The 72089-nt window shown below is 42.8% G+C and overlaps 2 protein-coding genes across 2 annotated transcripts in view; one reads left to right on the plus strand and one right to left on the minus strand.

Annotated features, from left to right (window-relative positions):
- Nucleotides 1-2142: 2142 nt before the first annotated feature.
- ccdc83 (coiled-coil domain containing 83) lies at nt 2143-60174 on the minus strand. Its single transcript, XM_078222797.1, has 11 exons — nt 60120-60174; nt 57513-57612; nt 48471-48555; nt 40052-40220; nt 32108-32275; nt 26532-26623; nt 24006-24074; nt 12285-12406; nt 11540-11625; nt 5965-6158; nt 2143-2337 (listed from the first exon to the last, which is right to left on the minus strand). The coding sequence occupies exons 2-11, from the start codon at nt 57587-57589 to the stop codon at nt 2164-2166; spliced, it is 1236 nt and encodes a 411-aa protein (XP_078078923.1). The 5' UTR covers nt 57590-57612; nt 60120-60174; the 3' UTR covers nt 2143-2163.
- Nucleotides 60175-71438: 11264 nt separating this feature from the next.
- sytl2a (synaptotagmin-like 2a) overlaps nt 71439-72089 on the plus strand; it is a 149331-nt gene continuing 148680 nt past the window's right edge. The window contains exon 1 of the mRNA XM_078221837.1: nt 71439-71533. The gene's annotated coding sequence lies outside the window, so the exon portion shown is untranslated. The remainder of the gene's footprint in view (nt 71534-72089) is intronic.

A 72089-nucleotide genomic window follows, 5' to 3' on the forward strand; every position in this document is an offset into this window, starting at 1 on the left:
TGGTAAATTGATGGAAAAGGTCCTTAGGGATGGGATTCACGACCATTTAGAAAGATGCGGATTAATCTGGGATAGTCAGCACGGATTCGTGAAGGGCAAGTCGTGCCTCACAAATTTGATAGAATTTTTTGAGGAGGTAACTAAGTGTGTTGATGAAGGTAGGACAGTTGATGTCATATACATGGATTTTAGTAAGGCGTTTGATAAGGTCCCCCATGGTCGGCTTATGATGAAAGTGAGGAGGTGTGGGATAGAGGGAAAGTTGGCCGATTGGATAGGTAACTGGCTGTCTGATCGAACACAGTAAGAAGTTTAACAACAGGTTAAAGTCCAACAGGTTTATTTGGTAGCAAAAGCCACACAAGCTTTCGGAGCTGCAAGCCCCTTCTTCACTCACCTGAAGAAGGGGCTTGCAGCTCCGAAAGCTTGTGTGGCTTTTGCTACCAAATAAACCTGTTGGACTTTAACCTGGTGTTGTTAAACTTCTTACTGTGTTTACCCCAGTCCAACGCCGGCATCTCCACATCATGTCTGATCGAAGACAGAGGGTGGTGGTCGATGGAAAATTTTCGGATTGGAGGCAGGTTGCTAGCGGAGTGCCGCAGGGATCAGTGCTTGGTCCTCTGCTCTTTGTGATTTTTATTAATGACTTGGAGGAGGGGGCTGAAGGGTGGATCAGTAAATTTGCTGATGACACCAAGATTGGTGGAGTAGTGGATGAGGTGGAGGGCTGTTGTAGGCTGCAAAGAGACATAGATAGGATGCAAAGCTGGGCTGAAAAATGGCAAATGGAGTTTAACCCTGATAAATGTGAGGTGATTCATTTTGGTAGGACTAATTTAAATGTGGATTACAGGGTCAAAGGTAGGGTTCTGAAGACTGTGGAGGAACAGAGAGATCTTGGGGTCCATATCCACAGATCTCTAAAGGTTGCCACTCAAGTGGATAGAGCTGTGAAGAAGGCCTATAGTGTGTTAGCTTTTATCAACAGGGGGTTGGAGTTTAAGAGCCGTGGGGTTATGCTGCAACTGTACAGGACCTTGGTGAGACCACATTTGGAATATTGTGTGCAGTTCTGGTCACCTCACTATAAGAAGGATGTGGAAGCGCTGGAAAGAGTGCAGAGGAGATTTACCAGGATGCTGCCTGGTTTGGAGGGTCGGTCTTATGAGGAAAGGTTGAGGGAGCTGGGGCTGTTCTCTCTGGAGCGGAGGAGGCTGAGGGGAGACTTAATAGAGGTTTATAAAATGATGAAGGGGATAGATAGAGTGAACGTTCAAAGACTATTTCCTCGGGTGGATGGAGCTATTACAAGGGGGCATAACTATAGGGTTCATGGTGGGAGATATAGGAAGGATATCAGAGGTAGGTTCTTTACGCAGAGAGTGGTTGGGGTGTGGAATGGACTGCCTGCAGTGATAGTGGAGTCAGACACTTTAGGAACATTTAAGCGGTTATTGGATAGGCACATGGAGCACACCAGGATGATAGGGAGTGGGATAGCTTGATCTTGGTTTCAGATAAAGCTTGGCACAACATCGTGGGCCGAAGGGCCTGTTCTGTGCTGTACTGTTCTATGTTCTATGTAAGGGACAATTCACTGATGCCATCAAAGCCTTACAACGAGATACTAAATTTGAAAAATAATTCTGTCTCCTAACGCCTAATTTTGTAAAATGGGAGACTAATTTAAACCCCTACCCAAAGTTTCCTTACCTTTGCATAACATCTTTAAATTTAGAGCAAAGGTTTAAATCTATATCTTAAATTTGAAGTACAGAATGATGGCCTGTAAACTTTAACATGGAGCAACTGAAAATCAATTACTTTAAGTACTCTCAATGGATAAATATGGTACATTATATTCAGGAAGTTGCTAGATTCAATTTCTGTTCTGTATGGAGTTATCTTAAATCTGATAGGATTACTGCAATTGTTGCTGGGTATGTTAATAAAAGCTACTGGGTGAAATATCCGAGGACTGCAGGCACCTAAGGAAATATTGTTCAACGAGTCACTGTTTTTAGGGGCGCTAAGCTGAGGTGGAAGGGAAGTAAACTAAATTGTTTGAGACTTGTAGCCTCAGGAGCACTGTTGTTGTTTAAAAAATTTAAATAATCCACTCTGCATCCACAATGCTTTGAATTACACAAGTTTTAATACTTATAATATAGCCGATCTGAGCATTGTACCAGTAACAGGCCACACCATCTCTACTTCATTTGATTGTACTTCATTTTTCCTTTCTTGATTGAGAGATGGTGTGATGGTTTCAAGAGTCATAGCTTGGCCCTTTATGTGTAACAGCTTCTGTTCCAGGGCACCACACTCAAAATACTGGAAAACAGATTACAAGTGTTCACACAATTATATAGTAACTAACAAAACCTTACATTTAGCTCATAAAATCTCCCAAAATGCTTTCCAGAAGTGTTATGAGCAGCATAGGGAGATATTAAACCAGATGACCAAGCTTGCTCAAAGACCGAGAGGCAGAGAGGTTTATGGGGGAAATTCCAGAGCTTTGGGGCTTAGGCAGCTGAAGGTACAGCCATTAATGGAGGAGTGATTAAAATGCATTTGGTCCCTTCATTCAAGTCACTGATATTGAGGCCCCAGCACTGTGGCACTTCACTCGTCACATGTTGTCAACCTGAAATGACTCATTTATCACTACTCTCCGTTTCTCATTAGTTAACCAATCTTAACAATATGTTACCCCCTACACCTTGAGCTCTTATTTTGCAGAGTAACATTTGATTAGGCACCCGGTCAAATACCTTTTTGGAAATCCAAGAACAGCACACCCGCTAGTTTCTTTTTATTCATGTTAGTGGTTACTTCCTCAAAGAACTCTCAAATTAGTCAAACATGATTTCCCTTTCACAAAACCATGTTGACTCTTGCTTGATTGCATTATGTCGTAAGTGCCCTGCTATAACCTCCTTAATGATAGATTGCAGCATTTTCCTTTCAACAAATGTTATGCTAACTGGCCTGTTGTGTCCTGCTTTCTGTCTCCCTCTTTTCTTGAATCGAGGACTCACATTCACTATTTTCCAACCTGAAGGGCTTTTTCTAGAATCTAGGTGTTCGTGGGATTTGCGAGGTGGCCAGGTATCACTGGAACTTCAGCCAATACAAAGACTCACTAAAGCCAGTGTCCAAACTTAAAGACACATCTCTTATTTGACCAGCGTGTCGCAGAGAGATATTATTCGAAGAGTCTTAGGCCCATCCAGACATGGAGCAGCCTTACATCTCCAATAAACTCTGACGTATACAGTTTAAGATAGATCAGTTATATATTTGTCTTATCAAATTCTCCCACCTTTCATTAGCTTTGAATCAATCATCTGTCACATACAATGGCCAATTGCATTTTACCTTCTGACATAATGGGATTTCATTAGTCCGTGGAATCCAGATGCTTCCTCCCCCTATTGCTGACTCAACTTCCTCTATTGCTTAGCAACCCCAGATGCTGAGGTCAAAGTTAATACTTTTCTCCTCCACGTCACCGGCCACATCAGATTAATGCACATATATTCATAGGCCGCTCTGAGAACCTTACTGTTAGCAATTCCTGTTGATAAGAACTTACACATTCTGAGGTTTAATTGTTTCCTAAGAATGTGGTTCTGTCTCAAAGTCCCCATACCATAAGGCCTTGCAGCATCTTGCTCTTGGCTGAAATGCACACTTGATAAAAATACAGTTAATACATTGAAAATATCAATCTGCATTTAAATCATAATCACTTGTTTTAAATCTCTTACTGAATTCATATGTGTGTAAACTATTGTTAGCTTAAGTCTGATTTAGACTCAATTAACTCTATGCTGGTAGTGTCTTGAATGCCTAATGGTTTAAATGTGTGTTTCATATGTTTTTAACAAAAATGTTATCTAATTGAGTCTTTAAGTTTGTTTCCACAGCTGCAGCATTGTGAAATTTGGGATACAAAACTAAAACAGATCTGAAATATTGCATCCTGAGCCATTGCACGGTTGAATGAAGATAAAACACTTTCAAACACTATCCTTAAAGGGATTAAAATTCAATCCACAAAAGTGATCTATTTAATTTCAAGATTTGAGCATAATGGGGAAAAAATAAATTGCGTGGTTTACTTTCAACTTTTCATGTATCTTTTACTTTAGGTGTATTTGCACAGGATCTTGGATTTTAAAATATTCTTTCTACCTCAGAAGATCCTTTAAAAAAAGTCATCATCTCCCATCTGTGTTTATCTTTCTCACAACACTCTGAATCTTCAGGTCTGGCTTCCACTTCCCTCATGGCATTGAGGCTACCCTATCTTTTATTTCTCCTCAACCTTTCCACAATATCTGACATGATTGACAATTGTTTGTGGACGTGTTTGCAAGATTGCAGGTATCCACAACACTCAGTGGGCCTAGAGCAACAGCCTCTCTGTCTTTAGTAGTCATCTCAAATATCCACTCTTGCCACTTCTCCCCTCAGTGACAGCATCTGTAGCTTCCATACATACACAAGTAAACCAGATATACCCTCTTCACTTCCCATGACCATTTCAGTCTGACTGCTTTGACATCAAGTTAAGCATTTCTTTCATCGGAACATCAGACTGAAACAGTGGCTTTTACTCCCAGTGTAAACTCTGTTCCCCTGCCATCTGCCTCTATGGTCTCTCAAATGTGGTACAAGGCCAGCAAAACTTGAAGTCCTGCATAACTCACAGCTGAACTTCAAATCCTCTCCGTTGATCCAGTTTTATATCCACTTCGAACAGTGCCCATCATTTAACAAAATCTTTATCTACAATTTTGTTACCACTATGTATGTTTCTGGCCTCCAATCCACCACATGCCATTCTTGATATACTTTAGTACCTGCTTTGTATTCCACACTGAATCACATTTATTCATAACCCCTTCTCTGTTGATCTGACTCCCTTTATTCCTAAATATGTAGGATTTAAAATCTTAGTCTAAACTTTTCCACGGCTCTTCCCCACACAATCTCTGCAACTTTGAGTTTTATGCTCACTCTCGTAACCTTCTGTCCCTTCTGTTAATTCTGGTCCTTTGTATATTTCTCCCACTTCCTTTACTCCACCACAGTTTTTAGTTGACTCAGCCCCACTCTGTGGAATTCATTTCTTCTATTCCTGCACTTTTTTCTCCACCCTTCTTAAAAATAAAATATCTTTTCAACCAAGCCTTTGGTTGTCCTTTTTAATATTTGCAGCTCAGTCAAGCATCTGTTCCTTTATCTTTGCTTATCCCCCCACACTTGCACCCACATTTTGTGTCTGGGACATTTTCTATACAATATCATACAGAAGGTGAACAAACAATTTTTGGTTTCTTCCAAAACAACAACAATTTATGTAGTTTGTTTAAACTTCCAAAACATTATGGCACCCATGGGGCCTGGAAGTGGGTGCAAAATGTGCTTCCGGCGGCTACTTTGTTGTGATATTTGATTTGTTTGCTTGAACCTTTCACATAGATGATAATTCAATTGTAAAGAATTCCCCAAAGTATATTATTTTGATATTTACATTCATCAGATTTTCACAGAGCAGCTCACACGTGTTGTAATGAAGGTGTCAGCTGGAAATCCGGTTCATGGCAATGAAATTTCAAATTGCTAATGTTTTTGTTTTGTTTTTTGTTTCTCCATTACATGATTTTAGAATTGAGTTCTGATCATCAAGCTTTGCATTTCTGTCCTATCCCCATTTTAAATGGTAATATACTGATGTAACTGAACGATATTAAGCTAAAAAGGAATACACATCTTTGCACCATTGTATTTTATATAAAAATATATTCTATATTGAGCTTTTCAGTACTCTGTATATTATAAAATATAATTTTACAAATGCCAACATTCTGGATCTTTACACCTGAGTTATTATGTAGTCATAGTGCAGGTAATGGCTACATTATATAAGAAAAATATTAAACTAACCTCAAAGTATTTTTCATCTTCCTGTAACAAATAGGTGAGATTCTGTGACACAGACATGCCTAACTGGAACTGCGGTTCATCATCATCACTCCCTGTCTTTTCCTCTTTAAAGTGTGGTTGTGTTATATTCTCTGCTGGAAGAGGTGTTATAGTCTTGAGTTTTGGTAGACTGAAGCTGACATTACCATCGATCTCTGCAAGAACATCAATAAAAAAAAGTTTAATATTCAGTGTGGTGAACCATAGATGGTTACCACTATGGGTACTGAACCATAGATGGTTATCACTATGGGTACTTGTACATATGTTACTCTTGTTACTGTTGGGGTTAGGGTTGGGGTGTTCCACCTGTTAGCATTGTTCTGTGGTACACCCTGTTTGGCTCCGCCTTCCTATAGGAGTATAAAGGTCACTGCACTTCCTAGTGACCCTTAGTCTGGGATTATATTGTTAAGCAGTATGCTCTATTCTTGTTGCGAATAAAAGCCTTTATTCCCGGGTACGATCTAGCCTCCCGAGTGGATTAATCGCGCATCACTCAGTATGTCACCACAGTTCAAAAGCTGATTGCTTGGAACATTGGACTAGTGGGTTAAAGCGGGACTGGCAGCTCAATGTTTCAGGGTGCAGATGCTATAGGAAAGATAGAACAGGAGGTTAGAGAGGAAGGGGAGTTGTGTTTTTGATTAGGTAGAACATCACGGCAGTACTGAGAGGGGATATATCCAAGCGTTCACCCACTGAATCTATATGGGTAGAACTGAAAAATAAGAAGGGAGAGATCACTTTGATAGTCAGTGGAAAATTGTGGAGAAAATATGTAAGAAGATTACAGGTAGCTCCAAGAAAAATAGAGTGGTAATAGTACGGGACTTTAACTTTCCCAACATTGACTGGGACAGCCATAGCATTAGGGGCTTGGATGGAGAGAAATTTGTTGAGTGTATTTGGGAGGAATTTCTCATTCAGCATGTGGAAGGCCCAACTAGAGAGAGGGCAAAACTTGACTTCCTTCGGGAAATAAGGAAGGGCAGGAGACAGAAGTGTTAGTGAAGGATCACTTGGGACCAGTGACCATAATTCCATTAGTTTTAAGATAACTGTGGAGAATGATAGGTCTGGCCCAAAAGCTAAAATTCTAAATTGGCGCAAGGCCAATTTTCATGGTATTAGACAGGAACTTTCAAAAGTTGATTGGGGAGTTCTGTTGGCAGGCAAAGGGACTACTGGTAAGTGGGAGGCTTTCAAAAGTGTGTTAACCAGGGTTCAGGGTAAGCGTATTCCCTTTAGAGCGAAGCGCAAGGCTGGTAGAAATAAGGAACCTTGGATGACTCGGGATATTGAGGCCCTGTCAAAAAGGAGAAGGCATATGACATGCATAGGCAGCTGGGATCAAGTGGATCCTTGAAGAGTATAGAGGTTGTCAGATACCCCACTGGATCCTGTGAGATTTAACCTTGTGCAACAATCTACCATGCGGTGCCTAGTCAAAGGCCTTGCTACAGTCCACATAGACAACATCGACTACACTGCCCTTATCTACCTTTTTGGTTACCCCTTCAAAAAAACTCAATCAAATTCGTGAGACATAATATTCCACTCAAAGCCATGCTGACTGCCCCTAATCAGTCTTTGCTTCTCTAAATGCCTGTAGATCCTATCTCTCAGAATACCTTTGAACAACTTACCCACTACAGACGTTATACTCATCGGCCTGTAGTTTCCAGGCTTTTCCATGCAGTCCTTTTTAAACAAAGGCACAGCATTTGCCACCCTCCAATCTTCAGGCACCTCACCTGTGGCTGTTGATTCAAATATGTCTGTGAGGGGACCTGCAATTTCTTTCCTAGCCTCCCACAACGTCCTGAAATACACTTAATCCGGTCCCAGGGATTTATCTACCTTGATGCGCTTTAAGACTTCTAGCACCACCACCTCTGTAATATGTACATTCCTCAAGACATCACTATTTATTTCCCCAAGTTCCCTAACATCAATGCCTTTCTCAACAGTAAATACTGATGAGAAATATTCACTTAAGATCTCGCCCATCTCTTGTGGATCCGTACACAGATGACCTTGTTGATTCTTAAGAGATCCTATTCTTTCCATAGTTACTCTTTTGCCCGTTGTGTATTTGGATTCTCCTTTGCCTTATCTGCCAAAGCAATCTCATGTATTCTCTTCACCCTCCTGATTTCTCTCTCAACTCTACTCCAACACCCTCTATACTCTTCAAGGGATCCACTTGATCCCAGCTGCCTATGCATGTCATATGCAACCTTTTTGACCAGGGCCTCAATATCCTGAGTCATCCAAGGTTCCCTATTTCTACCAGCCTTGCCCTTCACTCTAAAAGGAATGTGCTTACTCTGAATCCTGGCTAACACAACCTTGAAGGCCTCTGGCTTACCAGACGTCCCTTTGCATGCCAACAGATTCCCCCAATCAACTTTTGAAAATTCCTGTCTGATGCTATCAAAATTGGCCTTGCCCCAATTTAGAATCTTAACTTTGGGCCAGACCAATCATTCTCCATAGCTATCTTAAAACTAATGGAGTTATTGGTGGGAAATCAGTGGGAAGACCACAGAGTCTTTTATAAGAGCCCCACCTTCAAATATAATGGGGTGGGGGTTTGGGGGTAGGAAACAGCATAATATCTAGCCCAAAGTCTGTGTCCTGTTTGACCCCACACTGAGCTTCCAATGCTACATTTTACAACAATCTACTTCTCGTACTCATACACTGTCTGAGCCGCTGTTGCTAAAAACCCACATTCATGCCTTTGTCACTTGCATATATTCCAATGCTCACCTGATGAGCTTTCAATCCTCCACCTGTCGCATTTATTCCATATATGTGACTTGCTGTCTGTATCATGAACCACTTGTCAATCACTCTTTTCCTCATTCACCTTCATTGATCTCATTCCCTCAGTAATTCAAATTCTCATGCTTGTATCTAAATTCCACTTCTCACTTCATCCAGAAGCTGCTTCAGCTCTCCAATCCTGAAACTCTGAATTCCTCATTCCACTGATTCAGGATTCCTTTGTCATTGTTTTCGTTCAACCAGTTGTGGTTGTGGGTTTAATCCTGTAGACTCCACCCTCCGGAATAACCTTCTTACACCCTCTATTTTGCCATCTTTCCTTTTTTAAGATCATCCTTAAATCCTACTTTGACCAAATGTTTTGTCACCTCTCTTATTACTTCCTTGGCTAGCTTAGTGTGCATTTTTTGCTTACACCTCCGTAGATTACTACTTTTGTTTCCCTCAACATCTCTAACAGACCCAATCAAGCACGTATCTGTAGTCTGCCATACCTAAGTACAGTGGTAGTCTCACAATATCTAATCATAGAAACCCTACAGCACAGAAAGAGGCCATTCGGCCCATCGAGTCTGCACTGATCACAATCCCACCCAGGCCCTACCGTCATATCACTACATATTTACCCACTAATCCCTCTAACCTATGCATCTCAGGACACTAAGGGCAATTTTAGCATAGCCAATCAAGCTAACCCGCACATCTTTGGACTGTGGGAGGAAACCCACGCAGACACCAGGAGAATGTGCAAACTCCACACAGGCAGTGCGCAACCCTAATAGTAACTTAACTTTACCGTCATAAAACTTCTATGGCAATGTGAATACAATATCCAGGATAGATAACTCATTGAAATCCAAGGTGAAGTGGGTTATTTTCTAGTTCTGTTATCAACAAGGCAAGTTTTGATGAGCTTTGTTCTTGAGGACTCTGCCAGCTTGATCTTTAGAATTAATAGACAGTCTAAGTGGACACTTCGGCGTTTTCTCCAAGAGGAGTATTACTGATCGGGCATTTAAAGTGGACTGTAGATGGTGACCATTTTCATAACTGTTAAATAAAGTGATTTGATCTCTGAAACTTTCTCTCCTCACTTTCTTCATACTGTAAGTGCTTAGGGAGATTTTTCTGTGGAGGAGGTGCACTGTCGAAATATGTTTTTGCTTGTTTGAATTGAGGGACAGAAGATTGGCTTCCCCTCATGATTTCTCCACTTTCTTCCCAACACCATTTCAATTAAATAGATCAATAATCTGAATAACCTCAATCCTCTTTCTCACAATGTATTAACTGTTGTCGCTTTTCCAGATGTCTGCTCCACATATTAATCCTATTGAGAGAAAAAAATCTTCTAATCCTATCGGTGAGTTTTGTAACTGTCGAGCTAAATAATCTGCATACCTCTACTTTATCTATTTCTTTCTCATTATTCTAAATATCTTCATCACATCTCCTTTGTCTTCTCCAGTTAAAGCAAACCACTTTCATCTTTCTATGTAAATTAATTCCTTAAGATCTGGAATTGAAACTAAATCGGAGATTTAAAATGATTAAAAAACACTTAAAGGTCTTCAGTTGGACCTATCATTCGGAGACTGTCACTGGCAGGTCTCAGCTTGAGACTGAGATAGTGTTGGTTTGCCAGGAACGAGCAATACCAGAAGGCCACTCCATCCTGTTTCTTGATGGACCCACGTTGCAGCCGATGAAAAGGGTAGGGCGTAGACTGACAAATAATGACATGCTTTGGCATTGATCCAGGCCAGTATTACTTCTGGGCTCTGAGCTTGTCTCTCTGCACCTTGAACAAGGCAATTTAAGACATGCCACTTTCGTCATGAGCTGAAGCCATGGCCCTCAATGTCAGTCTACAGATCAATGACAGTCTCTCTCTGAATTATATATCCAACTGAAAATTTTTGGGAAGTGTTTTTTTAAACATTTCAAATCTTTGATTTAGTTTCAATTGCAGCTGTCCCCCACCTCCCTGGCTCTGTTCTTTCTGCCTTCTGTGTATCTATGCCACTTGACCACTGTCACTAATTTTTTCTAAGTGTTTTTCCCCACAATCACAAAACTTTTAATGCATCTAACTTCAGGGGTTGTGAAACCTCATTAAAGTGTGTATATACAAACAAATGCCAAATCCCTGACCTTTAGTTGTAACTCCATCCAAACTCTCAGACCACAAGGCTCACGAGCCACCAAAATGAAACTGAAACCATTCTATTCTCTTGATACATAAAAATATATATATTTTAATTATAAATTGTTCATAATAAGTCACTAACTTTTGAGGACATACAAATATAAATAATTAAATGAACAAAGTAAAAGTTGAGAGTTTATTTGGTTTGCAGAGGGTTGTTAGAATATCTAATGCCTTGGCAGAAACTCCTGAATGCAGCAAAACTTTAAAAAATTACTTGAACAAAAAAAGACAAAAGAGCATCTGGTCAAGGGCAGTAGAATAGAATAGTTTTTTCACAGACCCAGTTGAAGCACTTTGACTTTTATACAACAGAAGGAGGACATTCAACCCGATTATCTTGAGTAAAGTATATCAAATGGTGTGAATTGAGTATCAAATGTTCTGTACATTTAGTTATTAATACCATATTTTCTGTATTATAACTATATACAATAGTTTTATTAACCATGAAGAAATTCAGCGATTTTTATTTTTCCCCTGAAACTAAGAGGCCTCACGTTATTTGTGTGTCTCTTTTGTCATTGTTACCTAAAGGTTGACCTCCGCGTTCAGCTCCATCTTTCATTCCTCCACCGTCTTGGCCCTCGGGTTCAACTGCATGAATCTCTAAGTTCCTATGACCATCAGAAATAAAGAATAAAAGACTGACCATACAATGTGAAAAGAAAAATTATTTTGCATTTGTCAATTGGAAACCAAAGGTGGTGGTTTTACTAGATCTGGCCTTGGTATTGTTAATATAATAAAGAATGGAGCTATATGCTGCTAAAAATTGAATTTCTTTGCAAAAGCTTTTCTAAAAGGGTAAATTACATCTTTCTTTGAGTCATATGTTTATATTTTGGAGTTTACAGCAAGGATTTATAACTTGGTTGATAAATTCAAGTTTTAGTTCAGTTGGAAATGTCTGCTACGAGAGGACACAGGTTTAAGGTGCTGGGGGGTAGGTACAGGGGAGATGTTAGGGGTAAGTTTTTCACACACGGTGGTGGGCGAGTGGAATCGGCTGCCGTCAGTGGTGGTGGAGGCGAACTCAATAGGGTCTTTTAAGAGACTCCTGGATGAGTACATGGAGCTTAATAGGATGGAGGGTTATAGGTAGGTCTAGAAGGTGGGGATGTGTTCGGCGCAACTTGTGGGCCGAGGGGCCTGTTTGTGCTGTGGTTTTTCTATGTTTCTAATATCTGTGCACTTAATTTTGAGGAGATAAGAGATGCACAATATTGTGGTGGTTGGGGGCGGGGGGGGGGCGGTGGGTGGAGTTGACCATTACCTGCATGTATTAAGGTCACTGATCTGACAATCGAACAGTTCACTCAAAATTTCCAGATTTTCCTCTTCAATCTTTTTAACTGCTTGTTCTAAATTAGCAACTTCCACACTATATAGGTTTAGCTGCAGTGGCAAAAAAAAGTACATTTGAGGTTAGTTTCAAAACTCTAGAAACAGTTTCTAACCAAATTTTTGGCCTAGAGTTTGTTGTCAGTGGTGACACTAATTGGAAGTCTGGGATGGTTGCCTCCTGTCCTGCCAGCAGTTAAAATCCAGCACTAAGCATCGCAGCAGTAATGTCAGCAGGCAGCGAAAGTAGCCAATCATATCTAAGTATTCACACACTGTCTTGGCAGCTAACTACATGACTGCAGTATATCTGTAGCAGGTGGTGGTGGCAGACAATGCCTTCTGTATTGCTGTGTCTTCAGAATCTACTGCATGCCTTCAGTGCTTCAGTAGAATACATTTTGATGAGGTAGCAATAATGTTGATTCTCATTTTGCTGAAGTTAGCCAGGAGCAAGGTCAGCCCCATTTGATGTCATTGTTGGGTTTCTTTGGGTGCAAAGTGCCACTAACTGTTGTTGTGATCATTAAAGCTCCCTGGGAACAGCCAGCTGCATTTGTATATTGTCAAGGATTTCACTCTTTGAAAGTACAACTGGTGGGCAACCACGAGAGAAGAATAATGCAGATATGTGCCTGCTTTCTATGGAGCTGATGTGATGCATACGTCATGCACAACCCACTGCTCCCTTAGAGTTTTGAAATCGCAGCTCCGGTTGCTGGGTGGATTCTCAATGTATACAATGCTGTTGATACCAGTGATGTACCCCCAAAGCAATTCAAAGGAGTGCTACAATCAAATTCAAGTGTCCAAGACTGCCATCATAGAACATACCACTGGGCTTCTTAAAATGCATATCTGCTGTTGTGACTGGTCCGTAGGAGCTTTGCAATATGTACCTAGAGGGTTTCATGAATAGTAGTCATCTGATGTGCACTGCACAACCTGGCACTGCAATGTGGACAGATGTTGAAAGTGGAAGATCGCAAGGAAGATGATTTGTTGGAGCATAAGCAGAAGGCCATGAATCCAAATGAGCCTTTTATGACTGCCAAGACCATGAGTAGATGTGCAAGAGCTGCCAAGAACAAAATCTGAATAAAAATCACAACAGTAATGTATCTGCATAACCAGACCTTCATCATCTTCCTGGGATGCTGACCTAGTCTTGATATTTCTCTTGCAGAATTAACTATAAATCTGGGTCATCTACCACCAAGAACAGAATGGAGCATTGTCTCAAACACCTGGTAAGTGCTGCTGCCAGGGACATCTTGGGCTAATGTGGACAGCCATGTAACAGCCTGCATTGCCCAATTATTTTGATCCAGTACCATCTTTAAAGTGCTTTCAATGCAACTGTTTCACTTATACCCACAGAGTAAAGTGGGCCAATAGCCTCTAGAGTGAATAGATGAGGGAGCAAATGATACCTACATTTTATACTTTCAATAAAGAACGCACAAAAATGCAACACATCTCATTCATGAATTATGTCTGTCTCTCTAAATTTGGAGGTAAAATGTGGCTACTGCACAAGAGTAAGAACATAACATGACAACTAGGAGCAAGAGTAGGCCTTTTGGCCCCTCGAGCCTGAACAAAGAAAATTACAGCACAGGAACAGGCCTTTCGGCCTTCCAAGCCTGCACCGACCATGCTGCCCGACTTAACTAAAACCCCCTATCCTTCCGGGGACCATATCCCTCTATTCCCATCCTATTCATGTACTTGTCAAGACGCCCCTTAAAAGTCACTACCGTATCCGCTTCCACTACCTCCCCCGGCAACGAGTTCCAGGCACCCACTACTCTCTGTGTAAAAAAAATCTGTCTCGTACGTCTCCTTTGAACCTTGCACCTTAAACCTATGCCCCCTACTAATTGACTCTTCCACCCTGGGAAAAAGCTTCTGACTATCCACTCTGTCCATGCCTCTCAAAATCTTGTAGACTTTTATCAGGTCTCCCCTCAACCTCCGACACTCCATTGAGAACAAATCAAGTTTCTCCAACCTCTCCTCATAGGTAATGCCCTCCATACCAGGCAACATCCTGGTAAATCTTTTCTGTAGCCTCTCCAAAGCCTCCATATCCTTCTGATAGTGTCGCGACCAGATTTGAACACTATATTCTAAGTGCGGCCTAACTAAGGTTCTATAAAGCTGCTCAGCTATTCAATAAGATCATGGCCAATCTTTTCATAGACTCAGCTCCACTTACCTGCCCGCTCACCATAACCCCTAACTGATCAAAAATCTATCTTAGGGTAGCCTCAACTGCTTCACCTAAGCAGGGAATTCCATAGATTCATAATCCTTTGGGTGAAGAAATTCCTTCTCAACTCAGTGCTAAATCAGCTCCCCCTTATTTTGAGGCTATGCCCCCTAAGTTCTAGTTTCACCCGCCAGTAGAAACAACCTCCCAGATTCTATCTTATCTATTCCCGTTATCATTTTATAAGTTTCTATAAGATTCCCCCTCATTCTTCTGAATTCCAATGAGTATAGTCCCAGTCTACTCAGTCTCTCCTCATAAGCCAACCCTCTCAACTCTGGAACCAACCTAGTGAATCTCCTCTGCACCCCCTCCAGGACCAATATATCCTTTCTCAAGTAAGAAGACCAAAATTGTACACCGTACTCCAGGTGTGGCCTCACCAGCACCTTATACAGCTGCAACATAACTTCCCTGTTTATTAAACTCCATCCCTCTAGCAATTAAAGACAACATTCCATCTGCTTTCTTAATTACCTGCTGCTTCTGCAAACCAACTTTTTGTGATTCATGCACAAGGACACCCAGGTCCCTCTGCACAGCAGCATACTGCAATTTTTTATTGTTCAAATAGAAGAAGGCATATGGTGTGCTGGCCTTTATCAATTGAGGGATTGAGTTTAGGAGTCCGAGGATAATGATGCAGCTATATAAGACCCTCGTCAGACCCCACTTGGAGTACTGTGCTCAGTTCTGGTCGCCTCATTACAGGAAGGATGTGGAAAAGATTGAAAGGGTGCAGAGGAGATTTACAAGAATGTTGCCTGGATTGAGTGGCATGCCTTATGAGGATAGGCTGAGGGAGCTCGGTCTTTTCTCCTTGGAGAGACGCAAGATGAGAGGAGACCTTATAGAGGTATATAAGATGTTGAGAGGCATAGATCGGGTGGACTCTCAGAGGCTTTTTCCCAGGGTGGAAATGGCTGCTACGAGAGGACACAGGTTTAAAGTGCTGGGGTGTAGGTACAGGGGAAATGTTAGGGGGAAGTTTTTCACACACGGTGGTGGGCGAGTGGAATCGGCTGCCGTCAGTGGTGGTGGAGGCAAACTCAATAGGGTCTTTTAAGAGACTCCTGGATGAGTACATGGGACTTAATAGGATGGAGGGTTATAGGCAGGCCTAAAAGGTAGGGATATGTTTGGCACAACTTGTGGGGCCGAAGGGCCTGTTTTTGTGCTGTAGTTTTCTATGTTCTCTGTTTCTAAATAATAGTCCATTTTGCTGTTATTCCTATCAAAATGGATGACCTCACATTTATCTACATTGTACTCCATCTGCCAGACCCTTGTGCACTCACTTAGACTTTCTATATCCCTTTGCAGACGTTCAGTGTTCTCTGCACACTTTGTTCTACCACTCATCTTAGTGTCATCTGTGAACTTTGACACACTACACTTGGTCTCCAACTCCAAATCATAATGTCCTCAAAGAATTCCACTAAATTAGTTAAACATGATCTGCCTTTCATGAACCCATGCTGCGTCTTCCCAATAGGACAATTTCTATCCAGATGTCTCGCTATTTCTTCCTTGATAGATTCAAGCATTTTCCCCACTACAGAAGTTAAGCTAACTGGCCTATAGTTACCTGCCTTTGTCTACCTCCTTTTTTAAACAGTGGTGTCACATTTGCTGTTTTCCAATTTGCCGGAACCGCTCCAGAGTCCAGCCAATTTTGGTAAATTACCACGAGTGCATTTGCTGTTTCCCCAGCATCTCTTTTAGTACCCTGGGTCAGGAGACTTGTCTGCCTTTAGCCCCATTAGCTTGCCCAACTCTGCTTCTTCAGTGATAATGATCGTTTCTAGGTCTTCACCTGCCATAGCCTTCTTGACATCAATTTTTGGCATGTTATTTATGACTGCCACTGTGAAGACCGACACAAAATACCTGTTCAATGCCTCGGCCATTTCCTGTTATTAAATCCCTTTTCTCATCTTCTAAAGGACCAATGTTTACCTTAGCCATTCTTTTTGTATATTTGTAGAAACTTTTGCCATTTTTTAATATTCTGAGCTAGTTTACTCATAATCTATCTTTCTTTTCTTTATAATGTTTTTTTTCGTGGCTTTCTGTTGACCTTTTAAAGATTTCCCAATCCTCTAGTTTCCCACTAATCTTTTCCACTTTGTATGCATTTTCTTTCAATTTGATACCCTCCTTTATTTCCTTAGATACCCATGGCTGATGACCCTTTTACTACAGTCCTTCCTTATCACTGGTATATACTTTTGCTGAGCACTGTGAAAAATCGCTTTGAAAATCCCCCACTGTTCCTCAGTTGTCCCATCATAAAGTTTTTGCTCACAGTCTACCTTAGCCAACTTCCCCCTCATCCCATTGTAGTCTCCTTCGTTTAAGCACAAGACACTGGTACTGGGTTTTACCTTCTCACGCTCCATCTGTATTTTAAATTCAACCATGCTGTGTGATTGCTCCTTCCCAGAGAATCCCTAACTGTGAGATTATTAATTCTTCCTGTCTCATTACACAGGACCAAATCTAGGATAGCTTGCTCCCTCGAAGGGTCTATGACATACTGTTCGAGGAAACTATCGGGATACATTCTATGAACTTGTGGAGGAAGTCGAGAAACGCGATGGTGGTTTGCCTCCCTGGTGCTGGGATCAGGGATGTTTCTGACAGTATCCAAGAAATCCTGAAGTGGGAGGGAGACGAGCCAGAGGTTGTGGTGCATACTAGTACCACTGACGTAGGCGGGAAAGGGGAAGGGGTTATGAAAAGAGAATATAGGAAGTTAGGTAGGGAGTTAAGAAGAAGGAACGCAAAGGTAGTAATCTCGGGATTGCTGCCTGTGCCACGAGACAGTGAGGGAAGGAACGGAATAAGGTGGAGGATCAATGCGTGGCTGAGGGATTGGAGCAGGGGTCAGGAATTCAGGTTCCTGGATCATTGGGACCTCTTTAGGGGCAGGTGCGACCGGTACAAAAAGGACGGGTTTCACTTAAATCCCAGGGGGACCAATATCCTGGTAGGAAGGTTTGCTAAGGCTACTGGGGAGTGTTTAAACTAGAATGGTTGGGCGGTGGGAACCAAAATGAGGTGACTGGGAGAGAGGAGGTTAGCTTAAAAATAAAAAGGGCTTGTAGACAGTGTGAGAGGGAGGATAGACGGGTGGCGGAGAAGGGGAGCGCTCAGACCAAAGGGTTGAGATGTGTGTATTTTAACGCAAGGAGTGTAGTGAACAAAATGGATGAGCTTAGAGCGTAGATCACTACTTGGAAGTGTGATGTGGTGGCCATTACAGAGACTTGGTTATCTCCGGGACAGGACTGGATACTTCAAGTGCCGGGTTTCAGATGTTTCAGGAGGGACAGGGAAGGAGGCAAAAGAGGTGGGGGAGTGGCACTGTTGATCAGGGATAGTGTCACGGCTGTAGAAAAGATGGACGCCACAGAGGGATTGTCTACGGAATCTCTGTGGGTGGAGGTTCGCAACAGGAAGTGGTCAATAACTTTATTGGGTGTTTTCTATAGGCCGCCCAATAGTAGCAGGGATGTGGAGGAGCAGATTGGGAAGCAGATCCTGGAGAGATGTGATAATAACACAGTGGTCGTGATGGGAGATTTTAATTTCCCAAATATCGATTGGAATATCCCTAGGGTAAAGGGTTTAGATGGGGAGGAGTTTGTTAGGCGTGTTCAGGAGGGCTTCCTGACACAGTATGTGGATAAGCCTACAAGAGGAGAGGCTGTACTTGATTTGGTATTAGGGAATGAACCTGGGCAGGTGTCAGATCTCTCAGTGGGAGAGCATTTTGGGGATAGTGATCATAACTCTATCTCCTTTACATTAGCATTGGAGAGAGATAGGATCAGTCAAGCTAGGAAAGTGTTTATTTGGAGTAAGGGCAATTATGAGGCTATTAGGCAGGAAATTAGAGGCATAAACTGGAAGGAGGTTTTCTCAGGGAAATGTATAGAAGAAATGTGGCAAATTTTCAAGGAAAATTTGTCTGGAGCTCTACACAGCAACGTTCCAATGAGACGGGAGTTATGGTAGGTCACAGGAACCATGGTGTACGAAAGCTGTAACGATTTTAGCCAAGAAGAAAAGAAAAGCCTACAAAAGGTTCAGAGAGCTAGGTAATGTTAGAAATCTAGAAGAGTATACGACTAGTAGGAAGGAACTTAAGAGGGAAATTAGAAGAGCAAGAAGGAGTCATGAGAAGGCCTTGGCAGACAGGATAAAGGAAAACCCCAAGGCATTCTACAGGTATGTTAAGAGCAAGAGGATAAGATGTGAAGGAGTAGGACCTATCAAATGTGACGGTGGGAAAGTCTGTATAGAACCGGTAGAAATGGCAGAGGTACTCAATGAATACTTTGCTTCAGTATTCACAGTGGAAAGGATCTTGGTAGTTGCAGTGCAGACTTGCAGTGGACTGAGAAGATTGAGCATGTGGACATTAGGAAAGAGGATGTGTTGGAGCTTTTGAAAAGCATCAAGTTAGATAAATCGCCGGGACCGGATGGGATGTACCCCAGGTTACTGTGGGAGGCGAGGGAAGAGATTGCTGAGCCTCTGGCAATGATCTTTGTGTCATCAATGGAGACGGAAGAGGGTCCGGAGGATTGCGGATGTGGTTCCGTTATTCAAGAAAGGGAGAAGAGCGAGCCCGGGAAATTATAGACCGATGAGTCTAACCTCAGTGGTTGGTAAGTTCCTGAGAGGCAGGATTTATGAACATCTGGAGAGGAATAGTATGATCAGAAATAGCCAGCACGGCTTTGTCCAAGGCAGATCATGCCTTACGAGCCTAATTGAATTTATTGAAGATGTAACTAGACACATAGACGAGGGAAGAGCGGTAGACCTAGTTTATATGGATTTCAGCAAGACGTTTGATAAGGTGCCCCATGCAAGGCTCATTGAGAAAGTGAAGGGGCATGGGATATAAGGGAACATTGCTTTGTGGATTCAGAACTGGCTTGCCCACAGAAGGCAAAGAGTGGTTGTAGATGGGTCTTTTCAGCATAGAGGTCGGTCACCAGTGGAGTGCCCCAGGGATCTGTTCTGGGACCCTTGCTCTTTGTGATTTTTATAAATGACCTGGATGAGGAAGTGGAAGGATGAGTTGGCAAGTTTGCTGATGACACAAAGGTTGGTGGGGTTGTGGATAGTGTAGAGGGATGTCAGCAGTTGCAACAAGACATAGATAAGATGCAAGACTGGGCGGAGAAGTGGCAGATGGACTTCAACCCAGATAAGTGTGTGTTGGTTCATTTTGGCAGGTCGAATAGGATGAAAGAATATAATATTAAGGGAAAAACGCTTGGCAGTGGAAGATCAGAAGGATCTTGGGGTCCGGGTTCATAGGACGCTCAAAGCAGCGTCGCAGGTGGAGGCTGTGGTTAAGAAGGCATATGGAATACTGGCCTTCATCAATAGAGGAATTGAGTTTAGAAATCGGGAGATAATGCTGCAGCTGTATAGAACCCTGGTCAGACCCCACCTGGAGTACTGTGCCCAGTTCTGGTCGCCTCATTACAGAAAGGATGTGGAAGCCATAGAAAGGGTGCAGAGGAGATTTACAAGGATGTTGCCTGGATTAGGTGGCATGCCTTATGAGGATAGGTTGAGAGAGCTAAGTCTTTTCTCCTTGGAGAAGCGAAGGATGAGCGGTGACCTGATAGAGGTGTATAAGATGTTGAGGGGTATTGATAGAGTGGATTCTCAGAGGCTTTTACCCAGGGCTGAAATGGTTGCCATAAGAGGTCACAGGTTTAGGGTGCTGGGGAGTAGGCACAGAGGAGATGATAGGGGTAAGTTTTTCACTCAGAGTGGTGCGTGGAATCGGCTGCCAGTAGTGGTGGTGGAGGCAGATTCGATAGGGTCTTTTAAGAGACTTTTGGATAAGTTCATGGAAGTTAGTAAGATAGAGGGTTATAGGTAAGCCTAGAAGGTAGGGACATGTTTGGCGCAACTTGTGGGCCGAAGGGCCTGTTTGTGCTGTAGCTTTTCTATGTTCTTTGTTCTATGTTCTACCTCCTTCTCAAGGCTGCCTTGACCGACCTGCTTTGACCAATTGACACATGTAGATTAAAATCTCCCATGATAATTGCCATATCATTTTTACATGCATCAATTATTTCCTTGTTTATTGCTCGCTCCACCGTGATGTTATTATTTGGCGGCCTATAAACTACGTCTATCCGTGACTTTTTCCTCACTTTCTAATTTCCACCCAAATGAATTCAACCCTTTTCTCCATAGAACCTATGTCATATCTCACTACCACCCTGATGGCGTCCTTAAATATCAGAGCTACACCACCTCCCTTACCTTCCTGTCTGTTCTTCCCTGGATATTTAACTCCCGATTGTAACCACCCTGCAACCATGTCTCTGTAATGGACACTAATCATACTCATTTGCGATGATTTGTGCCGTCAACTCATTTACCTTGTTTTGAATGCTGTGAGCATTCGGGTAAAGTAACCCTATGCTAGTTTTTATACCTTTTTGAATCCTTACACCTCCTGAACTCTTCTCCCTTTTAACTTTTTTCGTAATTTTCCGTGTAGTTGCAACCTTCTCCTCACATGCTTCCTATTAACCATTATACTTAGTTTTACCCTTCCCTTCTTCCTCCCACTTGCTAGTTTAAAGTCCTTGTGACCACCCTATTTATCCTTTCCGCCAGAACACTGGTCCTAGATCTGTTCAGGTGAAGACTGTCCCAACGGTACAGATCCCTCCTGTTCCAATACTGATGCCAATGCCCCATGAAATGGAACCCCTCTTTTCCGCACCACTCCTTTAGTCACATGTTCACTTCCCTAATTTTCTCATCCCTATGCCAATTTGCACATGGCTCGGGTACAACAAATGGATCCTCCCACTCCCACTCCAATATCCTTTCAAGCCGGTCAGAGACGTCCCTCACCCTGGCACCCAGGCAACATACCATGCTGGACTCATGATCTGGTTTGCAAAGGATGCTATCAAGCCCCCTAATTATAGAGTCCTCTACAACTACCACTTGTCTTTTTGCTCCCCCCTCTTGAATGGCCTCCTGTACCACGGTGCAGTGGTTGGTTAGCTCATCTTCCCTACAGGCCTCTTCCTCATCTCGGAGCAAGTACCTCATCCCTGTTGGACAAGGTCAAGAGCTGAGGCTGCTCTGTTCCTGAATTCATGATCCCCCTACCTGCCTCACCTGCAGTCATACCCCTGCTGTCCCTGACCACTGACCAAATTAGAGGTACTTAATCTACCAGGTGTGACTGCCTCTTGAAACAAAGCGTCCAGGTAACTCTCCCCCTCCCAGATGTGCTTCAGCATCTGAAGCTGCGACTCCAGCTCATCAATTCTGAGCCAAAGTTCTTCGAGCAACCAACACTTGCTGCAGATGTGGTCTCTGCAGTTCGCAATGGTATCCGCCAGCTTGCACATCAGACAGCTACAGCATATCACCTGTCCAGCCATCGCTACTTAGTTAATTAATTAATTAATTAGTTTTGCAATGTTCTTTTTCAAATTTTGTACAGATTTCCTACCAGCCAATTAGGTCACAGCTTTTCTGTGATGTTACTTATTCAGTTTTTTGTCAGGTACAATGTATACAGTGTTCTGCCCCCCAACTGCTTCCTGGAGACTAGGCCACGGATCCTTGAGGTAAGTTAGTTTTATACTCACTGTGCTGCTGCTTCGCCCTCCGACTGTTCCCTGGAGACTAGGCCATGGACTGTGGGCAGCACGGTGGCACAGTGGTTAACACTGCTGTCTCACAGCGCCAGGGACCCGGGTTCAATTCCGGCCTTGGGTGACTATGTGGAGTTTGCACGTTCTCCCAGTGTCTGCGTGGGTTTCCTCCGGCTGCTCCAGTTTCTTCCCACAGTCCAAAGATGTGTGGGTTAGATTGATTGATTGACTATGCTAAATTGTCCCTCAATGCCAGGGGGATTAGCAGGGTAAATATGTGGGGTTACAGAGATAGGACCTGGGCAGGATTGTGGTCAGTGCAGGCTCGATGGGCCGAATGGCCTCTGTCTGCCCTGGAGGGATTCTATCCCCAAGATAAGTTGTATACTCACTGTGCTGCTGCTCTGCCCTCTGACTGCTCCCTGGAGACTAGACCGTGGATCCCCGAGGTAAGTTAGTACTCCCTGTGCTGCTCTGTTCCACCCTCCAATGCTCCCTAGAGACTAGGCGTCAAGAGTAGCGTCGTAACTCCCAAGAATGTGAAATCTTTATTGTCCAGCAGAAAAGTAAATTAAGCATAAAACTATAGTTATCGACTAGGTAATTTTGTCCAACTAGCCTGTGTCAGTTAATCTTTATTCAACTATAATGTTTTCATTTTTTATCTCCTCTGTCACTTATTCACTCACTCACACCCAGATGAAAACTGCAGCATGGTACACTAACATGTCTTGCCACATAGCCATTTCAAGTAACCCCCTCCCCCACCTTACTGTCACCATTCACTGCCGAATACCACTTATCCTCCTCCCAATTGCTTTTACCCAACTTGCTTGAGAACCTCTGCGGATGTCTCAGCTGGCTGCTCTTGTTGCTTTCTTTCCCCCCCACCAACTCCCCGCTTCCCTTAGCAACTTAAAAACTACCTCTAGCATTACAAATGGTGCTTGCAGCTCGCTGGTCATGTCCTACTGAACCTGGTGAACCAACTTGCGGACATCCTGTTATTAGCATGTGCTGCAGCACAAATACACCTCAATTTGTGCTCAATTCAATGTTTAGGCTGATATATATATTCTAAGATGTCAATTAACATTTTTATTTCTCATGCAACATTTAATCAGCTCTGCAGATTGGAAATTTACCCAAAGGATTCCTGATGCCTATTCTTTATGCAGCCTGGATCCATATACAATAAAACACTTGCTTATTTGAAAATAATTGAAATTAATTCTTGAAATATTCGAATGATTAATTTTTCTGAGGAACAGTGATTGGGACTGATTTTGTACAGTCGATGATGAACAGCTTCACTTCTGATCATGATTGAGTAAAGGTCAGATTTGGACTTCAGATGCTGCTGCCCTGAGGAACTCCTGCAGCAATGTCCTGGGCCTGAAATGATTGGCTTCCAACAACCACAACTCTCTTTCTTTGTGCCAAGTATGATTCTAGCAATTGGAGTGTATTTTTCCACTGGTCTCAATACACTTGAATCAATAAGTATAACTTTCAGAAGCTCAATACAATCTAAGACACATTAGTTTAGTTGATTAGTACACCTGCTATTGGACTTGAAAGCAAACTTGCACATGCTTTATAGAAGAAATAAATTGATGGGAAAAGATCTGTTTGTGTTCTATGCTTTGAAATGTTCCACTTAAAGAATGCTAGATGCAGTTAAATAAAAACCTACTTCATATTTTCTTACCTCTTTCTTTAGCCATGCATTTTCCTTTACTTGTTGGCGGCTGTATTTACCCATATAACTTATGGCTTTCTGGACAGAAGAATAAATATATTTTAAAGAGTCACATTGATGGATTGTTATATTTTGCCAATATACTGCAATATAGAATGAACTATTTTCAAAGCAGCAGAGCAAGTAATGAACAACAGGCTGTAATTAAATTGTTATTATTATGGATACCATAACCTAAAAATTAGCCTGAGATTGTTTTCAGAATCAAATTCAGTATTGCACTGCTAGTTTGAGCCTGAACTAAGTGCCCTGACAGTTGGTCTGAGTTGTCGCTGCTAATTACATAGACAGCCATCCCAAATGAAGATTTCATTATCAGACTGTCAACTTCACCAGTGACAGCTCTCAGCTAAGTCCCAGGTGGGAGTTAGGGGGCTTCAGGGGCTTCAGGGGCTTGGGAGCAAGGGATGCGGGTGGGGAGGAGGGGGTCGATGATATGGGACATGAAGTGCTTCCAACACATGTGAGACAGGAAAGCAGTGTATGTTCTGCGTGGTTCAACATTTTTATTTAAATAGTAGACTTGCAGTTGGAGGTTGTGCGAGCTGCTGAGGTCTCCTGATTCCTGCCCTGGTGTTCACTGTCTAATTTTTTGATGAGGCCCTTCAATAGACAGTAAACCCATAGTTTACTAATTTAAAGGAATTAAGGCGCTCACCTAGGATATTTGGGTGAAAAATCCCGACGAATTTAGCAAGATTACAAATACCTAAATTGGGTGCTGGCAATCCCACTGCCAAAATGGGATGTTTTGTGCCTGTTTTTTTGCCAGAATAATATGTGCAACTCATACCAATTTCTATTCCTATAACACTTGGTCCTCATGATCTATAAATGTGTAAAATTTACGATCACTGCATGGTAATAGGAAATCCTTGTCAGAAAGGACGTTACAAACAGCATAGCGTATAGACAATTCTTTTCAAGTTTTGTAAGCCATAAGAAGTAGGAGCAGAAGTTGGCCATTTAGCCTTTTGAGTCTGCTCCATCATTCAATGAGACATGACTGATCTGATGTGATAATCTTCAACTCCACTTTCCCACCTTATTTCCATAGCCCTTGATTCCCTTACTGATTTAAAATCTGTCTATCTCAGCCGCGAACATACTTAATGACACAGCCTTTCCAGCCCTCTGCAGTAAAAAATTCCACGGATTCACTGAGAGAAGAAATTTCTCCTCCGCTGTCTCAAATGGGTGAACCCTTACTCTAAGATTATGCTTTCTGGTCCTAGACACTCCCACAAGGAGAAACAACCTCTCAGCATCTACCCTGTTAAGCCCCCTGAGAATCCTCTATGTTTCAATAAGGTCACCTTTCACTCTTCTAAACTCCAATGACTACAGGCCCAACCTACTCAATCTCTCCTCATAAGAAAATCTCCCCATAGCCGGGATCAATTCAGTGAACCTTCGCTGCAATCCTTCCACTGCCAGGATATATTTCCTTAGAGAAGGGACCAAAACTATTCCAGGTCTGATCTAACTCGTGCCTTTAGCAAGACTTCCCTATTTTTAGGGATCGCTAAATAAAGGCCAACATTCTATTTGCCTTTCCTATTACCTGTTGAACTTGCATGCTAGTTTTTTGTGATTTATGCATGAGGACCCACAAATCCCTCTCTGCTGCAGCTTTCTGCAGCCTTTCTCCATTTGAATAATATTCAGCCCCTTTATTCTTCCTACCAAAGTGCATAACTTCACATTTCCTACATGGTATTCCATATGCCAAGTTTTTTGCCCACTCACTTAACTTTCCATATCTCTCTGCAGACCGTGTGAGTCATCCTCACTACTTGCCTTCCCACCTATATTTGTCATCCACAAACTTAGCAATAGTAAAACATTCACTTCCCTTGTCCAAATCAGTAATATATATTGTAAATAATTGTAGCCAAGTTGTAACATTTTTGGATTAGGTTTATATAGCAAATAGGATGACTGTACCTTAGTGAGTTTATAAAATGCAACAATTATTAATTGAAATTAGTTTTAATTAATTACATCTATTTTAACTTGAATACAATAATCAATTTTCATATTTGGAATATTGCTAAATGAATGCCATAAAACAGAAGTAATTAATAACATTATTGACCATGAATTATCAAATGATCGGAGGTGACTATTACAAATATATAAATTGTGATTAAAAATTGAATACAAGACACTTCTGAGCAATAACACCAGAACTCCTTGGATTGCCAGTGACAATGCTGCAACATAGGATCTAATTTCCTAGAATATTTTGGCCGTACATCAGTGAGGCCACAATTGGGTTAATCAATGATCATTGTCAACAACGTCAACACAGCGCCAAGGTACTGTATGTCTGGTTGTTGTCGGACATATTTAATATTGAGGGGAATGATGACCCTTACTATTAAATTTTAGGAATCAAACTTGTGCAGCAGAAGAGTTGCAATGTTTCGTTGCACAATAAGAACAAAATGATAAACCGAACATTTTAGTTACCTGTGCAGCAACTGCCTTTTTATTATCCATTTGCTCCCTTGTTAATCTGTCAATATCCTCCTTTGCTCTCGCTGAGGCTCTGTGAAAATGATCTTTAAAAACAAAGGTAAATTTAAACATGAAGAAATCACAGCTGCCCAATAACTTTGGATAGCACTTGGTGTAGTGTTAACCCACATATCAGTAGATCCCTTATTTAATTCCTTGCATGTATTGTGTTTGTAAAACTCATCTGGAACGATAGGATTAGTGCTGCAATTAACTTTCCTGCCACCGAGCTTCACCGTTGAAAGCTAACCAAAGTTCCTATTAATTATCCAGTGATCCCTTGCTGTATATTTGTTAGAATAGGACAGGAATAGGCTCAGCATGATGGTTCTAATGATAGAAAATTTTATTAACATGCTTTTGCCATGCCTATATATGAAATTGGATTGTATTATATGGTGTAATTCCTACTCATGAAGTTATACATTACCAAAAGTCAGATATTTCAGGATAATTAAAGGAAAAAAAACACAAGATAGAAACGTATTCTAATATTCCCTGGAAAAAATCAATCCACAATTTTCTATTAAATGGAATGATATAACTTAAACCCATATATTTTTATTCACTGCAGCTTGATCACAGGACCTAATGTACCCTGTATGCTAAAAAAAGTTACCTTAATTATTTGGAAATGCCAGTAAGCTGTTAACTCATTATAAATTCACTTGTTCCAAGTAAATTCTTCCAGCTAAAGGATTCAGTTTGATAATACTGCCTCTTTTGAGTCAGAATGTTGTAGGTGCAAGCCCTACTCTACTGAGGGAGTGCAACATTGTCAGAAGTATTTAAACTAAGGCCACATTTACTCGTACAAAGAACAGTACAGCACAGGAAACAGGCCCTTCGGCCCTCCAAGCCTGTGCCGCTCCTTGGTCCAACTAGACCAATCGTTTGTATCCCTCCATTCCCAGGCTGCTCATGTGACTATCCAGGTAAGTCTTAAACGATGTCAGCGTGCCTGCCTCCACCGCCCTACTTGGCAGCGCATTCCAGGCCCCCACCACCCTCTGTGTAAAAAACATCCCTCTGATATCTGAGTTATACTTCGCCCCTCTCACCTTGAGCCCGTGACCCCTCGTGATCGTCACCTCCGACCTGGGAAAAAGCTTCCCACTGTTCACCCTATCTATCCCCTTCATAATCTTGTACATCTCTATTAGATCTCCCCTCATTCTCCGTCTTTCCAGGGAGAACAACCCCAGTTTACCCAATCTCTCCTCATAGCTAAGACCCTCCATACCAGGCAACATCCTGGTAAACCTTCTCTGCACTCTCTCCAACGCCTCCACGTCCTTCTGGTAGTGCGGCGACCAGAACTGGACGCAGTACTCCAAATGTGGCCTAACCAGCGTTCTATACAGCTGCATCATCAGACTCCAGCTTTTATACTCTATACCCTGTCCTATAAAGGCAAGCATACCATATGCCTTCTTCACCACCTTCTCCACCTGTGTTGCCACCTTCAAGGATTTGTGGACTTGCACACCTAGGTCCCTCTGTGTTTCTATACTCCTGATGACTCTGCCATTTATTGTATAACTCCTCCCTACATTATTTCTTCCAAAATGCATCACTTCGCATTTATCCGGATTAAACTCCATCTGCCACCTCTCTGCCCAATTTTCCAGCCTATCTATATCCTGCTGTATTGACCGACAATGCTCTTCGCTATCCGCAAGTCCAGCCATCTTCGTGTCATCCGCAAACTTGCTGATTACACCAGTTACACCTTCTTCCAAATCATTTATATATATCACAAATAGCAGAGGTCCCAGTACAGAGCCCTGCGGAACACCACTGGTCACAGACCTCCAGCCGGAAAAAGACCCTTCGACCACTACCCTCTGTCTCCTATGGCCAAGCCAGTTCTCCACCCATCTAGCCACTTCTCCTTGTATCCCATGAGCCTTAACCTTCTTAACCAACCTGCCATGTGGGACTTTGTCAAATGCCTTACTGAAATCCATATAGACGACATCCACAGCCCTTCCTTCATCAACCGTTTTTGTCACTTCCTCAAAAAACTCCACCAAATTTGTAAGGCACGACCTCCCTCTTACAAAACCATGCTGTCTGTCACTAATGAGATTGTTCCGTTCTAAATGCACATACATCCTGTCTCTAAGAATCCTCTCCAACAACTTACCTACCACGGACGTCAAGCTCACCGGCCTATAATTTCCTGGGTTATCCCTGCTACCCTTCTTAAACAACGGGACCACATTCGCTATCCTCCAATCCTCAGGGACCTCACCCGTGTCCAAAGAAGCGACAAAGATTTCCGTCAGAGGCCCAGCAATTTCATCTCTCGTCTCCCTGAGCAGTCGAGGATAGATGCCATCAGGCCCTGGGGCTTTGTCAGTTTTAATGTTCCCTAAAAAACCTAACACTTCCTCTCTTGTAATGGAGATTTTCTCTAACGGGTCAACACCTCCCTCCGAGACACTCCCGGTTAACACGCCCCTCTCCTTCGTGAATACCGATGCAAAGTATTCATTTAGGATCTCCCCTATTCCCTTGGGTTCTAAGCATAATTCCCCTCCTTTGTCCCTGAGAGGTCCGATTTTCTCCCTGACTCTTTTGTTCCTAACGTATGAATAGAATGCCTTAGGATTCTCCTTAATCCTGCCTGCCAAGAACATCTCGTGACCTCTTTTTGCCCTTCTAACTCCCCGTTTGAGTTCTTTCCTACTCTCTCTGTATTCCTCCAGAGCTCCATCTGTTTTCTGTTGCCTGGACTTAACGTACGCCTACCTTTTCATTTTAATCAGATCCTCAATTTCCCTGGTTATCCACGGCTCTCGAATCCTACCTTTCCTATCTTTCCTTTTTACAGGCAGATGCCTATCCTGCAGCCTTATCAATAGTTCCTTAAAAGACTCCACATGCCAGACGCGGACTTACCCTCGAACATCCTCTCCCAATCAACATCCACCAATTCCTGCCTAATCCGGCTATAGTTAGCCTTCCCCCAATTTAGCACCCTGCCCGTAGGACAGCACTCATCCTTGTCCATTACTATCCTAAAGTTAACAGAGTTGTGGTCACTATTTGCCACATGTTCCCCTACCGAAACTTTGACGACCTGACCGGGCTCATTTCCCAGAACTAGGTCCAGTATAGCCCCCTCTCTAGTCGGGCTATCTACATACTGTTCCAAAGAACCTTCCAGTACGCATTTTACAAATTCCTCCCCGTCCGGACCCCCAGCTCTAAGCACTTTCCAGTCTGTGCCAGGGAAATTAAAGTCCCCCACTACAACAACCCTATTTTTTCTGCACCTATCCAGAATCTCCTGACATATCCTTTCCTCCACTTCCCGTGGGCTGTTGGGTGGTCTGTAGTACACCCCCAGCATAGTGACTGCACCCTTCCTGTTTCTGAGTTCCACCCACAGCGACTCAGTACATGACCCCTCTAAGTTGTCTACCCTCTGCACCGCGGTAATATGCTCCTTAACTAATATCGCTACTCCCCGACCTTTTTTAGCCCCTCCTCTGTCTCGCCTAAAACACTTATACCCCGGAATATTCAGCTGCCAGTCCTGTCCTTTTAACCAAGTTTCCGTCACCGCAACCACATCCAAATTCCACATAAGCATTAAGGCCCTAAGTTCGTCTGTTTTACCCGTTACGCTCCTCGCATTGAAGCAGATGCACTCCAGACCCACTCAGGTCATCCTCCTCCAGAGTGCTCCTCTTCTTAGCTAGCCTTGCCCTGGCCCCCAGCTCAACCCCAGCCTCAGTATTTACTGACCTACTGTTTTGTTCCCCAGGTCTTGTTAGTACAGGTAGATGTAAAAGATCCCATGTGTTTCGTATGTGAGATTTCATAACATAGGCATGTATTAAACTATTGCTTCAACTTATGATAAAATAGAGTAATGAAGGAAAGGAAGCATGCGATCTGCAATGAGTTCTGCCCAACAATAAGCCAGTGTAGCTTGGTTACTGTTTCAATGTTGTTGCCAAACTTTAGTGAGGTTTGACTCATCTTATTGAACCTTGATGAAGCTTTGTTTCCCTACAACAAACTTGAGATAGTTGGTATGGCTTAACTTCAAGCGATGTATTAGGAAATATTTACAAAGATTTCAGGGTGAGCACATGGTATTCAGGACACAGACTATTCCACACTTAGCTCTCTTGGAGCCTCTTGGACATTTGACTACTGGTGTCACAATTACATCATTAGTACCATCATGGTCTCAATAATATATCCATTAACACATTACTCTGCAGTTGCCTTGGGGACTGGGAATCCCAGTCAAGTGATACTGAAATCCATGTACCAAGTTTAACATCTACACACAAAGGAAGATGCAGGTGTTCTTGCAGATTTGCTATTTCAGAGGCTTTGGACAGAGAGAGAAGGAGAGATTCCCAGAGAAAGAAAGAGAGACAGGGAAGCAGCAGCTGTTGTGAGCAGCAAGGGAAAGGCCACTTTCTGTTAGCTACAAGGCAGAATGTAGATGGAAGCTTGTTGTCTGGCCAAAGAGAAGGAACTGGCAGAGATTTAAGAACACAAGAAGATTCTCCCTGGTGAGGCTGGGAGAAAGAATCACCAGAGTGGGCCGTACGGCTAGAAATTGGTTCTGGAATTCTCAGAAGATTGAGAGAAAGAATCTTCAATGATCGCTAAACAATTACAACTCAGAAACGTGGAGAAGCTGTTGGAAGCTGGGAGTGAATTTGGACTATTTCCTGTAAAGATCACAATTCTGCAGAGAGCATGCTCTAACATACATATGTGACATGGGGTTATCAGTCATGTTAAGACATTAATAAGGGTTATCTTTTCTGTAGTTTAGAGTATTAATTCTCTTCTAAATAATATTTAGTTGATTTTGGTTTTAATTCATTTGTAACAGTAAAAGTCTTAAAACTCAAAAACTTGTATGATTCCTTTAAGCTGGTCACTGGGAATCATAAAACATGGCACTACACAACAGTGAGAGTTCTACTGCTGTCCCGAATGTCTGTTCTCACTTAACACCAATATATAATCTGGTTATAACTTCATTTGCTGTATGTGTTGTCTTTCTATATGTAAATTTGCTGCTGTTCTTGTCTATATAACAACAATGAGTGCACTTTCAAAGCAATCCCAAAACTGGAGCCAGGAAGGGCTGAATGGCTGGAGGTCAGATAGAGAGACATTTGAGGTCAAGAACAATGTCCTGGGGAAAGCAAGATTGGGGTCAGAGGCTGCAAAAGACGAGTGTCAGTATGCAAGAAAATCAATGGTTGAGAATTTCAGGGAAGGGACAGACTGAGATGCTGCTTTACATGAAATTGGCTTCCTTTTTAGCAGGTGATCTTTAGCGTTGGTTTCCCTGAATGCAGACATTGCAGGTGGGAAAATCAATACTGCAGCAGCGACCTGATGCAGGTGTTAGACCCCTTATTTGCATATGCAAATAATTCATATCTGATTTTATCATAAAGTATGCCAACATATTTTGGACACTTAAAAATTAGGTCAGGTGCTACAGAGCTTCCAATGTGACAAAGCATTAAACATACCTTCAATGTCACTAAAATTTTTCACCAGGTCTACGAGTTCATTTTCTCGAAGGTTGATAATTCCAGCATGTTCAATGCTTCCAACATTCTTGTACTCCAGCCAGTAGGCCTTCACTTCTTCCTCCTTCTGAATTTTCTGCTCTAGATCTTTTATTATGGATTGTACATCTGGCTCAAACAAGAAAATATACTCAGTGTTGGTCAGAATTCTCAGCTTGTTTGGTCTCTAGCTCTTCTGGTTTGCTAGATAATCACAAACAACAAAATAAAAAGAGCAGTCTGGCAGCACAGCAGATTGGTATACAATAGCAACTTGCTTTGAAGTAGGTAGTTCATTTCCACCTCTAAAAATGGGAGGAGCTCATGGATTTATTAACCTCTAAATTAGAAATAATTCATTTAGCTGCCTCTTCCCTGCTCTCTACCAAGCCAAAGTTCTCCCAGCTTGTACCCACCACAGCCTTTAAACATGGCCTGTTTGTAGTTTCTCAAGTTTTTCTTATCCATGAGCCCTAACTTCTGCTCCCTTAACCATCTTCCCATTAATTGTTTTACATAGGATATACGACACAGAAGAAAGCCATTCTGGCCATTGAGTCCATCCTGCTGTTATATTCTACCTGAGCCTCCTTATATTTTTCTTCATCCGCTTCTATCATCGTGACCCTTCATTGCCTTTTCCCTCGAATGCTCGGCTAGCTGCCACTTAAATACATCTAGACTATTTGTTTCACCCACTCCCTGTGGTAATGAGTCCCACATTCTCACCACTCTTTGGGTGAAGAAGTTTCATCTGAATTCCTGCAAGTTACAAAGAAACACAATCTAATGTTGATGACCTTTGGGTTCACATTTTCCCACAATAAAAAAAACATTCTCTCTCTTTCCACTCCGGCAAAATTATAAATTTAAAGATCTCTTGAATCAACCCCCTCAGCCTTTTTTTTAAAGAGAAAAGAGATTGTCAATCCTTTCCAGGTGTGTACACCCATATATTTCTGGTATCATCCTGGTAAATCGTCTCTGCATGCTTTACATTGCCACAATCTCCTTTTTATAACTGCACGCAGTACTCTTTTCCTTATTTCTCTAATGCTTTTCTGACTGGCCTCTTATTCTTAAACTTCGATACATCCTAACCCACATCAAAATCCATTTGTATCAGAGATGACCTCAACTGCCACTGTACTGACTTACGATTCCCCCAATTTCTCTGATCTAAATTCCAATTAAGTCCGTGGTCTTGTTTCTTGAGCACAACAACTTCCATTCATACATACCCTGCTCCTCCAACACTGGCCTTTGGTGCATTCTCCCTTTCTTAGCTACTGCATTGACATCCTTTGGTCACTTAGATCCCATTCTCTGATGTTCCTGAATCCTTTAGCCTCTCAATTATCCTGTCCTCCTTTGACCCTCTTTAAAACCCTCTGTTTTGATTAGGTTTTTGGTAAGCCTCGTATGTACTCACTCATTTCTCTGATTGGGTTCCTTGCAAAAATAAGTTTTTTTTTAATATATTAGATGCATAATTTAAGAGAACATCACAATAATTCTTTACAAGAGGAGAGGTGGAGATAGCACAAGAAATAAAAATAATTTTGCCTTGCTATCTTCCTTTGCCACTGAAAACCTAAAACAAAATAATCTCATTAACTGTATCATCTTTCTTTTGTTAGTCATGATTGACAGACATTTCTTTTTGGGTTTTTGTGCCTCAAAAGAATGCTGTAAACTATGTAATATTTTAAAGACTGTCCATTGCCTGTGTACCATCATAATGAATTTTCCCAATCTACCTCAGCCAATTTGCCCCATATACCTTTTTAATTTCCTTTGTTCAAGTTTAACACCCTGGCTGCAGATTGAACTCTCTCACCTTCAAACATAATTTAAAGTTCTATCATATAATGATAACTTATCCCTAAAGATTTTTTACAACGATTATTAATTAGCCTTTTTTCATTGCACAATACTAGTGCATGGTAGCACAGTGGTTAGCCCTGCAGCTTCACAGCTCCAGGGATCTGGGTTCGATTCCCGGCTTGGGTCACTGTCTGTGTGGAGTTTGCACATTCTCCTCGTGTCTGCGTGGGTTTCCTCCGGGTGCTCCAGTTTCTTCCCACAGTCCAAAGATGTGCGGGTTAGGTTGATTGGCCATGCTAAAATTGCCCCTTAGTGTCCTGAGATGCGTAGGTTAGAGGTATTAGTGGGCAAATATGTAGGGATATGGGGGTAGGACCTGGGTGGGATTGTGGTCGGTGCAGACTCGATGGGCCGAATGGCATCCTTTTGCACTGTAGGGTTTCTATGATATAAAATAACTTGTTCTCTAGTCAGTTCCTCAACATCCTGCTCTATAAATCCATCCTCAAACTCATTTTCCACAGTATCTGTGCTCATTAGGCTTACCCAATCTATATGCAGATTGCGCAGATTCAAGTTACGCATGATCACTGTATTACCCATGCTACATGCTTTTCTAATCTTCTGAATAAAACCATGTCCCATATTACCACTCTACTTGGTGGTCTATAAACAACTCTTACCAATGTTTGCTGCCCCTTGCTGTTTCATAGCTTCACGCAAACAGTTCCCACATTTTGTTCTTCCAATTTGAGATCCGTCCTTACTAATTTATGATCTCATCCCTTATTATCAGTGTAACACCACCTCCTTTTCCTTTTTGCCTGTCTTTACTAAATGTTAAATATCCCCAAATATTCAGTTTCCAATCTTGGTCACCCGTAATGGCAATTAGATCATACCCATTTACCCCTATGTGTGCCTTGTCACAAAAGCTGCATGAATTCAGCAAGGGTGCCCTTCACTTTATGGCATTATTCCACATTCTAAGCCTGATTGATAGCTCACCTTTGTATTACCTGTTTTCTAATTTCACTTGCTATCTTTCTGCTTCCTATAATCAGTTTTTCTTCCTGCCAATTTGAGCTATTCCTCAGGATCCCATCCCCCTAGCAGGCTAGTTTAAACCATCCCCAATAGCACTAGCAAATCTCCCTGCGAAGATAGTAGTCCTGGTAAGTTGTTACCCGTCCATCTTATACAATTCTTATCTCCCACTAAACCGGTCTTAATGCCTCAGAAATCTGATGCCCCCCTCTCCTACACCAATTCTCCAGCCACATGTTAAATCGCTCAATCCTGCTGTTCCTATACTCATTAGCACATGACCCTGAGAGTAATCCTGAGATTACTGTTTAAGGTCCTGCTTTTTAATTCCCTTCCTAACTTCCTAAAATATGCTTTTAGGACCTTATCCCTCTTCCTTCCTATGTTGCTGCGACTAATGTGGACCACAACCTCTGTGTGTTCACTCTCGATGTGGCTTGTGCTACCAAATAAACCTGTTGGACTTTAACCTGGTGTTGTGAGACTTCTTACTGTGTCCACCCTCCCCCAGGAGGATGTCATGCAGCCATTCCATTACATCCTTGACCCTGGTACCAGGCAGGAAATCCACCGTCTTGAAATCACACTTAGTGCTGCTGAAAAGCCTGTCTGATTCACTGAGTATTAAATCCCCATCACTACAGCTTTTCCACTCTTCTTCCTCCCGTCATAGGCAACTGAGCTACCCATGGTGCCAGCAACTTTACTCTGGCAGCACTCCTCTGAGGAACCAGTAACCAAAATGGAAAACCAATTAACAAGCAAGATAGACAGCATGGCTTTGTGAGTGGAAAATCATGTCTCACAAATTTAACTGAGTTTTTTGAAGGGGTAACCAAGAAGGTAGATGAGGGCAGTGCAGTTGATGTTGTCTACGTGGACTTTAGCAAGGCCTTTGACAAGGTACCGCACGGTAGGTTGTTGCATAAAGTTAAATCTCACGGGATCCAGGGTGAGATATCTAAATAGATACAAAATTGGCTTCTTGACAGAAGCCAGAGAGTGGTTGTAGAGAGTTGTTTTTCAAACTGGAAGCCTGTGACCAGCAGTGTGCCTCAGGGATCAGTGCTGGGCCCACTGTTATTTGTCATTTATATTAATGATTTGGATGAGAATATAGGAGGCATGGTTAGTAAGTTTGCAGATGACACCAAGACTGGTGGCATAGTGGACAGTGAAGAAAGTTATCTCCAATTGCAACGGGATCTTGATCAATTGGGCCAGTGGGCTGATGAATGGCAGATGGAGTTTAATTTAGACAAATGCAAGGTGATGCATTTTGGTAGCTTGAACCAAGGCAGGACTTACTCAGTTAATAGAACAAAGAACAAAGAACAGTACAGCACAGGAAACAGGCCCTTCGGCCCTCCAAGCCTGTGCCGCTCCTTGGTCCAACTAGACCAATCGTTTGTATCCCTCCATTCCCAGGCTGCTCATGTAACTATCCAGGTAAGTCTTAAACGATGTCAGTGTGCCTGCCTCCACCACCCTTGGCAGTGCATTCCAGGCCCCCACCACCCTCTGTGTAAAAAACATCCCTCTGATATCTGAGTTATACTTCGCCCCTCTCACCTTGAGCCCGTGACCCCTCGTGAACGTCACTTCTGATCTGGGAAAAAGCTTCCCACCGTTCACCCTATCTATACCCTTCATAATCTTGTACACCTCTATTAGATCTCCCCTCATTCTCCGTCTTTCCAGGGAGAACAACCCCAGTTTACCCAATCTCTCCTCATAGCTAAGACCCTTCATACCAGGCAACATCCTGGTAAACCTTCTCTGCACTCTCTCTAACGCCTCCACATCCTTCTGGTAGTGCGGCGACCAGAACTGGATGCAGTACTCCAAATGTGGCCTAACCAGCATTCTATACAGCTGCATCATCAGACTCCAGCTTTTATACTCTATACCCCGTCCTATAAAGGCAAGCATACCATATGCCTTCTTCACCACCTTCTCCACCTGTGTTGCCACCTTCAAGGATTTGTGGACTTGCACATCTAGGTCCCTCTGTGTTTCTATACTCCTGATGACTCTGCCATTTATTGTATAACTCCTCCCTACATTATTTCTTCCAAAATGCATCACTTCGCATTTATCCGGATTAAACTCCATCTGCCAACTCTCTGCCCAATTTTCCAGCCTATCTATATCCTGCTGTATTGCCAGACAATGCTCTTCGCTATCCGCAAGTCCAGCCATCTTCGTGTCATCCGCAAACTTGCTGATTACACCAGTTACACCTTCTTCCAAATCATTTATATATATCACAAATAGCAGAGGTCCCAGTACAGAGCCCTGCGGAACACCACTGGTCACAGACCTCCAGCCGGAAAAAGACCCTTCGACCACTACCCTCTGTCTCCTATGGCCAAGCCAGTTCTCCACCCATCTAGCCACTTCTCCTTGCATCCCATGAGCCTTAGCCTTCTTAACCAACCTGCCATGTGGGACTTTGTCAAATGCCTTACTGAAATCCATATAGACGACATCCACGGCCCTTCCTTCATCAACCGTTTTTGTCACTTCCTCAAAAAACTCCACCAAATTTGTAAGGCACGACCTCCCTCTTACAAAACCATGCTGTCTGTCACTAATGAGGTTGTTCCGTTCTAAATGCACATACATCCTGTCTCTAAGAATCCTCTCCAACAACTTCCCTACCACGGACGTCAAGCTCACCGGCCTATAATTTCCTGGGTTATCCCTGCTACCCTTCTTAAACAACGGGACCACATTCACTATCCTCCAATCCTCAGGGACCTCACCCATGTCCAAAGAAGCGACAAAGATTTCCGTCAGAGGCCCAGCAATTTCATCTCTCGTCTCCCTGAGCAGTCGAGGATAGATGCCATCAGGCCCTGGGGCTTTGTCAGTTTTAATGTTCCCTAAAAACCCTAACACTTCCTCTCTTGTAATGGAGATTTTCTCTAACGGGTCAACGCCTCCCTCCGAGACACTCCCGGTTAACACGCCCCTCTCCTTCATGAATACCGATGCAAAGTATTCATTTAGGCTCTCCCCTATTCCCTTGGGTTCTAAGCAAAATTCCCCTCCTTTGTCCCTGAGAGGTCCGATTTTCTCCCTGACAACTCTTTTGTTCCTAATGTATGAATAGAATGCCTTAGGATTCTCCTTAATCCTGCCTGCCAAGAACATCTCGTGACCTCTTTTTGCCCTTCTAACTCCCCGTTTGAGTCCTTTCCTACTCTCTCTGTATTCCTCCAGAGCTCCATCTGTTTTCTGTTGCCTGGACTTAACGTACGCCTCCCTTTTCATTTTAATCAGATCCTCAATTTCCCTGGTTATCCATGGCTCTCGAATCCTACCTTTCCTTTTTACAGGCAGATGCCTATCCTGCAGCCTTATCAATAGTTCCTTAAAAGACTCCCACATGCCAGACGCGGACTTACCCTTGAACATCCTCTCCCAATCAACATCCACCAATTCCTGCCTAATCCGGCTATAGTTAGCCTTCCCCTGGTAGGACGTTGCAGAGAGTTACAGAAGAAAGAGATCTAGGGGTACATGTTCATAGCTCATTGAAAGTGGAGTCACAGGTGAACAGAGTGGTGAAGAAGGCATTCGGCATGCTTGGTTTCATCGGTCAGAACATTGAATATAGGAGTTGGGACGTCTTGTTGAAGTTGTACAGAACATTGGTACGGCCACACTTGGAATACTGTGTGCAATTCTGGTCACCCTATTATAGAAAGGATATTAAACTAGAAAGACTGCAGAAAAGATTGGCTAGGATGCTCCCGGGACTTGATGGATTGAGTTATAAGGAGAGGCTGAATAGACTGGGACGTTTTTCTCTGGAGTATAGGAGGCTGAGGGATGACCTTGTAGAGGTCTATAAAATAATGAGGGGCATAGACAAGGTAGATAGTCAATATCTTTTCCCAAAGGTAGGGGAGTCTAAAACTAGAGGGCATAGGTTTAGGGTGAGAGGGGAGAGACACAAAAGTGTCCAGAGAGGCAATTTTTTCACACAGAGGGTGGTGAGTGTCTGGAACAAGCTGCCAGAGGTAGTAGTAGAGGCGGGTACAATTTTATCTTTTAAAAAGCATTTAGATAGTTACATGGGTACGATAGGTATGGAAGGATATGGGCCAAATGCGGGCAATTGGGATTAGCTTAGGGGTCTTAAAAAAAAGGGTGGCGTGGACAAGTTGGGCCGAAAGGCCTGTTTCCATGCTGTAAACCTCTATGACTCTATGACTCAGGGGACTCCTGCAATACCTGCTTAGTTCTCTGAGACTGCCTGGAAATCACCTATTCCCTCTCTGCCCGCATGCTCCTAATCCGCGGTGTGCCACCCCCCTAAACATGCTATCAACATAATTCTCAGCCTCACAGATTTACAACAGCGAATCCAGCCACTGGTTGTGTTCCAAAACCCAAAGCTCAAGCTTTTGCAGCTGGTGAGAATTTCATAAATCTGTCAAAATAAACAAACATCACTTGACTGGACATTTGAAAAACATTAGCATCTGGACATGCTCATAAATCTGCCAAAAACATCAAAGTCACATTTTCCAGCACAGCTGAGTGTGCAGACTCAGCACTCCAACCCATGCTTCACTCTGCAGGTGCGAATTAAAAAGATTTCTAAATCATGTCTGAGTCCATGAAACTTCTACAAGTTCTAAAATGTGTATATCTAACATGGCACTGTCAGCTTCTAACTAGGAGAGTGTTAGGTTCATGACATGCCGCCCCCTTTTCTTTACCAGTAAAAATGGCCAGCACCAAACGCAGATGCAGGATTTCTAAAATCATCGTTCAGTGACCTTTGTTTTCAGAATATGTAGTCCCGAAAATTCAGCCCCAGGTGTCACTTGTCAGATTGCAAAGTTGAAAATGAATGCAAGAACTAGGAATGGACAGGGGAATGCCACAAAGTGTTGAGGTCTGCAAATTAGTAACTTCTTCTTTGATTATTAAAATACAAGTTGACCAGAATATGCAATATGTGAGCATCAAAAGTCTTGAAAAAAGAAATTCAGTTAATATAATTACTAATACCTTTCGTAATCTGTTTTTGCTGTTTACTTATTTCCAACGTTTCTTTCATGGCCTGTTCTACTTGCTCATTGTTAATTATCTCCTTGCGTTCCAGTTCTTTCTCCAGTTCCTTGGCCTTTCGGACTAGTATTCTGATATGTTCCTTCTGCTCCTTCTTCAATTGTTCATTCTTATAAAAATGCAGAGAAGTACAATATTATTAAAGCAGTATTGGTACAGTCTGCAAGAAAGTGTATTTGTTTGTAACCCAAACATTCCAAAGATGTGCAGGTTAGGTTGATTGGCCATGCTTAAATTGCCCCTTACTGTCCTGAGATGTGTAGGTTAGAGGGATTAGTGGGTAAAATATGTAGGGATATGGGGGTAGGGCCTGGGTGGGATTGTGGTCGGTGCAGACCGATGGGCCGAATGGCCTCTTTCTGTACTGTAGGGTTTCTATGATTTCTATGATAAGGTAACGTAGTTTGCATCAAACATATGTGATGCCATCATTGTACGTCAACAAAAATATTTTCAGTTTATTTTTAAACTGTATCTACTTCCACCTTCTATGTCATGGAAGTAGTTAGTGCTGATATTGTCACTGAATGTTAGCTGCGGTTTGGTTGATTTACGAGTCAAAAGGTTGTGAGTTCTAGCCCCAGTCCACTTTTAATCAGTAAGGAAACCAAGGGTTATGGGATAAGGTGGGAAGGTAGAGTTGAGGATTATCGGTGAGATTCTATGGCCTCCCCTCAGGCTGCATGCCATTTGCTGGTGGTGGGATCTTCTGGTCCCTCCGCTGTCAATGGGAATTACCATTGAAGCCACCCCTTGCTGCTGGGAAACCCGTAGGACCAGAGAATCCTGCTGGCATGAACGGCCAGAGAACTCTGGCCCATATCTGATCAGTCATGATGTTATTAAATGGCAGAGCAGACTCGATGGGCCGAAGGACCTACTTCTGTTCCTATGTCTTAAGTAAGCACAAAAATCAAAACTGACACTTCGGGCTTAAATGATTCACCTCCAGCAACCACAATTATCTTCCTTTATGCTAGGCATGACTTTAGGCAGTGGTGGGTTTTCCACTGGCTTCAATTTTCCTCGGGCTCCTTGGTGCCATACTCGGTCAAATGCTGCCTTGATATCAAGGGCAGTCACTTTCACTGTTCAGTGAAAGGAGTAAATCCACGCTCTCAGAAAGAATAAAATGGAGTTCAAGAAGAATGTTTATCAAGGTGAAATGGTAGTGTGCCAATCTGCTTCCATAGAATCCCTACAGTGCAGGAGGCACCCATTCGGCCCATTGAGTCCGCAACAATCCTTTGAAAGAGCATCTTATCCAGGTCCACCCTCTCCACTCTACCCCCATAGCCCTGCACATTTACCATGGAAAATCCCTCTAACCCACACTTCTTTGGATACTAAGGGGAAATTTAACATGGCCAATCCATCTAACCTGCACACCAATGGACTGTGGGAGGAAACCAGAGCACTCAAAGGAAACCCATGCAGACACGGGAAGAAGATGCAAACTCAGTGCAAACTCCACAAAGCCAGTCACCCAAGGCTGGAATCGAACCTGGGCCCTGGTGCTAACCACTGTGCCACCATGCAACAAAATTAGTTAGGATGCAAGTTTGTGTTCACTGAGCATATGGCAAGTTTATATCTGTGCCACAAAGATACAATCTGATGTTTAAAAAGGTGCAGAAAGATCTGACAGGCTATTTTTACTTAACCAGTTTAAGGGCAGTAATTGTGCATGTTGCAGTGAAACCATCTGTAGGGAAGGAAACAGAAGTGCTTCTAAAAATACCATTAATGATTGATTTAAAACTCATAAAGTGCATCACAATTATTATTTGATAATTTAAGTCTCAATGCAGAAAAGGTAACAGTGTCCACAATATAGATGTCAAGTACATGCAAGATTTATTAAGCTAGGATGTAGTGAGTAGAATAAGTGAATTATGTCGGCACGGTAGCACAGTGGTTAGCACTGCTGCTTCACAGCTCCAGGGACCTGGGTTCGATTCCCGGCTTGGGTCACTGTCTATGTGGAGTTTGCACATTCTCCTCGTGTCTGCGTGGGTTTCCTCTGGGTGCTCCGGTTTCCTCCCACAGTCCAAAGATGTGCGGGTTAGGTTGACTGGCTATGCTAAAAATTGCCCCTTAGTGTCCTGAGATGCGGAGGTTAGAGGGATTAGTGGCTAAAATATATAGGGATGGGGTAGGGCCTGGGTGGGATTGTGGTCGGTGCAGACTCGATGGGCCGAATGGCCTCTTTCTGTACTGTAGGGTTTCTATGATTTCTATGTCCCCTCAGCTATTGAATTAACTGACCTGAACTGAAATGCAGAGAAGGATGTTAAAATTGATCTCAGTATGCTAAGTTTTACTGGCCAAAATATATAAGTTACTGATTCTGATTATTACTCAGAAGTTCCCATGTGTTTGCATCGAGTGAAGATAGGATTGGGCTCAACTGTCATGATCCACAAAGTTGAATGGCCTGCTCACAATATACTGTCAATTTAGGTGTAAATAATTGGCCAGTCCAAGTGTGATACTAGACAGCAACTGGCACTCATGGAACTTCAGCCTAATAAGATATTCATAGCTTCAGGTGCTAAAGGATAGGATGAACATTGGCAAGGGACAAACGGAGATTACTTGAAAAAAAAACCTCATGGGGTGAGGGAGGAAGATTTTCCAGGTCCGTTCGCCCCAACCAGGAATCCCAATGGCCTGTTGAATCAGGCGAGATAGCCAAATTGTGATTTCCACTGGACGTCCAGCCTGACCCATGGCTGTTGAAATCAGGTTCTCGCCCAGAGCGGGATCCTCTTGTTTTCTCTCATAATGTCAGCTGTTTTGAAACCTCTTTGAAGGGTTTTGATTGACAGCAGGCTGTCAGCTTCACAGGTGGGATCCCCTTTTGACTTTAAAAGAGCTGTAGCTGCTGTCTGACCCCTACAGAGTGTTTTGATTGACAACAGGCTGTCAGTGTCACTTGCTCCGTTGGAGTTTGTTTACAAAATCACCTTCTGCTTCATTGACTTTTAGGAGTGTGGGTGGGGTGGGGGAGGTAGTGTGTTGGGTGCCCCAGGTCTCAGCAATGGGATTACTGTTGAGACGCAGTTCAAATTTTTTGGCAGAGGCAGCAGTCCCACATTTAAGTGACATCCATGATGGCCAGGAATTATGTCTGCCTGCTGGATTTGGGCTGGATATCCAAAGTTTGGGTGAACCAATCTGCTGTTGTGAAATGTGCCAAACTACAGATAAGGAGGAATTTGACAAAGGAATAGCAAGCTGTTCGGTTGCTGAAGGCTGTCACCTGTGTCGAGCTCACCAGTTATCTGGTGATGACGCATCTTCAAATGTCCAGAGACTGCTACAATGCCAAGCATCCAAAAGTTTCCATATTCTAAATATATCTAGTTGGGTTGTTAAAATATAAATGTTTAATCTGAAGAGATTCGCAATTTCATTTTGATTTTTGTACAAAAAGTATTAAAATTGAGTTCCCTTAAGTCTCATTAAAAAATAACCAAGGGAGAAATGCTTTGACAAAGGGTCATCTGGACTCGAAACGTCAGTTTTTTTCTCTCCTTACAGATGCTGCCAGACCTGCTGAGATTTTCCAGCATTTTCTCTTTTGATTTGAGAAATACTGCCAGTGCTTTCTGTTGAAAAAGAAAATGAAATCAATGACCAGAATTCTTTGGTCTTATACGGCTGTCAGTGAGAACGGGGAATTTGGCGTTCATCCAAATCTCCATTCACAGTAGCAGGACCGGTGAATCCCAGCCGTGGCTGAGGTCAGAGAATTCCAACCAATGCCTCTATTATCACACTTGACAGAAAAGCAGGGAGTGCTCTTGACTGTCAAGCCAGAGCAGCTGATCCCTGGCTCCAGTGAATCACATGCCTGGAGAGTGAGGGACAGCTTTATTCAAATGAGCTGAATAGGATCTGGCAAACTCTCTGACTTTCCCGCTAGCGGCAGCACTTTAACTTTCAATATATTCTCAGTGATAGCCTATTTATTAAGTTTTCACCTAATCATAGTTAGCAATTTGGACAATAAGCCAATATATTAAACGAAATAGTATAGTGTAAAATACGAGCTGACCTTCAGTACGCAGCAGGAACCTGGGGTGGCATTTTGCCAGCAGAAGCCAATTAACTGATGGGCCCTCTTGGTGTGGACAAACTACCTTCGAGGGTGGAAATTGGGCCCTTAAGTGGCTCAATTGTCTCTTATGGTCTTAAGGTCTCACCGACGGTGCACCCCTGCCACAGATTTCCCGGCGGCGAGGGCTGTGTTAAATGGGAAAGCCCATTGGCAATTATGGGACCACAAGATCCTGCTGCCAGCGAGTGACATGCCATCACGAAACACACAGCAGAGGGGCAGGAAAATCCCACCCATAGTTACACAGTACAGAAAAGCCCTTTCGGCCCACAAAGTCTGTACTGACAGAACTACACTAAATCTACAGTAATCCCATAGCCTTGAATTATATTTCAAGTGCTCATCCATGTACATTTTAAAAGGTTGAGAGGTTTCCAGCCTCCAGGCAGCGCATTCCAGACTACCACCCCTACTCTGGGTAAAAAAGCTTTTCCTCAAATCCCGTCTAAACCACCTACCCCTCACCTTAAAATTATGTCTCCTCATTATTGACCCTTCAACTAAGGGCACAGCTGCTTCCTTTCCTCCCTGTCTATACTCCTCATAATCTTATAACCTCATTCAGGTCCCCCCTCAGCCTTTTCTGCAGTAAAGAAAACAACCTGAGCATTTCTAGTCTACCTTCCTAGCTCAAATGCTCCATCCCAGGCAATATCCTGGTGAAACTTCTCTGTTCCCTCTTCACTGAAATCACATCCTTCCTATAGTGTGGCGATGGAACTGCACAGAGTGCTCCATCTCTGGGCTAACCATAATTTTGTATAGCTTCAACATAACCTCCCTGCTCTTATAATGTATGCTACAACTGATAAGAAGGCATTGGGACACTTGCCTTTAACTTACACTATTAACCTGTCCTGCTGCCAATACAGAGATCTGTGGACAAGCATCCCCAGATCCTTCTGCGCCTCCTAGAGTCCTGCCATTCATTAAGTACTCCCTTGTCTTGTTAATCCTTCCAAGTGCATTACCTCACACTTCTCATGATTAAATACCATCTGCCTCTGATCTACCCAACTGACCAATTCCTCATTCTACTTATATCATTGGTACAAACATGTATTATGAGCTCTGACTTATCACTCTCCCCCTTTAGGATGCTCTGCAGCTGTTCAGTGACATCCCTGACCCTGGCCCCAGGGAGGTATCACACCATCCCGGAGTCATGTCCGTAGCTGCAGAAATACCTGTCTGTTCTCCTAACTAATGAATCATCTATCACTATCACTCTTTCTTCATTCTTCCTCTCCTCCTGTATAGTCGGCTGCTTGTGGTGCCAGAAGCTTGGCTTTGCCTGCGTTCCCTTCAGAAACCAGCGCCCTCATCGGTTTCCAAAATGGAAAACCAATTTGAGAGTGGGACCCCAGGGGATTCCTGCACTACCTGCCTGCTTCTGTTGTAACCCTTCCTCCAGTCCCTTGAGCTGTGGTGTGACTACCTCTCTAAACATGCTAACCACATAACTCTCAGCCTCAAGCTCTGAAACCCAGAGCTCAAGTTTCTGCAGTTGGGAGTACTTCCTGCATATGTATGTGGTCATCTAGAATACTGATATGCTCCATGACTTCCCACACATGACAGGTCACATACAAACAAAGAACAAAGAACAATACAGCACAGGAACAGGCCCTTCGGCCCTCCAAGCCTGCGCCGCTCCCCGGTCCAGGATTGAATCCTGAATCCAGGATCCCCGCCCAATTTTCCAGCCTATCTACATCCTAATATCCTATCCACCGAGCTGTCCCTCACAGCTACGATGCTTTGTTCATCACAACCTATTAACTCACCCCCACCCCCCCATTCCAGACCATGTGATCTCCAGGGAGTGAAAACCCCAGGGCCAATATGGGGAAAAAGAAATCTGGGAAATTCCTCTCCGACCCCCTGAGGCGATCGAAACGAGTCCAGGAGGTCACACTGGCCCTGATCAGAAAATGCTTCCCAACCCTATTCATTTCCACTTCTGCTTTACGAACACCATCTGAATTCCCTGCCCCCGAGACAGGTTCCCAACTATCCGCAGTCTCGCTCTGTACTGGCACCAGCAAGATGATCATAGAATGAAGCCTTGAAACGAGAAACAAAGAACAATTAGCCCGCGCCGCTCCCTGGTCCAAACTAGACCACTCTTTTGTATCCCTCCATTCCCACTCCGTTCATATAGCTGTCTAGATAAGTCTTAAACGTTCCCAGTGTGTCCGCCTCCACCACCTTGCCCGGCAACACATTCCAGGCCCCCACGACCCTCTGTGTAAAATATGTCCTTCTGATATCTGTGTTAAACCTCCCCCCCTTCACTTTGAACCTATGACCCCTCGTGAACGTCACCACCGACCCGGGGAAAAGCTTCCCACCGTTCACCCTATCTATGCCTTTCATAATTTTATACACCTCTATTAAGTCTCCCCTCATCCTCCGTCTTTCCAAGGAGAACAACCCCAGTTTCCCCAATCTCTCCTCATAACCAAGCCCCTCCATACCAGGCAACATCCTGGTAAACCTCCTCTGAACTCTCTCCAAAGCCTCCACGTCCTTCTGGTAGTGTGGCGACCAGAACTGGACGCAGTATTCCAAATGCGGCCGAACCAACGTTCTATACATCTGCAACATCAGACCCCAACTTTTATACTCTATGCCCCGTCCTATAAAGGCAAGCATGCCATATGCCTTCTTCACCACCTTAGTCCACTGAACTGATCTCACCTGCCATGTCTTAAACTTAAGTGTACTTAATTTTAAAAGGTACTCCTCTAAGCTTACTCTTCTCGTCTAATTTTACTTCGGCCTACTTATCCTTGTATTATTATAATAACTTATCACTTTGCTTTATTATGCTAGCTCTGACTTTTACTTATCCCTGGTGTTTCTCAGTTAAATTTTTCAACTAGAACTGACTGCAAGGACACAATTCCCAGACTGCTTCACTGCAACTCTGACTGCGAGGACACAGTCCTGAGACTACTTGACTACGATGCTGACTGCAAGGATACCATTCCTACACTGCTTCACTGTGATGCTGACTGCGAGGACACCATTCCCAGACATCAGGCTTCCCTTCTGATGCCTAATTCTGCCATATTGCCAACCCTCCCACCTCGCAGCCGGAACTCAATGAGCTGGCAAAATTCAGCCAGTTGCGAAAGTGGAGTTGGATTAAAATTTTCTCGCCTTCTAGTTTTGCTTGCTTTGCAGTAACTCCAGATGAAATGTGTACGCCAGGTCAGTGATAAAGAACACATTTTCCCTATTTCATACATTTTCATGCCCAGATCAAGAAAGCTATCTGTGGCACAGTGGTTAGCATTACTGCCTCACAGCGCCAGGGACCCTGGTTCGATTCCTGGCTTGGGTCACTGTCTGTGTGGAGTTTGCACATCTGTTTCACTCCAGCGGGGTTTACAATAGCTCTCCATTTGTGGGGAGCTAGCGAACCCAACCTCGCTGGAGTGAAGGGGGGCCACCAACGAGGTCGGGGGTGAGGGGAGTAGCCCCTGGGCATTGCCAGCTTGGCTCCTTGGCATTACCCAAGGGGAAAAGCAGCACCTAGGCACTGCCCACCAGGCATCAGGCAGTGCCAAGGGGGCAGGCCTAATGGAGCAGGGCCTATAGGGATGGGGCCACTTGGGGGGAGATTAGTGGGGGTGAGGGACCCACTGTGAACTGGGATCAATGATAGAGGGAGGGAGGCCAGCGATCGGGGCTGTCCATTGGTGGTGGTGGGGGGGGGTGGGGGTGGTCAGCCTGCACGGACCGGTGGCGGGGGGGAGATCAGGACTGCGAGGGGGGATATCGGGGGGACTGCTTTCGGGTGTGGGGGAATCTGTGTGCCAGCGATGCGGAGTTGCGGGGCTGGCCAGCAATCAAGCCGGCCAGCGATCAGAAGGCCGGCAGTGCGGGCTACTGCGCATGCGCTGATCTGCGCTGACAGATCGGCACATGCGCAGTGGCCCGCTCAGCTGCCGGCCTCTCCAGCGGGAATAGACCCCACCCACTGATTTTTAGGGTGATCGCACTAGTGCACTCTGCAGTACACAGAATGTGGGAGATTCATTTTGAAAATCCCGCTGAAAAAAACCAGCGGCATTTACTCCAGTTTTTTATGCGAATTCGACACTTAGAATCATTTTGGGAGAATCCCACCCAATGTATTTAATATGCAAAAATATATACAAAAGATCCTTAATCTACTGCAAACTGAAGAGCATTGTTTTTATACATGTGAGAACGCCTTACTTGTTCTCTGCTTTGTGCATTCATTTCTTCCTGATTTTCTATAACGTGGGTGAGTTTTTCAATAGCCTTTTCTTTTAACTGAAATCTAAGGTAACATGAGTAGTTAACACATTGAATACAGTGGGTATAGATATATGGCAATGTCACAAATTACAGCCTAATCTAATCCAAATATTCATGAACATTTATTTTTTTCACTGAAGGTGCATTCGGGGTAGGTATGGATAAGATAGCTACCATAGTAGCATCAGATGATGGTGCTAGAAAAGAAACAGCCATCTTGTCCCATTTACATACATTATTCAAGAGGAAATACAATCCCATATAAATACCACTTGTGTTACCAATTGCTGACACATTTTATATAATGGTGAACAATGTTTACTCAACTATGCAGAACGGGAGAAAAATCTGATAATCCAGAAGTAATAAGTTCACAAATACAATGTAACAGAGCAACAACTTGCATATAGTGTTTTTAAATATAGAAAAAGTGTAATCAGACAAAATTGACACCAGGCAGAAAAGCAGAGGTTTAGGGAGAGAATTTCACAGGTTAGGGTTTAGACAACTAATGGGTTAGATTTTGAGGTGAGGTGAGGAGAGGGCAGGATGCACAAAAGGCCAGAGTTGGAGGAAAACACAGTTCTTGTCGTGCTCTTCGGTAGGATGATGCTAAAGAACTAGGGAAGTGACTTGAACACGAAGATGGGAATTTTGAGATGAAATATTGGGGAATAATGCAAGCACATGGATGGAGTGTGAGCAGAGCTTGATTAGGATAAGGGCAGCAAAGATTTAGACAAGGTGAAGTTAATGGAGGGTGGATAATGGGAGGCTGGCTAAGAAAGCACTGCAATATTGGAGTGGGGAGGCAACAAAGCATGGAGAAGTGTTCAACAGTAGATGGGTTGATGCAAGGGTGGAGATAAGCAATGTTACAGAGGTGGAAGGTTTTTAGGGTCCAAATCTCAACTCTGGGTAAAATGGGAAATTGGCTTCAACCTGAGACATTGGTTAGTGTTGGGGATTGAATTGTAAAATGATGCTTTTGTTCTTCACAATTTTTAACATAAGTGACATAAGCGTGAATACTCTTCTGAAGAAATACATATATAACCTTACTCATTATTTTACAATAAGAGTTCATTACAAGCCGGGAATGTACTATCAAATATTTAATTATATACCTCAAACGGTTCCTTATCTTGCTCCAGAATGCTGCCATTTGAAAATTCCCAAACTGAGGATTCACTCTGAATCAATAGGCTTACTCGATTCCTGCTAATTTCACCAGTGATTAAGGAGGCCAGTACTCACTATAAAGCTACTAACTACAAATCATTTCCACAATGTGCTTCAATAAGTTAAATTTACCACGGCATTGAGGGATGGAGAAGTAGTTCCAGCTGGGCACACATGTAAGAGACATTTCAGATGTTACATGTCAAATGATAAATGGCCATTACCACTTCAGCATTTATTGTGGTAACATGTTAGATTTTCTATTCATAGCATGGTATTTAATGGGGGTCACAGCCACCAGTTTGAGAACCAGCAAGAGCCCCACGTTGTCTGTTTTTGGGAAGGCCAGCTGATTTCGATTAGACACTGGCAGGCTTTCCCTGCCCACTGAGAATTGCTGGCCAATCAGAAACCATCAGTACTTCAGTGCTCAACAGTGCTACTGGGGAGACAGTGGCTGTTCCCGGTACTACACCTGCCCAAAGTCTAGGATCACCAATGGACTCGGGTGTGAGTAGATGATTGTGAGAAGGGATGGGTCAGGAGCAAGGGCACGATATGGCTCTCATGTCTCAACGTCAGATTTCTCAATTAGGTATTGAGTGCCAATGAACAATGGACTCCCTGAGAGCCTTCAGGCAACCCCAACAGGATCTGCTTTACAAGCTTCCGTCTTGTTGCAGCAACAGATGAGGCCTTTAAGGGCCTCCATATGCTGTGGGGTGGAAAGGCAGTGGAGTAGCTTCCCATCCACCTTCCCACCTTATTTTTATGTCCTTCCAGCTGACATTCTGATTGAAAATATAACATAACATCACTGCTCATTCGACCTTATCTTCTTTTCCACAGTTGTCAATAAATAACCGTTTTGCTTGAATTTATAATACATTGAATCATAGAATCCTACAGTGCAGAAGGAGGCCATTCCAGCCTGCATCAACCACAATCCCACCCAGGCCCTATCCCCATGCATTTACCCTAGCTAGTCCTCCTGACGCTAAAGGACAATTTAGTATGGCCAATCCACCTAACCTGCACATCTTTGGAGTGTGGGAGGAACCCACACAGACACGGGGAGAATGCAAACTCCACACAGACAGCGACCCAAGCCGGGAATTGAACTCGGGTCTCGAACCCGTGTCCCTGGCGCTGTGAGGCAGCAGTGCTAACCACTGTTCCACCGTGCTGCCCACATAATACAAGTCCAATCAAATCACATACTTCTTTCATATAATATCAACAATGTTAAAACTGTGTGGAATAGCTCATTTTAAACTGATTAAACAAAGATTTTTGTCTATGTGGATTTGTGAAAGGTATACCTATTACCATGTATTTAATTTACTGCACATAGTACCACTCTCTGTCCAATATATGGTAACATATATTATTTAAGAGAAGCTCTTGACAGGGGTAATGCAGCAAAAATCATGAAATGAATTCAGCTGTACAGTTTCTAATATTAATGTTCTACTGCATATTTGCTGACATAGTCACTGCATTCCTACAATTATTAAATGTAATTGCTTAAAACAAATCATATCAATGCAAGTATTTTATCTTTATTGTAGTACTAGATCAATTTTAGTGAAAATATTACAATTGCATCTTCTCTTAACAGTGTATGACAAGAAATCCTATGATATTCCTGAGAAACTTGATAGGAAACATCTACAACAAATACTCAAGTGCTGTTAATTGTTTGGGAAACTAGCAGAATTGGGGTGAGACAGAGTACATACTGATATATTTAATTTGAGACTGGGAACAGTAAGGAATGTTGCAGTAAAAGATTAGCTCCATGCAGGGGTTAATCACATGAAGTGAATGTTCACCAGAAGTTTACATTATGTTGTGATGTCAATCAGTGTGCAGTGCTGAGTTGATGCTGGTGCTACCATTTTGGAGTTCAAAAGCTTCAGTCAATGCCCTCCCTTAACCTTGCAGAGCTGAATATGTATCTAGCTGCAGAAAGGAGACCCCCACCAGCACTACTTAAAGGAGGTTATTAACTACTTACAGATTAGTTGTTTGATTTATTCTGGCTGTTGTTATGATTCTACAAGTTTTTAGTAATTTCTATGATTGTTTCAAGTTGCAAATGGTGTGGTAGTGTGAAAGAATAAGGGCTAAAATATATGGGATAGATACAATTAATCAATTTAAAAACTACTTTTGCTGATAAAAGATTACACGTATCTAGAAGGCACTCTCCGAGGGATCCTAACAATGTCAACAATCACTAAAGTACAATGCTAGTTCAGATAAATAAAACCATTTTTTAAAAATTCATTCATGGCATGTGGACATCGCTGTCTGGCCAGCATTTATTGTCCATCCCTAGTTGCCCTTGAGAAGGTGGTTGGTGAGCTGCCTTCTTGAATTGCTGCAGTCCATGTGCTGTGGGTTGACCTACAATGCCGTTTCCCCCGATACCCATTGATTCCAGTTTCACTAGGGCTCCTTGATGTCACACTCAGTCGAATGCGATCTTGATGTCAAGAGCTGTCACTCTCACCTCACCTCTGGAATTCAGCTCTTTCATCCATGTTTGAACCAAGGCTGTAATGAGGTCAGGAGCTGAGTTGGTGAACCCAAACTGGGCGTCACTGAGCAGGTGCTGCTTGATAGTACTATCGATGACTCCTTCCATCACTTTATTGATGGTCGAGAGTAGATTGATTGGGTGGTAATTGGCTGGGTTGGATTTGTCCTGCTTTTTGTGTACAAGACATACCTGGATAAAGGAACACTGGGTCTCAAGTCTTATTATCTTACTGGATGCAATACATTAACCAAGAAGTTTGACCAAAGTGAGTGTTATCCAACCTAGTTTTTCAAGAATAAATTCAGAAAAACATTTCTTAGAAATTGAATGGGCAATCTAATTACCCTAGGAGGGCCTTCTCACCTAATATGGGATAATGATTAGGGGCGGTATTTTTTGAGAAAATTACCATCTTCCATGCTACTTTTTAATTATACAACACCAAAAAATTCATTATAAATATCTTCACGTAATTGAAATTATTAGATTTGTTAGGGATGAGTCACCTCCATGTGAGGTCCATTTTAAACCTAACCAGGCTCACACTCTTGGAGACTAAGGTAATGTTACTTTGATGGATATCTGAGTTCTCTTTTAAAGTCTAGTCTTTGTATTAAGTAAAGCTTGAAGTTTGGATTCTCTCAGAGAAATAAGAATTATTATCTTTAGGGATATTTTGTAAGCATCGCAATTTATTCTCTTTGTATGACCACCAAATTGCATGCTTTTTCATAATATTAAATTTATATGGTTAGTTAAAATTTAAATTGTCTCATCTAATCTTCTGTATCAAACACTCTGTGAACCTATTCCCTTTGGTGGGGGACTATTTTCTGAGGAGTTTCACCTGGACCCTTATAATATCCAGGAAAATTACAATCTAGCTAAAAAAACAACTGGATTTTAGACTATTGAGTATGAATGACTCTCTTCCTTTGGATGTGGGATAGTTGGACTCTGCGGTCCCAAAGGGACTTGTTTGAGTGCAAAATAGACTCTTCCTTTGGAATACAACAAGACTTGGAAATGAACAGAAGTCACAGAGTCACAGAGAGCAGAACAAGCTCCTGGAAGAGGGAATAGGAGGAGGGGGAGATGGGCTTTTAGTCGGAGGCTGCATCAGCTCAGGGTGTACAGGGAGCAATCATCTTACCTGAATCTCAGCAAATAACAATGTGTGCAATGTCTCTGTTTCAGTAAGAATTCCCTCACTGAAATCTGCCACCAACTGCAGCCACAACTACAACCTGAAGGGATGCAAAGACCACATTGCCAGTGGCTGTGAAAGTGAAAATGATGATGAACTGTTATTTACTTGGTTCCTTCCAGGCTGGAGTTATTTCCAACTCTTTGCAGTTGGCCATCCAATGTTGTTCTTTCTTCAGTGAAAGCTAACTACACTTCACTCCCTTTTGCAAGAGAAAAGCAGGCAGAGCAAGCATGTGGCTTTGCAAGGATTGCAGACTTTTCTGTGGTGCAGATTACTATTGGTGTACTTTGTGGGGCTGCATGTGAGCTCTGTTACGTACTGGAAAAGGGATTCCACTTCCTCAATGCTGAAATGGTGTGTGATCATAATTAGTGAATCGTGTAAATCAATCCCAGTTTCCTGGCAGCAGTGATAATACCCCCATTCTGCAGCAGTTCATGGTATTATTTAAGCTACCATGATTAACCAAATGGCGGCTAATGGCTGTCAAGTGCTAATCAATGATAACATGGCTGATGAATTTGATGAACACACAACCCATGCACATGTGGCATCTTTCCTGCTTGGTCACCCAAGTTTCCTACCACAGTCCAAAGACGTGCAGGTTAAGTGGATTGGCCATGCTAAATTGCTCCTTAGTGTCCAAAGATGTGTAGGCTAAAGGGATTAGCAGGGTAAATATGTGGGGTTATGAGGATAGAGCAGGGGGTGAGCCTGGGTAAGATACTCTGTCGGAGAGTTGGTACAGACTCGAGGGACTGAATGGCCCCCTTCTGCGCTGCTGGAATTCTATGATTCAATGCAAAAATAAAAGCCAGCACAAAACAAATATTCCAAAACAAATTTATAAATGAAAAACATGCCATTTTCATGCAAAAATCACTTTTGTGCATTCCCTTATGCGTTCTTGCAAATTTGAAGGGGATCCCAAACAGGAATCTTAAACTTAAACAAAGCCAATTACATAGGTATGAGGGGGGAGCTGGGAAAGGCTGATTGACTAAATAGACTAAAATGTATGATAGTAAATAAACTGGGAAATATTTACAGAAACAACTCAATGTTTTGAACAAAAGTACATTCCAAAAACAATTACTCAGTGAGTAAGTTCCACCTGCGGCTTACTAGAGAAGTTAAGGTGCTATAAGTTTAAAAAAGGAGGCTTCTCATGTTTCAAAGAACAGTATTAAGTCTGACGATTTGGAATGTTTTAGAACTATAGAAAAGGGTGATGAAAAAGTTGATTAAGAAAGGAAATAAATAGAATGAGTAAACTAACTAGGAATATATAAAAAGACTGTAAGAGCTTTTAGAAGAAAAGGACGAAAGTAGCTAAAATCTGGTGAGCTTTTAGAAGAAAAGGACGAAAGTAGCTAAAATCTGGTCCCTTTGAGGCAGAGACAGGAGAAATTATCATAGTGAATGAAAAAATGGAAGAGATGTTGAACAATTAAATTTTGCCTGTCAGTACAGTAAAGGGCACAAGTTAAATAGGAAATAAGATATAACCAAGGGGCTGATACAAATGATGAACTTAAAGTAATTTATATTAGCAGAGAAAAAGTATTGGAGAAACTTATGGAGTAAAAGTGGACTAATCTCCAGGAACTGATGGCCTGCATCCTAGGGTGCTAAAAGAAATAGCTGCAAAGATAGTGGGTGGGATTCTGCCAAAAAAATTCTAAGTGATGAATTCACGTAAAAACTGGAGTAAATCCCACTGACTTTTTTCAGTGGGACTTTCAAAATGAATCTGCCACACTCTGTGCATCACAGAATGCCTCAGCATGAATCATGCTAAAAATCAGGGAGCGGGGCCTATTCCCGCTGGAGAGGTTGGCAGAATAGCGCTGAGCGGGCCACTGCGCTGGCCTGTCCCGTGACCCTACAACGCTACCCCTCCAATCCCCCATGTCCCGATTGCTGGCCTCCCGATCTCCCCCCCCCCCCCCTCCAACCGCGACAGCCCCAGTCTCCCCCCCTCCCCAATAATCCCGATCTCCCGACCCCGGCAGGTCAACCCCCCTCACCCACCCCGATGGCCAGCCCCGATTGCTGGCCTCCCTCCCTCTGTCACCGCTGAGTGCAGAGTGGCAGGGGAACCCCCCCCCCCCCAGAGGCACTTCCATTAGGCCCGCCCCCATTAGGCCCTGTCCACTTGGCGCTGCTGGATGCCCCCTGAGCTTTGGCACTTTGCCCCTTGGGCAGTGCCAGGGGTCAGTCTGGCACTGCCAAGCTGGCAATGCCCTTGATGGCCCCCCTTCATTCCAGCGGGCTCGGGCCGCCAGCTCCCCGCTAATGGGGTGCTATTGTAAACCCCGCTGGAGTGAAACACTCCTGGCAGGGGTGGAGACTCTAGCGGACCCGGAGACTTCAGTCCCGGGCCTGCTAATCATATGCTAACTCTAATTTTAATAATTTATTCAGCTCCGTGCTGCTAGAGCAGCGCAGAGGGCTTGGAGAATTGCCCCAGTGTATGTTCTGGTTATGATTTTCCCAAAATTCCCTCGATTCAAGAATGGTTCCAGTGGATTGGAAGTTAACAAATTTAACATTATTAGTTAAAAAAGGATAGAGAGAAGAAATGGAACTACAAACCTGTTAGCTTGACATCAGTCACTGGGAAATGCTCGAATTTATTATGAATGAAATGCTCTTAGAAAATCAAACAAAGAATTCCCCACTATCAACATCAATATTGACCAAAGATTATTGAACTGGACCAGCCATATAAATACTATGGCTACAAAAGCAGGTCAGAGGCTGAGAATTCTACAGAATATAACTCACCTCTTGACTCCCCAAACCCTATCCACATCTACCAGGCTCAAGTCAGGAGCATGATGGAATACGCTCCACTTGGCTGGATGAGTGCAGCTTCAACAACACTCAAGAGGCTTGACACAATCCAGGACAAAACTAGCACCTCATCCACCACTTTCAACAACCACTCCCCCCATGGATATACATTGACAGCAGTTTGTACCACCTACAAGATGCACTGCAGCAACTCACCAAGGCTCTTTCAAAGGCATCTTCCAAACCCGCAACATCTACCACTGAGAAAGATAAGTACAGCATATGCATGGGAACATTACCATTCACAGGTTCCTCTCTAAGCTGCACACCATCCTGACTTGGAACTAAAACTGCTTTCCTTCACTGTCATTCAGTCAAAATCCTGGAAATCCCTTGCTAACAGCACTGTGGGTGTACTTACCCCACACATTAAAAAAACCCCAGCTCATCATCACTTTCTCAAGAGCAATTAGGAATAGGCGATAAAAATACTGGCCTAGCCAGCGACACCCGTGTCCTGTGAAAGAATTTAAGAAATGTCAACATGGTTAAATGTTTGACAAATTTATTTGAGTCTTTTGAGGACGTAAATAGGAAAGTTAGATACAGGGCAGTCAATAGACATTACAAACTTGGATTTCCAAAAGTCATTCAATAAGGTGCCGCACAAAAAATTAAAAAGCAAGATAAGGACTCGTGGAGTTTAATGATAATATATTAGCCTGGATTGAAGATCAGGTAATAGAAAAGTTTATTTCTTAAAGGCATTACTAATCTCGCTGAGGTACAGTTGCATGCACTAATTGCCCTCTTATACTTTAAAAATAGCTGTAATTGCCATCAGAGAGGGACATCATAGTTGTCTTTAGCTGACATGTATAATCCCAGTAAAGGTCAACAAAGAGTAATTAGGAGCAAGAATCCTGATTTCCACCACCCTAACCATAATGCAGAGTCTAATTATACACTGGCGCTACTCTAGCTGGACCCCAGGAGCAAACCTAAGACCTACATGGTCTGAATGCCTTACCTATATATACAGTGTACAAAACCATTAACCAATTGAGGGAGGGACAGGAGGGACAGAGTTCATACTTTAGTCCAGTTAGGGACAGCGCATGGCAAGAAGAAATGAAAATAAATTGAATGGCATAAAAAAAATTCAGAAAGGGAGCCAGATTTTAAAAAAATCTGCTACAAATTAAAATAACACTGTCAACTCAAATATATCTGTACCTACCGAAATTGCAGAAAAGCTTCTGCTAAAGTCAATTTATCCTCTTTACTTCCTTTGGCATCTTTCTTCTTCTTTGCCATTTTCACTTCAAAAATGGGAGTTACTATAAATAAATATTTTTTTCAAAGTAATTAGGTTAATTTGTACTTTTTTTAACATATTGTAAACTTATTTTACTCCAGAAAGCAATGCCCAACAGTAAAGGAGTACAAGTCTAAAAATATAGAAGTATATACATTAACCGCATTTTCCTTCATCTGAACTCCGTCTATTAATTGTCTGCTTTCTTCCATCCAAGACACGATTCCTAAATCTCTCATTACTTTCTGCTGAGCCTTGAACTAACACTGAATGAATGCAAGTCTTTATTTTTTCATTATACCTAATGTATCCTCCAATTTGTTTTGGAGTGTGCTGGTGATTTGTACAAGTGTGTGGCCCTTTCAAATTAAAGGGCTGACTTGTTCACAGTCTACGTGAGGACCTTTGGGTTTCTGAACGGCTGCACAGCTTGAAGGGAACATTGCTCACAAACTTTCAGCCCCCGCCAAATCCATTACTCTCCTCAATCATGCAGCACATTTCACTCCAACTTACTGTCCATGCTATTATTTCCTTCGCCTCCTCACACCTGTGCCACATTTCACAAACTATCAAACCCTGACATGTACATCTTCAAAACATCATTTAGATTTCAACTAACGCACTACGTTCTTTTTTTGAGGCCGCACTGACACATAATATGAAGGAGCAGGTGAAAACAAGAGGGGCAGAACTCATCCACATACTGCCCATAGGAAGATTAAATCATGGCACCGATCAAGACATAGCTTATATTCTTATGTTCTTATGTATAGCGACCAGAGGAAATGTCAAAACAATTGTAACCAAGACTGGAAGACGTGAACTTGATGTGCTTGTGAGCATGTTCCCCTAACTTATTTCCTACTGAAATATCACTTTAATACTATACTTGGCAAAACATGGTTGCTTTGAGCAGCTCCACATCTGTTTCTGCTTACCCTTGCACTAAACTGTAATTCCAATCCCTCTCTTACTGGCTCAAAATCAACCTGTAAAGCCTAAACTAACGCTTAAAGGAAATGAGCATCTCTTTAAATGTTGCTATTACAGCTTCTTCCGATTTTACTGTACAGTATTACAAAATGAAAATTTACATACTTCCAGGGGTACTTCACAAAAGGATTTTGTTTCATGTGCAGGACATTTATTACTATACTTTATTAGGCCATAATTTGTTTCAGGTGGCCAATAGAGAAGCTTTAGGAGATCCTGACCAATGTAATATCTGTTGTTTTACTTAGCACATTACTGCTGCTTTTACCTTGCACGATCATCCCTCTTGTAATTTAATGTTTCCTGTCTACCATCCTATTGCAGACCTTATATTTTGTTCCTCTCTTTCCCAACCTCTGTATTTGCTTATTCTGTTACAATTTCAAGTTTGGACAAAGATCATCCACCTGAAAAATTGGTTGTAATTTTATTAGCGCTTTGGCAACACACTGGCAGATGAAAAGACTTGTAAATGTTAAGGGAAGGTGTTGGGGTTGCCCAACATCTTCCTGCCCCACATCTTTTTTGCCAGTAGTGGGAAAATTGGATCTTAAGTGGCCAGTTAAGGACTATTCCCACTTGGGGACGCAGCTTCACATGAAACCTGACAGTCTCCGAGCAGTTGATGGAGAGCAGCCCTTCTTTATGGGCACTCCATATTGCCTAAGTAGGTTAACTCTGTTTCTCTCTGCGCAGATCATGGTGGTTAGCACTGTTGCCTCACAGCACCAAGGACCCAGATTCAATTCCTGGCTTGGGTCACTGTCTGTGTGGAGTCTGCATGTTCTCCCTGTGCCTGTGTGGGTTTCCTCCAGGTGCTCTGGTTTCTTCCCACAGTCGAAAGACGTGCTGGTTAGGTGCATTGGCCATGCTAAATTCTCCCTCAGTGTACCTGAACAGGCGTCGGAGTGTGGCGACTAGGGGATTTTCACAGTAACTTCATTGCAGTGTTAATGTAAGCCTTATTTGTGACAATAATAATAAATCATCATGTAGAAGGAGGCTATTCAGCCCATCAAGTCCACACCAACCACAATCCCACCTGGCCCTATTCCCATAACCCCACATATTTACCCTGCCAATCCCACTGACATGAGGGGCAATTTAGCATGGCCAATCAACCTAACCCACATATCTTTGGAGCACCCAAAAGAAACCCACGCAAACATGGGGAGAATGTGCAAACTCCATACCTGAGGCCAAAATTGAACCCAGGACCCTGGCACTGTGAGGCAGCAGTGCTAACCACTGTGCCACCCCAGATGCTGTCATTCTTCTGGCAAATCAAATAAACTAAGTCAAGCAAACTGAGGTGCACAGATGCTGCCAGGCCTGCTGAATATTTCTAGCATTCTCTGTTCTCTTTACAGTACTATCTCAGTGATGGGGATTAGCAGAATGTACTGCACTTTGGGGGGAAAGTCATTTGCTCCAAGTTAATGAACCGAGTGAAGTCCTGAGACATTGTGGGTTTGCTCTGGGATGGCACAGACCGGCTGTGAGGATCAGAGAGCCGGCCAGCAACGCACCTACCTGAGTACAGGAATCAGAGAGCCGGCTCTGGGCCACCTTCACTTTGCGACCGGCCTCTTGTTTTGGATCGGCATCCGCTGTAACCAGGGGCAACGCGAGGACGCCCCCGGAGAACCGAGCATGCGTGAGCCAGCGACCCCTGTCGACAGAGCGCGGTCACTGCATCCTTGGGTTGCCAGAGGAAAGTCTGTGGAAGGTAAGACTGATTGCCAGGATACATGAAAATATAACCTGTTAACTAACACCTTTGTGTGTCCTAAATCCGTCCCATTGCTGGAAGTCTTTAATCTTTCCTGCCTTCCACCCTATTGTAGACCTTATTTTTTTTAACAAAAGTCTTTAACAATAAAGAACCCTGTACATTGGTGGTGACTTTATTACAAAACCAGTGTTGTGGTCATTGGGCAAACTTCCCTAAAAAAGGTTAGATTTTTCCACTCTTGTTATTTATATTCTAAAACGTTTAGCAGTGCAATCTGAATCTTTTTATTTTTAACTCAACAAACTTCATTTGAAGCTTGTTAAATTCCTAGGGTTACCAGTGCTCCAGGATGGCCCTAGAGTCTCCTGGGAATTAAAAATAATCTTTAGAACTCTGTTACCAAGTAGTCCAATGAAGAATCAAAGGCATTAGGAATTATTCTGCATTTTATTTTATCATAAAAACAGAAAATGTTGGGGGGTGGAATTTAGCAGATCTGGCAGCATTTCCAAAACAAATTATGACTTTTTGAGTCCAGTAAGACTTCTTCAGCACCGGAGAGAGGCAGGAATGTAATGGAGTTTATGCTGTTGAAAAATGTGATGGAGTCAGGTGAAGCAAAAAAGGGGGTAGGCTGGAGGACATGGGGGGTGTTTAAATGGCAAAGATTTCATGGGACAAAAGGCAAAGTGTGGTAACGGTAGTGGTAAAGAAACAAAGCATTGGCTCAGAGTTGGTATTAATAGCAGAATAAAGATCAACGTTATTTGAAAGTATAACATGAGGACAAGATACAGACTGGGGGAAAAATGCAAAATGGAGGACAAAGTTTATGCTCTGAAGTTATTGAACTCAATGTTGAGGCCAAAAACTGTAAAATGCCTAATTGGAAGATAAGTTGCTGTTCCTTAAGTGCGTGTTGGGCTTCACTGGAACATTGAAGCAGGTCACACACAAATATGACCTGAGAGCAAGATGGTGAATTGAAATGACAAGTGACTGGAAGGTCGGAGTCATGCTTGTGAACTGAATAGAGGTATTCCACAAAACAGTGACACAGTCTGCATTTGATCTTCTCAATGTAGATAAGTCCACAGTAGACTAAATTGAAAGAAGTACAAGTAAATTGCTGCTTCACCTGGAAGAAGTAAATGGACCTTGGACAGTTAGGAAAGAGGAGGTAAAGGGGCAGATCTTACACCTCCTGCAATTGCCTGGGAAGGGGATAAGATGTTGGGGGACAGAAGAGTGGGCCAGTTTGACGGGGAGGTAACAGTCCCTTCAGAATGCTAACAAGAGAAGGGAAGATGTGTTTGGTGATTGCATCATACAGGAGTAGGCAGAAATGGCAAAGGACAATCCTTTGTGTGGTGGGATGGAAAGTGAGGACAAGGGAAACCCTATCATGGTTCTGGGAGGAGTGAGAATTGGTGTGGGCAGAAGAGCAGGTTAGACATGGTTGAGGGTCTGATAATCTTAGTGGGAGGTGGTGAATGCTCAGTTGAGGAAAAAAGAAGATATGGTGCAAGTATTGTTGTGGAAGATAGCATCATCAGAACAATGTGGCAGAAATGGAGAAACTGGGAAAATGGAATGGAGCCCTATAGAAAACAGGGTATGAAAAGGTGTAGTTAAGATAATTGTAGGAGCCGGTGAGTTTTAATGAGTATTACTAGACAGTCTATCCACAGAAATGGAGACATGGGAGTCAAGGAAAGAAAGGGAAGTGTTGAAGATGGACCGTGTGAAGGTGAGAAAAGGATGAGTTCTGGAAGCAAAATTGTTGAATTTTTCCATTTCTGGATGAGGGCAGGAAGTGGCACCAATACAGTCAGGAATGTACTGAAAATGAAGTTGTGGTAAGAATGTAGGACTGGAACCAGGAATGTTCCACATATTCATAAAAAGACAGGGATAACTGGGACTCATGGGTACCCATAACCACAACTTTCATTTGGAGGAATTGAGACTAGTTAAAGGACAAATTGTCCAATGAGAGAACAAGTTTCACCAGGCAGAGAGTGGTGGTTGAATGTGACTATTTGGGCCTCCATTCAATGAAGAAGCAAAGAGCCCTCCGACTGTCCTGGTGGGGGATGAAGCTTTGAGGGATTGGATGTCCATACCAAAGAGGAGGTGGTTAGGGCCAGGAAACTAGAAATTGTTGATGTGGAGTAAGGTGTCAGAAATTTAGGTGGGAAGTGACTGGACAAAGAGAGAAAAAAATAGTCAAAATAGGAAAAAATATGTTCAGTGGGGCAGGAACAGGCTGAAACAATGGGCATACCAAGAACTTTAAAAAAAAATTATTGGAACACTTTTGTTTATTAGTTATGAAAATATTGCAGAAGGGCAGTAAAAGTTTTTTTGACTGAAAATCAAGAATCATTCAATGGGTACCAAAGAGTCTGGCATGGGAAGGAGGTACTCCCTAAGTGTGGCTCTCAATCGTGGGAGTGTGGGGCTGAGTGGTTGGAAGCATGAGGTCATGTGATGAAATCCTAAAGTTGGCAACCCTATAAATAGCAGAGACACCAATCCCATCATCTCATAATCAAAAGATTTGGTATAAAAATCATTGTTGTAGATTGATGGTTTGCTTATAAACCTTATCAGTGTTAGAGCTGTTGCACCATATTATTATGCAGAAGCAACACAAGTGATAATCTCCACTAACAGGATGTTGCCTATCACACAAATGAGTGATGTGGCATGTGAATGTCAGTACTGCTGTGATGACTGGTATGTAGGGCGTATTTGATTTGATTTATATTGTCACACGTATTGAGATACAGTGAAAAGTATTGTTTCTTGCGCGCTATTCAGACAAAACATACCGTTCATAAAGTACATAGGGGAGAAGGAAAAGAGAGGGTGCAGGATATCATGTTACAGTCATAGTGTATGTTTCAAAGACTGGTGGATTGTATCAAACAGCATGTCTCTTTCACTGTTTGCAACAAGCAAAGCAAGGACTATAGCCAACCAGCCCCTGCTTGTAAAACTCAAAATATAGTATCCAACATTAGATGAAATTCTGCAATTGGACAACACTTGCTAAATAATCCTGATTGTGCTGTGAATTACACTGACAACCAATTTAAGATTGTCAGTTGGGCTCGCAATGTGGCTTACTTATGCATGCGAAAAGCTACATATATTTACACACATGGCTCTTTTCCCTGCAAACAGAAAGTCCATACGTTGTGCCTTTTTCAAATAAACAACAGCTTAGGGGGCAGTCATTCCCTGGCACATTATCCATGGCAATGCCTCTACTCATCAGCTTCCACTTGCCAATCAATTTGCACTGTCTTTTCATGCAGTGTAAATTGCTATTCCCTTTTACTGTCGGTATTTCTTATAATCTGCCCTGATGAGTGCAAGATGAAAAATTTCAATGGAATGTCGCTTTTTTCAGCAACACTCGAGTCAGAGCCATTTACAAAATTATATTAATACATTGGAAAATGCTTTACAAAAAATGTTTTAAAATCCTACCTGTTATCTGCACATTGCTATGTATCTCAATTTAAGGTACAGTGACTGTGGGATGAAACCTTGACAAGGGTGATACTATTTAATTTTACACCTTTCCTTTTGGTTTCTAGTTTAATTATACGTTAGTTGGACTCCTCTAAAAATAATGCACTTTGTTTAATGGGAAGACCACAATGTCTGCTTATTGTCTTCTTGGGAAAAGCACGATGTAGTGCTGTTATTACAGGAAACCTTGATACTATGTTCAGTTCTGGTAGCTGAATCAAAGGGAGACACCCAAGTGCTGGAGAAGAGCCAGAGGCTGATCCCGACTTCCAACAGTCTAAATTATAAGGAATGACTGGAAACTAATTTGAGCTTTTCAGCTTGAAAGGGAATATTTGAAAGGTGATTTTGTAGAGGAATAAATTGTAATTTATGAAATGGAAAAAATGAACAATTGAACCAAACTGTGAGATTCGTCCATTATTATCTTGTGAGAGGACAGAGATGGTAGATAGCCCCATCTGGTGGCTTGGCAGAGAGATTCCTCTCGTGTATAATTCACAGAAAAGAAGCAATTGCTGTTGGAACTTAAAGCTGTTACCACAATAATACACAACAAATAATTTTTAAACTACATATTATCGAAGAATTTTATAATTACGTCTTATTTCCAACTGCAAACTTCATTGTTTTAAATGCAACTAAGCTGTCTGGAATTAGAAGCAGTCTCAAGGCATAGTTAAAACAACTTTGATCAAAGCTGACATTATGAAAAGCTAGATTATGGAGGATTATGGCTGGTATTTAATGGAGGGGATGGGGACCTTTCTCACTGACTGGAGAGCCAGCGAGAGTCTCATGTCATCTCTTATCAGGAGGAGCCAGTACCACTCAGGCACTATCTGGACGGTGGTGTGTCATCCCCGGGATCAGGACTCCGGGCAAGAAGTCTCACCTGTCGAGCTCTGTCAGCCAATCAGAGACCAATAACCCTATTAAAATGCCTTCCCCTAGTTACTTTAGCTAGAGTCACCACTCCTGTTCAAAGTTCATTTATGGCTGGAGACCTATTAGGTACCTGCAAGCTAACTTCTGAGTGGAAACCTAAAGGTTTTCCATGCCCTGATCAGAACTGTGGGCTTCTTGACAACTGATATTATTGAGTGCCATTGATAGCTGAAGTCTACAATCAACAGCACACTTCATTATTGCTTACAGAGAGGGAGGAGAAGACATGGAACCACCTCTAGAACCTGTCAATGGTTCGTTCAAAAGCAGAGAAAAAGAACATTAAACAATGGAGCAGTGATAAATAAACTCCATCCTCAAATTTACAGGGGAGGACTCAGCAGGCCAGCATGTTTCCCAAACTCTCCTCCATCCCTTCTCATCACATTCCATCCATCTGTCTCCATGCAGGCCTAGCTTGCCCACAATAAGAGAGAGAAAGGTCACAGACCGTAGGAGGGGTGGCTGACGTCCAGGAATTCTCCAAATTCGAGAATGCCACCAAGTTAGCTGACGAGGACAGAGATCACTCCTGTGGTTAAGGCGAGATCAGCCTCCTCCAACAAGGCAGTTGAGTTCATCCATGAGTTCATCATTTCCTGACATTCTCAGTGAGTGAGTTGCAATGCTGTATTCGGTCTGTTCATTAATTAAGTCTGTCTTTGCTCTCTTACAGGCATCAGCAAGCCCAGACACCCGCAGAGCCACAACTCCCAGCCCACCTCACAGGGGATGATAAGGATTCATATGAAGAAGACCCGTCTCTCCATTCAACGACACCCTCCACCAACGCAGTGTCACACACCCTAGTGGGTCACAGATCTAGATTAGGCTCGGGGTCACAGTCTGGACAACACTTCACAGACACGTCTCCACAGCAGTCAGAGGCAGTAAGGGCCCATGTCTCAGAGACTCTGAGGACTGCAAGAGATCAGGCACCCACAGTCTTCAGTTTCAGCAAAGGCAAAACCTGCTACTTCTTTTCAGGAGACTGTTTCTGCAGCTAGATGTGACTATGATGTTAGCCGTGACTGTGTCCCATTCTCCAGTCGTTGCGCTATGAATATATCATTATTTCCCTTTGATGTTATCCACCATGTGGAGTCGGCTTTTGATACATACATGTCAATTTCCTTATCTCTCCACTTTGACAAAACCTCTTCTTTTTCTCCATTGTTTTACTCTAGCCACATAGATAACACTTGCTTTTCTCACTGATGTGTTAATTCACATCTCAACATTACTTCAAACACCTGCCCTTATCAGCTCCCCAAATGATTTTATCCCAATTTAATTTTTAAATTTGAATTTGCCCCAATTCTTAATATTGTTTTTCTCTCCTGCACCTTGTGGTGCAAAAGGCAGACTTTCATCTGTTCCCATTGCTAATTTCTTCCTGGAACAGGTCACTAGCCTGTCGCCAGAGCTTATAGCTTGAGGGGTGCCACTCAACATTAAGCAAGGCTGACCAGGAGTCTCTCTTTCTCTTACCATCTGCTATTAGCATGTGCTGGAAGGATTTTACAGGTTGATACTCAACCTGTTTGGCCGGATTATGAACGTACTTTCTTTGGCCAACAAACCTTGGTGTGGGGCTCGAACCCGGAGCTTCTGGCTGCACTGCGCCACACGATCTTCAGAGCTCTGAATTGCACACCCCTCCTCCCCCACCGCTCTTAATCATGTTTTCCTGATTTACAGGCTACAGATGATTCTGAGGTTCACAAAACCCTAGGATTGTCTTTACTGTCTCAGCCTGACTCTTGGCCCTAGACCAGGGACTATGACTGTCTTTCAATGAGCTCTGTCATTCCTTCTTTACTGATGACAACACAATCTCCTTCCCCCCACCTCCATGAGTCTCTGTACAGCCCATCCCTCTTGTGCCATTCTAACAGAACCTCCTTCCTTCCCATACTCCTCTCCACCCCCCCCCCCCCCCCCCCAAACATTCCGTAGTATGCATGCATCCCCTCCCATTCAAACAATTTGATCCCATGTCAGGCTCCAGTTTCCCCACCCTTGGCCTCTCCTCTGCCTGCCGTCGCACCCTCCCACTTAAACCCCACCATAGCCCATTGTCCCCCATGTTTCCGTAATCCTTTCTGATTCTTGGCCTCTCTCAGAATTTTCCGTTCCTATCTGTCACCAAACTCACCGCAGGCAGACGTGGAAAATTCCACCTTTCATTTTTGGTTTCAAACCAGCCGATTACATGCAAAAGAGCAAATTCTGTTCTCTCAAAACCAATATTTCAGAGAGTAATTTCAGCCAATTACACTGTACAAATTCTCCATTCTGATCAACTTACTACTTTCTCCCTCTCTCAGAATTGTATAAACATGCTTGGTGTTTTCGTCACTAGGTAAAAACAGGCTAGTAAGACCACTGAGAAACAGAAAATAAACACTAGTGTATGCAAGTCCTAATTGACCTAATTGGTCCTTACTGACGAGTCAGTAAGGCTAGTGAAGTTCAATTGAAATAGCTCACTCAGCAGAAAAGGGGAATAATTAATATTTCATAACTGCTGTTTCTAAATTTGAAAAATGCAATCTATTTTTGAAAAAATATTCTACAGTAGGTGGCATCGCTGGTTAAGCCAGGATTTTTATTGTCCGTCTTAATTGCTCTTGAGAAGGTGGTGGTGAGCCACTTTTTTGAACTGCTGCAATCCATGTGGTATAGGTATACCCACAAAGTTATTTGGGAGGGTGTTCCAGGATTTTGACCCAGCGACAATGAAGGAATGGCGATATAGTTCCGAGACAGGATTGTGTGTGGCTTCAAGGAAAATGTGAAGGCATACTTTGTGTTCCCATGTATCTGCTGCCCTTCCCCTTCTAGACTGTAGAGATCATGGGTTTGAAAGATGCTGTCAAAGGAGCCTTAAAGAGTTGCTGCAGTGCATCTTGTAGATCTGTGCATCGGTGGTGGAGGGAGTGGATGTTGAAAATGGTGGATAGGTCACCAATCAAGCGGGCTGCTTTGTATTGAAAATACATTTCTCATGGAATACAACAAAAATGTTTTCAAGTGCTGGGTCTAGAAGGATATCATGTCATTAAAACTGAATGCAACTGTGTAAGTCGTTGAGTTCATAAGTTCAATGAATACTGATTCACACAATGGTGGTGACTCTAGATCACCATGATGTAGCGCTGCAGAGAAAATATCTGTGGCTTCCTTAAGTGGAATATTGGTGGAGGCTAGCAATGCCAAGTGTGTACATGGTCACAACATTATCTGTCGGTTCCCAAGTCCTATATTGTCTTCATAAGTGTGAAGGAATCCTTCACCATATACCTGGAAAACTTGCTAAAAATTGGTTCTAACAATTCACCCAATAATTCGGCCAATTCATGTTGTGCAGAACGAATCATAGATAAGACTGGTTGTAAAGGGAAATCACTTTTGTGTGTCTTGGCAGCCCATACATACATGGACACAGCAAGCCTGTCATATATAACACGTGGTGGGTGGCTCATCGCTCTTACACAAGAGGGTGTTTTTAGCTTACGTTTGAACAAGTTTGACCAGTCATGTTGAGCAACAGTCCAATGGATACCAATTTGGACTCATCATTAAGAATGTTGTGCATTTTGTTGATATAGTCCCACTTGTTAAGGATGACTATTTCCATCCCTTTTTCAGGTTTACTATGTCTACGTCCGGATTGGTCTTAAGGCTTCACAATTCTGTAAGACATTTGCATTGCATATAGAAGACAGATCATTCGGAATCCCACAGTATGCACTAGATCAGCTAGGTGCGTTTTCAAGGATTCAGCATCTTCAGCAGACACCAGTTTGTGGTGGGATAGTTGGGAGTAGGAGAGTTCAAACTCAGTAAATACCTCTTCCCGTTTGATTTGGAATAAAGGCATACCAAAATTGAAACATGAATAAGAACAAAATTCTCATTTTTTGAGAATACATGATCATAGAGATTTGTTAGGTGTTTGGTGACATTGTTAACGTATTGCCAAACCGCATCTACTTAAATGAGTTTATGGTATGGTCGTGTATCAAAAGGATATTGTTTATGATGTGATCATCAATTGAAATAATATCAACTCATTTGCCCTCCTCAACTATCTCACCACTTGAAAATTGGTTCATCAGTGTTCAGGTTGACTCCAACCTGTCTCAAATAAGCCTCATCCTATACAGGACGAAGACTAACTTTGAACTCTCTCATATTAAGATCAATTTTTGAACACCTTAACCTAACAGTAACTGCCTCAAGATAGGACCAGTAGCCTCTGCCCCATTAACACCATTGATAAGCTTTAACACATTTGAAAAGTTGAGTTCATAAGTTCAATGAACACTGATTCACACAATGGTGGCGGTTCTAGATCACCATGATATAGTGCTGCAGAGCAAATATCTGTGGCTTCCTTAAGTGGAATATTGGTGGAGGCTAGCAATGCCAAATGTGTACATGGACACAACATTTCTGTCGCTACCCAAGTCTTATATGGTCTTCGTAAATATGAAGGAATCCTTCACCATGTACCTGGCCCAGTGCTAAGTGTTCAAAGCACTCACCTGATTTAGGTAATGGGCACTTGTTCAATAGAAATCAAGATCGTATGACGTAAATAGGACCCCAATTGCATTTTTAGGTATGGGCAATGCAAGGAAAGAGGCCCTATGAGTGTACGGTTATTTCTATGGGTCCCATTGGTTCCAGAGTGTTGATTGTGGGCCCATATAAATAATCTAGGCTGGCACCACAGATCCCTCAAAGTTGACGGTCACGTGCGGCAGTTCCAGCCTGATTTTCAAGCTTCAATCAGGCAAACTGTATCAGGCAACCCTCTTTGACCCTTTGCTGCTACTAGAGCCTCAGTATAGTGGAAATCTTCACCAGCAGGAGGGGCAATTGACCAGCAAGGTCTACCAGTCAGCTGCCTGAAATTAAACATATGCTCCAGTGTTACCTCCCTGTCCTCTGTTTAAAATGAGAATATTTTTGTGGTAATCTTAGTCATATGCAATCGGAATTATTTCTTTCTGTGTCCACACAACAACAACTTGCATTTATTTAGCGCCTTTAACGTAGCAAAGCATCTAAAGGGAATTCACAACAGTGTACTCTGACAAAGATTGACACCAAGTAAAGAAGGAGATATCACAGTAAGTAAATAGAAACTTGAACAACTACTAACTCAACTACTAATTTCTTGGCTGGTGTCTCATCCTCCATGAATTGTAAACTTTGGTTCTTCCAAAGCTGTGCTGCCTATGCCCTATCCTGTTCACCCCTTGGCCCTTTGCTTGCTCACCTGTTCTTACACGCCCAGTGCCTCGATTTCAAAGTTTTTGCTGTGTTTTAATCTCTTAATTTTCCTATATTTGTGGCCTCTTCCATCCATACGTCCCCCTTCTGAGAACTATTACATCTCCCTGTCTCTGGTCTGTACTGCAAGGTCTTTAACTCACCATGGGTAACCATTTTTTTAATGTAACAGACCCCACACTCTTGTAATGCCCTCCTTAAACGTGTTCACTTGTCAACCTGCCTCTCCCTCTTTAGATCCAATTTAGAACCCACTTCTTTAACCAAACTCTAAGTTACCCATCCTAATATCTCATTGTTTGTCTCAGTTTCCATTTTTGTCTTATCATTCAGACAGTGTTTCACAAACTGGGTTCTATGTAACCTTGGGTTTCTGTGGGACTCATTCAGGGTTCCACAGTAGGTCCAGCAGTTTTAAATTTAAAAACAAAAGCTGTCCTTCCAGCTCGTCCAATCAGAGGCAGTTTTCACACTGCATTGGTTTCTGATAGCTGCCTAACAGCAACCAATGTACTGAGAAGCTGGTCTCTGATTGGACAAATTGGAAATGCTAACGAAGTCAAATTAAACTCACAGGCAAGGCTGACAGTGAAGATGGCCTGATGTCAGAGCAAGGGAGCTTGCTTTGATGGTGAGGGAGAGGCTGAGGCTGGCGCTGGCGCCGTGGGAGTGGGAGAGACTTAGGCCAGGGCCATTGGGGTACAGAGAGGCTGGGGCTGTGGGTCTGGAAGAGGCCAGGACATGTTGGGCGTGGGGGTTGTGTGAGAGAGAGTGTGGTGAGTTTTTTTTAGTTTATTTATTGGTGTCACAGGTCGGCTTACATTAACACTGCAATGAAGTTACTGTGAAAATCCCTAGTCTCTACACTCCGATACCTGTTCAGGTACACTGAGGGAGAATTTAGTATGGCCAATGCCCCTAACCAGCACGTCTTTCAGACTGTGGGAGGAAACCCACGCAGACATGGGGAGAATGTGCAGACTTTGCACAGACAGTGACCCAAGCCAGGAATCGAACCCAGGTCCCTGGTGCTGTGAGGCAGCTGTGCTAACCACTGTGCCACCATGTCGCCCAAGTGTGTGTGTGTGTGTGTGAGAGAGTGTGAGAGAGAGAGGGAGGTGAGTGTGTGTGTGAAAGTATGTATGAGAGGTGAGAGCATGTGTTTGTGTGAGAGAGGGTTGTGTATGTGTGTTTGTGAGAGGGAAATGTGTGTGTATGAGAGAGAGAGAGAGGTGTGTGTGTGTCTTAGGGAGAGGTGTGTGTGTTTGTGCATATTTTGGGTGTGAGCCTGTGTATGTATTCGCGCATGTCTGAAATGAGAATCCAGCCCTCCAGCTGCACTCCCAGTATTAAATGAATTTGTGAGCAAAAGATCAGCATCACTCCTCCCATTAAAAATGACAAGGCAAAGGTAAGACTTGGAAGTATTTGTTGAATAAGAGAACTTTTAATTTAAAAGACTTTTAAAGATTTGTTTTTGTATGTTTGTACCTACTTCACAATAATTCTTTTTTGTTTTAAGTCTTCAACATAATAATAATGTTTCTTTGGGGTTCCATCTTGGGTGGTCCTGGTTCTGTGCCTTAGGATATTTCTGAACATGAAAGACACCAAACAAATGCAAATTGTTATTGTTGTATCCTTTCTGTTTACACTGTACCAGGCTTTATGAAAATCTTTGCTGAGGCTCAGTGTTGGACGTCTGTCTGTAATTGGTGAATGTCCTATTTTCAGATATGAATAAAGTAGGAGGTATATTCTCAGCCTTCCACTTCTATTTCCTATCATTGCGATTAGGACCAGTGTGATGTGAAGGAGTCCCAAGAAGATTTTGTAGATTTGTGTTGGAAATCTTTCAGATGGTAAAGGCTGAATAAGGCCTAGCAGAAAACCAAAGAGAACCATTAGAGTATATTGGATTTTTTAATGCTTGCCCACCTTAATTTGGGGCCTCTGGTAGTCACTCA

Source organism: Mustelus asterias, chromosome 10, assembly GCF_964213995.1.
Source record: "Mustelus asterias chromosome 10, sMusAst1.hap1.1, whole genome shotgun sequence".
In the NCBI taxonomy this organism is placed as follows: Eukaryota; Metazoa; Chordata; class Chondrichthyes; order Carcharhiniformes; family Triakidae; genus Mustelus; species Mustelus asterias.

Bases quoted from the DNA above. Each gene is read 5' to 3' on its own strand.
- ccdc83 (XM_078222797.1), bottom strand. From the start codon at position 57,589: ATGGCAAAGAAGAAGAAAGATGCCAAAGGAAGTAAAGAGGATAAATTG. The intron at 24,075-26,531 runs GTAACTAAAATG...TCTTCTGTCCAG, and splicing joins AAAAGGCAGTTGCTGCACAG to AAAGCCATAAGTTATATGGG. The intron at 6,159-11,539 runs GTAACAATGACA...ATGTTCTTGCAG, and splicing joins ACGCGGAGGTCAACCTTTAG to AGATCGATGGTAATGTCAGC.